Consider the following 72,089-nt stretch of genomic DNA (forward strand, 5'->3'; position numbering starts at 1 on the left):
TATGGAAGGGGTGGTGAATGTACCAGACATTTTAAAATCATGAGAGGTGTTAGGCAGGGGTGCGTTCTCACCCCCTTCCTATTCGCACTTTACACCAATAATGTAGAAGCTGCTCTAATGGAGTCCACTCCAGATATCCCTTATATAAACTCCAAACCGATACCAATACTACTTTATGAGGATGACGCACTACTTTTAGGACGCACTAGCAATGCACTGCGCCACTTAGTGTTGGATTACACGCAATACATGAACTCTGGATATGAAAGTAAATTATTCCAAGTTCTTTATCCTTGTGGCCAGTCCGAAATTGCGGAAACAACCCCAAATTATCACTGAACAGGGAAAACTGGGGGTCGTTGACTCTTTTAATTATTTAGGGATCATGTTTGATAGACAAATTAACTGGCAAAACATGATTGTAAATAGAGCGACCCAGATGGAAAAGAATATTGGGGCTTTAACTAAGTTAATAAAAAAAACTAGTTTAAATACTCTAGATGTAATAAAAACAGTGTATGAAGCAAAGATGGTGTCTGCTGCCACTTATGGAGCGCCCATCTGGGGAGTCAGAGAATGTACAAAACTCCAATCAATTGAAGATACATTTTTTTAAAGTTTCTTTCATTGACAAAGTATTGCGCCAATTTTAAATGCCATATGGAAATGACAGCCCCTTACATTTCTGATAAAATCTCTTTGGCGCCAATATTACTGTGGCACTCAATATGGCGAAAGGAGACTCTCACACTGACAGGAGATATTATAAATGATGTCTTGAAACTAAATGGGGTGAGTAACATAACCTGGTTACGATATGTTGAATCTACTTTAAAAGTGAATGGGCTACATCATCTTTTTTTAGATCCTATGAGTTGCTGTTCTATTTCTAAGAATGATCTGAAAGCCCAGCTATTATTTAAAATGCAGACTGGAAGGGAGATTTTAAATGCCAAGCTGTCAACAGTTAAAATATACTCAACAGTACCGAGTATCTCACAATTGGAAAAAAAATCAACATACCTAACTCTTGTTACTAACCTACAGCACAGGTATATCCTGGTGAGATTCCGTCTAAACTATATCCCTTTAATGTTGGGTATCCCTTGCAATGTTTATGTTGCTGCCGATCTCCCATTCTGTACTTGTGATAACCAGTCAATACAGAATGATATGCATTTTTTTCTTTTTGTAAACATTATCGTAATGAAAGGAAAAGGTTTATCATCCCCATTGTGCGTAAAATGAATTTTTAACAATGCCGTTTGGCCTTTTACTATTTGCAGCTATTGTCTGACCCCTTTACTTGTTTTTCCGTGGCATCCTTTCTTTTAACTGCTCTAAAAAATAGACGTTCAATCAATTGCAATATGAATTTAATCAAGTATGAACTTTTATTATAGATCTGTAATTTGTATAACTATTGTATCTTAAAACTTATTGTACTGTAATGATGTGGAAGGTTTTTATCTTTTATCTTTTTATATATGTAGTATACTTTTATGCCTTCATTATGTCGGTGAAATAAAGTTATTCTGACTGACTGACATGCCTCTGCACATTCATCACAGATATGGCTATGGTCTAATCTTTTTTCATACTCTATCATGATGTATTTTTCAGATTCTCGAGATTAAAACTTCTGAGACAATGTCCCCCAGGCCACCGTGAACTCTATAAACACTGCAGCAGAACTCACACACCAGCCACATTCACAGAGAAGACACCGCCTCCATCTCACCAGCATTCCAGGAACACTTGCTCCTCTGAGTCCATGCTCTGCTGATATCCATCACTTCCCTGACAGTCGGTGTCCCTGGAGAGTGGAACTGATCTGTGAGTCCAGAGCACTGGAACAGTCTCAAGATACATCTGGAACTGAATACTTGCTGAAAATATTAAACTACTTGAAGATGACGTGTTTTGTTTCAGAAATAGGTCATCTTTGATGGTGTCTTTAGCATCTCTAGTTTCTGGATGGCAAGCAAAAAATTGGACTTAAACAGCGTTTTTAATGTAAGCTTCCCAGAGTGTGCGCTGTTATAGAGGTAAAGCTGGTTAAACAGGTTCTGAAGAAGGATGGGAAGGAAAGGCTTCTGGCAAAAACTAGAACTGACCTGATCTGATATTGGATAATGTTTGAATAATTTTAAATGGCTTGAACATGAGAAGATTAACTGAGAGCTGTGGGGCTCTTTCTTACGTCACAGTATCACTTTATAATATTTATAGAAATTCCATTCAGGCTTGTGTAACTGTCTACTTGCTTGGTGGACATGTATGCATAGTATGTCTGTTGTAGAGGAGAACAACATGTAGTAATGGGGTGTAGGGAAATGAAGGAGCCATGCACCCGCAAAGTTAGAATTTTGAGTTTTCACCACCACTTTTCATGCATATCTGTGCTGCAGGGACCAAGGAAAAATGGACATGTCAGTGTGCCTTGGTCATAAACACCACCAAATATATAGGCGGGTTGTGAAAGAGGTTTTGCCACCAGGGAAATTAAAAGGTTTTATAAGAAAAATGTAACAGAAAGCAGAAACTGTTAAGCATGAGATTTCTGGCTCTTACACTGCAAAATGTCCTAATGTCATACATTTATGAGCATAAATCTTAAGCAATCTAGGGGCCCGAATCAGAAAACACATTTGTGAGTACAGGGAGCAGATCCAGTGCTATTTTCCGTCCTCTTAATTGCCTTGTTGAATAATCCCTGAAACATTCAAGCCTCTACTAGTAAAGGTACAAAGAGGAGGCAGCTCTTTTTTATCTGGACCAATTGTATTTGAACATTGTAAGAAACTGGGGTTGTTGGTTGACTGTGGTTGTGAGCAGGGCTGGCTCCTCCATTTGAGCGGAGGAACGTCGCTCCAGAAAGAAGACAGACCCCCAGGCTAGAACTGAAAAATAAAATGGCAATAAAGTTTATTTATTACAATTTGATTTTTCAGCAACCAACCCTTCCCGAACTGAACATCAGGACGGGGAGGGCCATTGCTGCTGAGCAGCAGCAGAGATCTGTGTGCTTAAGTTTAACATGTGCCAGGGGAAGCTCCTCCGTTATGGTGGAGGAGCGTCACCCCCCTGCTGAAAGCCAGCAGAGGCAAAGCACATTTTTATTCTAATTTTATTTTTTGTCCTGCTGGCTGTGACTTCTGCTGAGGGAGGGGTGTGGTCAACCACTCTGGCGCCGCCCCTGCAGCACCAGGGAGGAAGGGGGAGTCATGGGATGGCCCTCTGGCCTTTCTCTGCCAAGCCCTGAACCAAGGTTCTCTGACCAATCCCATCCCAAATAATATTCCCAGCATGGAGCAGCACTGGGATTGGGAGTCTGCACAGTGTGCAGCAGTCCCCACGGGACGGGAAGATCAGGAGCAAGGTGGCGGCAGTCGGAACAAAGTAAGTGCAATTTTCTTTATTTATAATTGTTTTTTATTGTTTGTGTTCCCCTACCCCCACTTCACAATATAAGTGGTCGCTACTTGAATGCAAATTTTTCTTCTGCTGGCCGTCTTGTGATGTCCAGCCTGATATGGGAATTTCAAACCTCTGTAACCCAGCTGTATAAGACAGCTTGTTTAGAGAAAGCACAGACATCCAGTGCTCTTAAGAGCGCTGAGAGAGGCTGCTACCTCCAATCCTGGTGCTTCTCTCATGCTGGTTAACAGCATGAGAGTAGCATCATCATTCAATCAATCAGGGATTTGTAAAGCACACTACTCACCTGTGAGGGTCTCAAGGCACTGGGGGGGATTTCGGGCATCTCCAACTCATCTGAAGAGTCGGTTCTTGAGGCTCTTCCTGAATGCTTGCAGTGTGGGGGGGTTTTCTGATGCTGAAGGGGAGTTTGTCCCAGGTGTTAGCAGCAATGTGGGAGAATGCAGTTCCTCCTGTTCTGGCTCTGCGGATGCAAGGGATTTCGGCCAGGGCACTGTCGGCGAAGCGGAGGTTTCTGATGGGGGCATAGAAGGGGATTCTTCCGTTGAACTATAGGGGTCCAGTGAGCAGCATGAAGGTCACTCTCTTTTAAACGGCGAGCCAGTGGAGGTCTCTTAGGTGCTGGGTGATGTGGTCTTGTTGTGGGATGCTGAGGACGAGTCTGGTTGCGGCATTTTGGATGGTCTGGAGTTTTTGGAGTAGAGATTTGTTGATTTTGGCGTAGAGGACGTTCCCATTGTCCAGTCTGCTGTTAATGAGTGGATGGGTGACGATCTTTCTGGATTCGGGGGGATGCATTTGAAGGTCTTGCAGAGTGTTTTGAAGCACGTGGAAGATACAGCGTTGATTCATCGATTCATGGTGAGGGATGAGTCAAATATGATGCCGAGGTTGCGGGCTTGGTCTGTGGGTGTGAGGGGGGGTAGCTGAGGGCCGTGGGCCACCAGGTGTCATCCCACATGGAGGGGGTGGATCCGAGCATGAGGACTTCCATTTTCTCTGAGTTGAGCTTCAGGTAGCTGCTGCTTATCCAGGATGTAACGGCCTTCATTCCTTCCTGGAAACTGTGTCTGGTGATGTTGGGTTCCTTGATGAAGGAGAGGATGAGCTGGGTGTCATTGGAGTAGGATACCATGCTGAGTCTGTGTTTTCTAACGATAATTGTGAGAGGGGACTTGTAGACGTTGAAGAGTATGTGTATAAGTGAGGATCCTTGGGGTACTCCGCATCTGATCTCTGTGGGTCCGGAAAGGAAGAGGGGGAGTCTGATTCTTTGAGATTGGCTGGTGAGGAAGGAGCAAATCCAGTCTAGGGCCGTTCCCTGTATAGTGGCGTCATGAAGTCTGGCATGTAATGGCGGTATGAGAGGGTATCAAAGGCTGCTGAAAGGTCTTGTATAATGAGGGCTGTCATGTGGCCTTGGTCGAGGAGAGTGTGGATGTCATATGTGGCGGCTAGGAGGGTGGTCTTAGTGCTGTGGTTGCAGTGAAATCTGGATTGAGAAGTGTTGAGGATCGAGTTGGATTCTATGAAGTTCATGAGCTGGTTGTTGACGATCTTCTCAGTGACTTTGGCAGCAAAGGTGAGGAGAGAGATGGGTCCGTAGTTCTTGAGGTCCTTTGGATCTACGGAGGGCTTAGTGAGGAGGGGTTTGACTTCTGCATGTTTTCAGTTGGTGCCTTGAGACACTCGCGGGTATGTAGTGCGCTCTACAAATGACTGATTGATTGATTGATTGATTGATTGCAATGTACCTGTTTTGAGGGTACAGTTGATTGTGCATCTTAGTTCAGGTGCTATGGCGGAGGCGGCTCTGTGGAAGATGTGCGGCAGGCATTTGTTGGTGGGAGCTCCTGAGTGCATGCTCCTCATGCTCTGTGCGGTGTCTTCTGTGGTGACAGGGGTCCAGGCGGTGATGGTCGGCTAGGTGCCGTTGCTGGTGTCATGACGGTGGTTTGGTTCTATTCATCGAAGTTGTCTTACAGGATGAGCTTGGGAGGTGGTAGCCTGCCCCGACGAAAGAGGACCAATCAAAGAGGACGTTTTGCCCGATCAGGAAGGTAAGTGTATTTTTAATTTTTTTTTTTACATTTATTTTCTGTGCCACCTGTCCCACCATCCTTAGCACCTGCCAGTGACCACTGGGTGTGAGCCCTCAGCAAGCAGCAATCACATTCCTTTCCAAGGTGAAGTCACAAGCAATCCTAAATTAACCTGTACTCAAACCTTGGGTAGCTAGGCACAGAGCAGTCAGGCTTAACTCAGAAACAACCTGTAAACTATCTGTTTAACAGTTCAAACAGCAACACAGTGAAAACTCACCACTAGATTCCGACGAGAGATTTAGAACAATAGAGTATTTTTTAATAAAAAAAAAAAATTAGAAAAATCCAATCAGTAGAACAGGAGTTAAAGTTTTAGTCAAAATAGCACCAGAAAGCACAAAGCGGCAACTGTAGATATCTAGACTGGGACAAAGTCAAAAGTTCAGGTCTACCACAACAGAGTGCGGGCCAGCTACAGGGACCCATTTAGGTCCACCGAACAAGATTTTCTGACCTCGAGGATATGTAAAACTGAAAAATAAAATGTCCTTATTTTTTTAATACACTGCAACCCGCCCTCTGCACTGTCCACGGCTTTTGGGGGTAATTATATTCATTTAAAATGAAGGTTTGAGTTCGACAAAAGTTTTATTTCACATGTCGAAATGGCAGTTTAAATTTTAAAACTGCACAGATATAGGCTGCCACGGCAGGGCTGATATTTTTTTAAAGGGCTACTCAAGTGAGTAGCACAACTAGTGCTGCAGGCCCACTCATAGCATTTACTGTAGAGATCCTGGGCACATGAAGTACCACTTTACTGGGGACTGTACATGAAATAAGTCAATCGGGTGTATGCTAATTTTAGCATGTTTAAAGGAGAGAGCACAAGCACTTTTGTACTGGTTATCAGAGGTAAGGTGCACAGTCATAAAGCCAGAAACAAAATGAATGCTGTAAAAAGTGGCAGGTGAAGGCAAAAGGTTTGGGGGTGACCCTGTAGAGAGGGCAAGGTCCAACAAACATTTTAGATGTTTTGACTCCAATTTACAAAAGCATATAAGAGTGCAAAAAAGAGTACTACATGAGTACAAATTTACATAGCTCAAAATGCATTTTCAAATAAATCCCAGGGCATAAAACAACTGACACACCACTCACTTTTAATTTTTCTGAATGAGCCACATCAGCAGCTGAGCAAACATTGTATGTGGTCCCATGGACTGATGAAAATCAATATGCAAAGACATATGAGAGAGTGATTGAGGGAATAAATAAATATGGGTCAGATTTACAAAGCTTCAGAATATTGAATCACAAATGGTGATTGTAACTAAATTGCAATTTGCCATTCTGCATTTGTTGAATATTATATAGACACTTCACCAAACTGTGATTCAGTAGGATTTACAATTCATTGAGTATTTAATATTGAAGCCATACATTGCGAAACCGTCACATTCTGGGACTGGTTGATGACATCACAATGAGGAAGTGATGTAATGCATGCTCTTAGCAGTCCTCTGAAACAGATGGAGCCAGGGATTGCTGAGGTGCATTTGGCATCTGGACAGCTTCTGTATTTCATAGCATTATATCCAGAGAAAGTGAGATAAGGATAGTGAAGGAAGGAAAAGAGAACAACAAACTAGTGAAAAGGAGCTGAAGAGGCTGATATAGGAATGTCTGGCTCAAACAGATGAGCTTTTTGGCAAAAGCTCATTTAAATGTTTTAGACTCCCAAAAAGATTTGTAAGGGGTCCAGGAAACAATAAATCTGATTGGAGTGATAGAGTATACCATTGACTTGATCAAGAAACAGCAGTATTATCTGCATTTTCGAGACAATGAAGAAGGTTACCAATTGTCTGAATAATGAGCTTGGATCAGGTATGGGACCCTCAATGCAGTCAACACCAACTTTCCTGAAAGACCTAATTAAGTCTTCTTTCATAGCTAGAAAATATTGTTGGACTCACAGGGAAAGCATACCAAATCCAACTGTACATTTGAAGGTAAGTGTTAAAATAATTTCTAGGTTTGAACCTTGTCTTTAAAAATTGATTACATGTGTAAATGACTGGTATTTTTTAAAAAAATCTCCAGAAGAATGCTTATATTAAACTTCCTAATACATTATGGCCGATAACGAATATACAGTTTATTGGACTTTGTCAACTCATGTCTATATGAGAACAAATTGACTTTTGAATGTGTAAAAGAAAACACTTTCAAAGTATATGTAGTTATTATGTAAAATGTTAATATAAAGATTGTGATCTTAACCAAAAATTGTGATAAACTTTAGCATCATATTATACATGTGTATTCATCCCAAATGCACATCCCAGAGTGGACAAGAGTCTCAGTAAGATGTACCTCAAGACAGCCCCTCAGACATGGAGGAAACAAATTATCCTACAGTCACTCTACATATGACATCATGATGCAGACCAGCTGTTTCTCCACTGCCAGAGTTCCATGAGGACTGGGAGGAGCCTAAAACAGCCAGGGACATGCCACAACCAGCTGTGAAGACAGACACATGATTATGAGGCTTCTGTAGCATTGTTGCAGTACTTCTAGACAGACAAATGTTGGGCTTAAAACACCTGCAGATAGTGTGGAAACATTGACATTGTTAGGTCGAAGCAGATAAGAAGCAGCTACAAATGTATTTCTCCTACTATATAAATAATTTATTATAAGCCCAATTCATGTTTGAAGTTAGATTTTTAATACATTATTGGGAAAATTGCTTTTAGAAAATTATCTCTATCCTGCATAAAACCTCTAGATGTCCATTTGCATGAGACCAACCATCTTCTGGCAACTGAATAGGTGTAAACTAGCTCCTGGAGCTTGGAAAAATCCCTTGGGTGTGGGGAGTTGTTCTATTTCTCTGGCAGGATGAACATCTGGGCTGTGCCCAGGAACTTAATTAACTTCAAAAAAGCCACCCCTATCAAGGACCAATAGTAGCTGACACCTAGGTAGGGTCCTCTTTTGTCCCACAGTCATGCTGGCTCCAATCACTAGCTACGCCTCTGGGGTACACACACAGACTATGTACAAGGGTAGTAGAGTTTCACAATCTTATTTTTAGGCACAACAGGGCTCTGTGGGATTGTTTGCAGTAGGGCACACTGAACATTCTGCAAAAGGGGGTAGGTTCACCCCTGTGAACCTTTACTTCATTATTTAGAAAACGTCAAAGACTTCACCTACTCACAGACGGGTGCCAGTCATATATGTGGAATCCCCAGTACCCTGATTAGAATACTTTCTGAACATCTGAAATAACAGAAGCAGATGGGACCTGCTGTCCATGATCTTCCTTTTGTACCAAGGACACAGAAGTGGACTCCTAGGGTCATAAGGCTGACCTATTCAAGCTACATTAACACATCAAGCCACAAGTGGTCTTTTTTACAACTGCCAAGCTGTCCAGGAGCAACTGGACTTGCCCTGGACTTTGCTGCTGGCTTCTACTGGAGTGGTCCTTGACCCCAAGTGCTGTCCCCAAGGTCCTGGTTCATTGGCTGGTATCATAGTATACTCTTTCTAACTTTTTCTGAAACCTGGGATTAGAAAGCATTTTGGCTTAAGAGACCTCCAGGGGACCAGGATCAACCTGCCAACCTGATCTGACAAATGTGCATTGCTGTTGGAACAAAGATTCAGGTTGTTCTCACTTGCAGCTTTTCCTCAGCAGCAAATCCGATTCTGTCCTGCTAGAAGAATATGAGCTCCAAATAAGTCATTAAGTCTGAAAGTAGCAAAAAGGGTCCAGCTGGCCAGGGACATTTTCTGGGCATGATATTCTAATTTCTCCTGCTTAGAATTTTACCACCAAACATTAACTGGCTCACCAAGACATCGTCCAGCTACAATCTGATAATCTGGAGCCCTCTTTGGTCACAGCCTGCTGCCTCACCCTGTTGAGGTAACACTTTTGACCGGGTCAAGACTATGTTCCTTTACAGTCTGGTTTAACTTGACCGTACCGGTCAAGCACTGCCAGATATTTGTGGCAGGATCTTAACGCTTTATGGTGCTATTTTCACAATTACACCTTAAAAATTCATAACTCTGGTTTCCCTTATTTGATTCTTGACTTATTGGTGTATTTTTATTTACTAAATTGTAATCTGCCTTTCGAAATTGGTTTGGCATTTTTCTTGTGTTGTGTTTGACTTTATTACTGGTTTGTTACTGTTTTGGTACTGTATAAATAATGTACACATTGCCTCTAAGTTACGCCTGTTTGCTCTGTGCCATACTAGCCAGGAGGCTCAACTCAGGTTTATTTTGTGACTTGAATGGTTTACCCTGACAAGTGTTGTTGTTATAAATTATGGTGGGTATTCACCCCTTCAACTAGTACCCCAATTTCTTACATGATTACTTAAAAAAATAAAGACAAGTCCTGGGTTTATTTATTACAATAGTGGGTGTTTGCTAAGTACTCAGCTTCATGCACTCCAACTCTAACTCCCAGAAATCTGTGTTTGATCACTATCACTTACACTAAGTTAGAAGTGCTGATGCAGCTTTAATTGTCTCAAATGCCACAGCCATTAAAGAATGAATTCCGGGAGACCACAGCCAAATAAACCCAATTGCCAAGGCTAAGGCCCATTAGGCTGTGATTTCTCTAAATTTCTGTTTGTGAGCAATAATAGGAACATTTTACCAATCATCATACTTTGCCTTAATGTGCATGTGTGCCTTATGTGGAGGTAGACTGCTTGCCAGATTGTCACATAGGCATTGTGTCACACAGATACACAGCACATGTCTCACATTATAAAGTGTTATGTATTTATAATAATAATGATGGCTGAAGCTATAGGAATGGCGCTATGTTTTAGAAGTGTAGGATATCACTTATAGATGTAAGGAATATTTCCTTACAATAAAATGTATGTCTGCAAGTAAAAATATGATTAAATATCATTAAGTTCCTACAATTATATGTTATCTACAATACATGTATTTATAGGAACTAGATGCATTAAAATATAAAGACACAAAACAAACAATATTTTATTATTTGTGATATATATTTGTTTAATCTCTAAACAACACTTTAATGGTGAACTATAATGTACAGCTGAGTTTGGATAAGACACCCATTTTATAAAGATGTTTCAAAAATTTGAAAGTATCTTGCAAGAATGAAAAACATTTCTGAAAATGAAATGCATACCACAATGAATGGCGGTCATTTAAAAAATGAAATGAATAACATAACAAATAATGGAAATTCAAAAAATATTTTTGATTAGTTGTCAAAATTGAATGTGTGCATTATTTTCAAGAACTCTTTTCTTCACTGGTATCCTTCCTGAAAATAAACTTGTTTGCTTCTTCAAAGTTCATTCAATGCTATCATTGATTCTACCATATATATAAAGGTAGAACCATGACACCTCGAGATTATGTAATTTACAACCCATGATTAAATTATCATAGATATTTTCCGGTTTGTACAACAGTCTGCCACCTGAAAGATCAACACAAGTATACAAAAAGTGATGGATGGAATGCTTGAATTAATCTCAGCCACTGACATTTATTTGGGCCACATCCCAGTTCATCGTTATTTTCCACAACATGCCACCTCAGTTTGGGCCCGGCCATTTACAAATCAGTCTGGACGATTCTCCATTGAGTACAGTCCAGCCCAAACTTTCAGACCTGGTCCTCCCTGAACCAAAACAGAAGCAACCTAGGATTGGTTTCACCCTGAATTGGGGCTTATCCACCAGATAAAGCTTAGTTCCAGTGATTACCAGTGGCTGAGATGAATTCACAAACTATGTGCAGTGTTTTAGGACTCTGTATGTGCTGTCTTTTTATACGCGGAGGTAACTACCCCGACTGAGGAGTCTATGCACATGTAAGTATACAGAAAGCTCCACAGATAAAGCAAAAGGACATGCAGAGTCCTAACGCTCTGTACAAAGGGGCATATTTACAAACTCATTGTGACACATTTGCGTCGCTGTTGCGTCACTTTTTGTGGAGCATCGGGGGCATAAACAATGGGCCACGTTGCTGCCCATTCAAAATGTAACACAACAAGGGAGATGCATCACCCTGTAAAGCCCTGCACCATATTACACCTGCTCCAGGTATAATGTGGGCAGGGTGAGCGTTCCCATGTGGAAAAGCCTTGTAGATGTGACGCAGTGAAATCTACAAGATTTCACTGCCGCACTCTTAGGACACCCTACGCCTGCTTGGAGCAGACATAAGGAGTGATGCAGTGTTTTAGAAATAGGCCTCCACATACATTGCTGGAATTGCATCGTGCTTGAGTCACAACTCTAGCAATGCGGGACTTTTGCGTGGACAGATGCGTCAAAATTTCTGACGCATCTGCCAATCCTTGTGCCATGGTGCGGCAGTTTGTAAATATGGCACATCCAATGTGGCGCAAGGGTTTCGCACGCAGGCACAGGTAAAGTGACAAATCTCTACATATGCATCAGTTTCTTGTAAATAAGCCCCATAGTTTGTGTATTTCATTTTAAGTGTAAACTGACACAAAGAGTAAGTTTAACTTTGTGACTCAGGCCCTCAGTACGGAGGTCGACGTCGATCAGGCTGTCAGATGGATCAATTTCATCAGATCAGGACCAAAGTTCTTTATCTTGCTTTCAGTATGATCCAGGAACTACAATCAATCTTAATCAGCAACATTTTGAATGAATAATTAAACAATGGGGGTGCACTAATTTTCTGGATGATTCCTTAGTGACAGTTAAGGTTTTGCCTCTCATTCAAAGTCAAGCAACATATTTTCCAGGAATTGAGACACATTATTACATACCAAATGCACCATACCTCTTTTGAAGTTGATCCCAAAGGACTTCCAGTACTCTGATACCTATTAAAAGCAATTTCACAAAGAATCAGGTCATATAATAGGTCATATGATGTGATTCAAATTTAGAACAATCGGCCCTATAACCTGAAAAGCAAGAAAGAGGTATGGATGGTGCTGCCAATGAGAGAAGGATGTTGTCTGCATACCGTATTACATTCAGTGGCCCTGCAGGAGAATGAATGCCCTTGATAGCTTTGGAACTGTCTGATGGAAAGGCATATAACTCATATTTAGTGACGTGAACACTAAAGTGAATTGAGCTTTAAGAAGCATGATGTAACAAATGAGACTTAATGAAAAGCACTTTCCTCCTAATGTGTAGAGTGGTGTAATATAAGGACATGATAATTTATGGCTTGGGATAGGAGGTACATTAGTATGAATGCAGAAAGCAAAGTTCTTGCATTAGGATGATGATGATGTTTGCGTATGATATTGTCTTTGTCTGTTTATTTTTTTCCATTATTTTCATTACGGTCAATTATAGTTTATTTTAGAGCATTAAAGACTTGATGTATCAGGAGGGGGTGTAAGGATTTGGCTGGTGATTGTGTTATATTAAATTTTAAACTCCGCAATTAATTCAGTCAATCCTGAGCAGGGTTGGTAACAGTTCGATTTCAGCAGAATATATTAATATTGTCCCATTAGGATATTTTTACAAACCCAGTTATTCTGACTATGGTAAACAGAGCAGGGTGGTCCCACTGATAACTCACAATACAAGATATGGCATAACCGCAACTTAATTTATTACCTAGTCTGGAAGAAGTGGATTGACAGAAGGTGACTGTCAGTAATGGAGTTAAACCTAAACATATGAGTAGTTCATTTAAGACTCCCATTGACGCTTTAATTCCCGACACAAGTAGCAGGGATGAAGTATTAATGATCCATAGGGACGGGAATGTAATAGGGGGAATAGATCCTTTTGGCCCACACGATAATGCTGTACAATGTGATATACCAGACATAGATTTAGTGCAGACTATTTGTAAAGGGAACACTGCAGTCATCTATGATGTGAGACCTACTCCCTCTTTACCTACTACTGTGGCCGTGCCAATATGATCTACTACATTGGAGAGCAACCACTTGATACCAAGTAGAGATGAAAGTCTGGATTTTAATATAGGTAACACAAGAATTGGCAGATGTAACTTTATGTTTTGGAATTTAGCCGGTCTAAAATCTAAAGCGACAAATGGATTGTGAAATGACTTTATTCAGCAATTTGAAGGTATTAGTCTGCAGGAAATGTGGGTGGTGGAGTCTATCCATATAAATGGTTATAAAACCCTACATACACCCGCAATAGCCTCTAGACATGGAAGAGCCAAAGGGGGCTTCTGCAACTATGTCTCGAACGTAGTACATTTTGGAAAAATTAACATGGTGGCCGAGGACTGTTTTTATCAGATTATTAGTTTAGTGATGGATACAAACTGCATAGTCATACTAGTGAATTATTATAACAATGTTCCCGATGATTTACTTGAGGTGATTGTAAAGGCCATACACTGTCATTTACAACATTTACAGGAGTCAGAAAGTAAAGATTTGCTTATAGTATGGGGGGGGGGGGGAATTTTAACTCTGTCCTGTGCCACCGTTCAAATACTGAGATCTGTGGAATTACGTATGATATGGAGACTTTGGGGCATATTATCAAGACAGGCGATAATGGGCTTGATAATATGCTCTATGGAATTCCAATTGAAGCCCATGTTAGATGTGAAGGACATCTATCATGGGCTTCAATTGGAATTCCATAGAGCATATTATCAAGCCCATTATCGCTGTTTTAGTGGCAGTTTTCTACCGCTAAAATGGCGATAATTTTATCGCCTGTCTTGATAATATGCCCCTATCTTTCCCCACTTCCCGCATACAAGGTACGGGGATAGTTTAAATGAAACTGTGTTTCTATTTGATTTAGGATTTGCCAACACTTTAAGTAGTCCCCCCTGTTCCTTTTTGTCCTACTTTTAACGGTCGCGGAACATTTTCAACAATGGATTTTATTTTGGTATCAAACCGGCATTGCTTAAGAATTGTTAATTTTTGCACTCATAAGATCGCACTAAGTGACCATTTTGCACAGAGTTTGGGTATTCTGTTATTCAGACAAGAGATAAGTAGAGCTAATAGCCCCAATCCCATATTGGAGAATATATCCTTATCTTGGCAAAACGGATATGCTTTACGCTGGGACAAAATAGAACCTAAAGAATTTATGATAAATGTTGTAACAAACTGTTATGATAAGATTATGTCCTGTCTGGATGAAAATACCTCATGCAAAGAAATTATCAATGCTTTTAATGATATTATAGACCACATTAGGAAGGATAAGACACCCATTTTATAAAGATGTTTCAAAAATTTGAAAGTATCTTGCAAGAATGAAAAACATTTCTGAAAATGAAATGCATACCACAATGAATGGCGGTCATTTAAAAAATGAAATGAATAACATAACAAATAATGGAAATTCAAAAAATATTTTTGATTAGTTGTCAAAATTGAATGTGTGCATTATTTTCAAGAACTCTTTTCTTCACTGGTATCCTTCCTGAAAATAAACTTGTTTGCTTCTTCAAAGTTCATTCAATGCTATCATTGATTCTACCATATATATAAAGGTAGAACCATGACACCTCGAGATTATGTAATTTACAACCCATGATTAAATTATCATAGATATTTTCCGGTTTGTACAACAGTCTGCCACCTGAAAGATCAACACAAGTATACAAAAAGTGATGGATGGAATGCTTGAATTAATCTCAGCCACTGACATTTATTTGGGCCACATCCCAGTTCATCGTTATTTTCCACAACATGCCACCTCAGTTTGGGCCCGGCCATTTACAAATCAGTCTGGACGATTCTCCATTGAGTACAGTCCAGCCCAAACTTTCAGACCTGGTCCTCCCTGAACCAAAACAGAAGCAACCTAGGATTGGTTTCACCCTGAATTGGGGCTTATCCACCAGATAAAGCTTAGTTCCAGTGATTACCAGTGGCTGAGATGAATTCACAAACTATGTGCAGTGTTTTAGGACTCTGTATGTGCTGTCTTTTTATACGCGGAGGTAACTACCCCGACTGAGGAGTCTATGCACATGTAAGTATACAGAAAGCTCCACAGATAAAGCAAAAGGACATGCAGAGTCCTAACGCTCTGTACAAAGGGGCATATTTACAAACTCATTGTGACACATTTGCGTCGCTGTTGCGTCACTTTTTGTGGAGCATCGGGGGCATAAACAATGGGCCACGTTGCTGCCCATTCAAAATGTAACACAACAAGGGAGATGCATCACCCTGTAAAGCCCTGCACCATATTACACCTGCTCCAGGTATAATGTGGGCAGGGTGAGCGTTCCCATGTGGAAAAGCCTTGTAGATGTGACGCAGTGAAATCTACAAGATTTCACTGCCGCACTCTTAGGACACCCTACGCCTGCTTGGAGCAGACATAAGGAGTGATGCAGTGTTTTAGAAATAGGCCTCCACATACATTGCTGGAATTGCATCGTGCTTGAGTCACAACTCTAGCAATGCGGGACTTTTGCGTGGACAGATGCGTCAAAATTTCTGACGCATCTGCCAATCCTTGTGCCATGGTGCGGCAGTTTGTAAATATGGCACATCCAATGTGGCGCAAGGGTTTCGCACGCAGGCACAGGTAAAGTGACAAATCTCTACATATGCATCAGTTTCTTGTAAATAAGCCCCATAGTTTGTGTATTTCATTTTAAGTGTAAACTGACACAAAGAGTAAGTTTAACTTTGTGACTCAGGCCCTCAGTACGGAGGTCGACGTCGATCAGGCTGTCAGATGGATCAATTTCATCAGATCAGGACCAAAGTTCTTTATCTTGCTTTCAGTATGATCCAGGAACTACAATCAATCTTAATCAGCAACATTTTGAATGAATAATTAAACAATGGGGGTGCACTAATTTTCTGGATGATTCCTTAGTGACAGTTAAGGTTTTGCCTCTCATTCAAAGTCAAGCAACATATTTTCCAGGAATTGAGACACATTATTACATACCAAATGCACCATACCTCTTTTGAAGTTGATCCCAAAGGACTTCCAGTACTCTGATACCTATTAAAAGCAATTTCACAAAGAATCAGGTCATATAATAGGTCATATGATGTGATTCAAATTTAGAACAATCGGCCCTATAACCTGAAAAGCAAGAAAGAGGTATGGATGGTGCTGCCAATGAGAGAAGGATGTTGTCTGCATACCGTATTACATTCAGTGGCCCTGCAGGAGAATGAATGCCCTTGATAGCTTTGGAACTGTCTGATGGAAAGGCATATAACTCATATTTAGTGACGTGAACACTAAAGTGAATTGAGCTTTAAGAAGCATGATGTAACAAATGAGACTTAATGAAAAGCACTTTCCTCCTAATGTGTAGAGTGGTGTAATATAAGGACATGATAATTTATGGCTTGGGATAGGAGGTACATTAGTATGAATGCAGAAAGCAAAGTTCTTGCATTAGGATGATGATGATGTTTGCGTATGATATTGTCTTTGTCTGTTTATTTTTTTCCATTATTTTCATTACGGTCAATTATAGTTTATTTTAGAGCATTAAAGACTTGATGTATCAGGAGGGGGTGTAAGGATTTGGCTGGTGATTGTGTTATATTAAATTTTAAACTCCGCAATTAATTCAGTCAATCCTGAGCAGGGTTGGTAACAGTTCGATTTCAGCAGAATATATTAATATTGTCCCATTAGGATATTTTTACAAACCCAGTTATTCTGACTATGGTAAACAGAGCAGGGTGGTCCCACTGATAACTCACAATACAAGATATGGCATAACCGCAACTTAATTTATTACCTAGTCTGGAAGAAGTGGATTGACAGAAGGTGACTGTCAGTAATGGAGTTAAACCTAAACATATGAGTAGTTCATTTAAGACTCCCATTGACGCTTTAATTCCCGACACAAGTAGCAGGGATGAAGTATTAATGATCCATAGGGACGGGAATGTAATAGGGGGAATAGATCCTTTTGGCCCACACGATAATGCTGTACAATGTGATATACCAGACATAGATTTAGTGCAGACTATTTGTAAAGGGAACACTGCAGTCATCTATGATGTGAGACCTACTCCCTCTTTACCTACTACTGTGGCCGTGCCAATATGATCTACTACATTGGAGAGCAACCACTTGATACCAAGTAGAGATGAAAGTCTGGATTTTAATATAGGTAACACAAGAATTGGCAGATGTAACTTTATGTTTTGGAATTTAGCCGGTCTAAAATCTAAAGCGACAAATGGATTGTGAAATGACTTTATTCAGCAATTTGAAGGTATTAGTCTGCAGGAAATGTGGGTGGTGGAGTCTATCCATATAAATGGTTATAAAACCCTACATACACCCGCAATAGCCTCTAGACATGGAAGAGCCAAAGGGGGCTTCTGCAACTATGTCTCGAACGTAGTACATTTTGGAAAAATTAACATGGTGGCCGAGGACTGTTTTTATCAGATTATTAGTTTAGTGATGGATACAAACTGCATAGTCATACTAGTGAATTATTATAACAATGTTCCCGATGATTTACTTGAGGTGATTGTAAAGGCCATACACTGTCATTTACAACATTTACAGGAGTCAGAAAGTAAAGATTTGCTTATAGTATGGGGGGGGGGGGGAATTTTAACTCTGTCCTGTGCCACCGTTCAAATACTGAGATCTGTGGAATTACGTATGATATGGAGACTTTGGGGCATATTATCAAGACAGGCGATAATGGGCTTGATAATATGCTCTATGGAATTCCAATTGAAGCCCATGTTAGATGTGAAGGACATCTATCATGGGCTTCAATTGGAATTCCATAGAGCATATTATCAAGCCCATTATCGCTGTTTTAGTGGCAGTTTTCTGCCGCTAAAATGGCGATAATTTTATCGCCTGTCTTGATAATATGCCCCTATCTTTCCCCACTTCCCGCATACAAGGTACGGGGATAGTTTAAATGAAACTGTGTTTCTATTTGATTTAGGATTTGCCAACACTTTAAGTAGTCCCCCCTGTTCCTTTTTGTCCTACTTTTAACGGTCGCGGAACATTTTCAACAATGGATTTTATTTTGGTATCAAACCGGCATTGCTTAAGAATTGTTAATTTTTGCACTCATAAGATCGCACTAAGTGACCATTTTGCACAGAGTTTGGGTATTCTGTTATTCAGACAAGAGATAAGTAGAGCTAATAGCCCCAATCCCATATTGGAGAATATATCCTTATCTTGGCAAAACGGATATGCTTTACGCTGGGACAAAATAGAACCTAAAGAATTTATGATAAATGTTGTAACAAACTGTTATGATAAGATTATGTCCTGTCTGGATGAAAATACCTCATGCAAAGAAATTATCAATGCTTTTAATGATATTATAGACCACATTAGGAAGGCCCTTACTCTTAAGGTAAATAGTAGGAAAGAAAACCAAAGGAAAGATGGATGGTTTGACCCCAGCTGTACAAGGGCTTATAGAAAGCTTAAGCATGCTCTGCATACGGAAGAAAAAAAGAAGGATAAGATCAGAGAGGCCCGGAGAGAGTATAAGTGTGCCTTAAAAGGTAGAACAAATACGTTAAGCGCAGAGGCATGGACAGCCTTACGTGAAGCATCTTGTCCTAGAGATTCTAGTGCCTTTTGGAAGGCAGTTAATGCACCATTCCTTATAGGTAGGGATATAGCTACCATTGAGGTGGCAATTTCAGAGCATGCCTGGATACAACACTTCTCCTCTCTGTACGATGAGTTATCCCCAGGGTTACATGACGATACAGCATGCTCATGAGGATGAGCATGCTGTAATATTGAGGTATCAAGGAAAAGAGCTCTCTTTCAAGCTGTTGCAGGGATTCTGCTTATACACAGAACTATGCGTAGAACCCCAGGACCTCAGTGAATTGTGGTGTACCAGAAACTCACCTCAGAACCCAGAACCCAGTATCTGGCTAGCATAAGTGTCCCATTCGTTATCCGAGATTTAGCTTGGCGGTCCCAATGAAAAGACAACCCAGAACAAGCGACTCAGTGTACTCTCAGGGAATCGGAAATACCTGTTCGTATATTATTCTCACATCAGTCCACAACAAGAATAAACAAAGACACGGTGAAAATAAAAAGAATTTATTTTATAGACCACGTGTCCTAAGATGCAGTACTTTGGCTAATACAAGCAGACAAATGATTATAATTAAAACCATCAGCATCGTTACAATACCATAGAATATAAAGGGAGTGATCATGTTATAAATGACAGTGGATACTACCACCTTCCCTTTACTAAGAAGCTAATATTATTATTATGCTAAGAAAAGGTCTCTTAGGCTTGAACAGGGGACCCCATACCTCAAAGATCAGCTTAGTGAAATCACATCACAGGAGCATCAGAAGTCTTCTCGCAGGAAGGCTCGTCTTCGGTCTGAATATTAAACATGCTGTCTGTAATATTAAAAGCACCAACTTTCAGGTATTCGCAGCTGTCTGTATGTTATGGCTAAATAGTGAGTCGATCAACCCAGAGTGGAAAACATGCATTGTCCAACGACCCAGACTGTTCTTGTTACACCATGTGCAGACCAAGGTCGCTGCGCAGAGGTCGGGATGGTAACAACAGATTGCTCTTGTGTGAGGCAAAGCGCGAGCCAGCAGTTGGTTTAAACAATAACATGTAGATGCAGTGTCGTGCGCAAAAGCAGCAAGATGGCTTTCTAACATCTAACGTGGTTATGCTAACTTAACAATGTATGTACGTATTAAGGGATTCCTTACTACAAAGCTCAGTGAAGTAAACCTGGCCATTGCTAGAAGTTTGAGTGGGAAGGCAGCAGGGCCGGATGGAGTTCCTGTTGACATTTTTAAAGCTAATGTTGCATTATGGGGCCCACTCCTGACAGTTTAATGCCTGTAGCTCTGCTGGTTTTGTATCGACATGGTATGAATCCATCTTGGTACCAATTTTTTAAAAAAAGGAGACAGGGCCGACCCGTCGTTTTACCGTCCAGTATCGTTGTTGAATTCAACTGTGAAAATTATGGGTCGAGTAATATTGAATAGACTTCAGGACTGGGCGGAGGACCGGACCGTGATAAGTGATCTGCAATTTGGTTTCCGCAGGAAGTTAGTTACAATTGAGCAGGGCCTTAATCTTAACATCCTAATAAACAAGTACACCAAAGCAAAAAAGGGAACCTTGTACTTGGCATTCGGCGACTTATCATCGGCGTTTGATTGTGTAATGCACAACGAATTATGGTAGCTGAAAACACGTTTTTAAGATTTCTGTTGATGGTACCTAATAGTACCTCTTCTTTCATATTCCACACAGAACTAGGTTTGTTATATCTAGAAGACATTATAAAGATCCACCAGTTCTGTTGTGGCATAGGATATGGACAATAGAGGAAACAAAGTTCAATCGTGAGGTTTTAGAAGACTGCATGGGCTTGGATGGGGTGACACAAGTTAGATGGCTGTTTTATGTTAAATCTTTTTTATATCATTTAGGCCATCAAGAATTTTATGATGATCCACCCACCATGGTTAGACTGTCCAGGAAAGATCTTAAGAATCAATGTCTGAGCTTTCTGAGCGAACAGAGATTATGTTTGGAAATGAATAACACTTCTGTGGCTTCCCGCCATGCTCCAGCCATCTAGCCATTCCTAGACTGTCTCCAATGAATCAAAAAACCATGACTTGCCTTCTGACTTCACTCTCAGCCGCACGGGAAAGAGCATTGCGTATTTAACCTCCCGATCTCGCAGTTCCCTCTTCACCGCCTCGAAACTGCGGCGCTGGGCTTGAACCTTGGCCGTGAAATCAGGAAAGAAAGCCACCTCATAGTTATCTATCCTCAGGGTGGTATTGGAGCGTGCAGTCTGGAGGATGATGTCCCTATCCCAGTAATTGAACACCTGGGCAATAAGGGGCCTCGGGGCGCTCCTGGTTTTGGTCTACCTCCTGGCACCCTAAGGGCTCTTTCAATAGAAAAATAGCTGGAGAAAGTATTGGGCTTCAGGTGCTTCGTAATGAGATCCTCCACATACAGGTCAGCGGCTGGCCCCTCCGTTCTCTCAGGAACCCCTAAGATACGAATGTTATTTTGACGGGCCCGGCCTTCGTAGTCATCGAGCTGTTGCGACATTCTCTCCTGCTTCTTCTGCATTTCAAGCATTTGCGTTTAAAGTTCCAATGTATCCGTCTGCAGGGCGCTGGTGACTGACTATCCTTTGAACTTCTCGCCCATTTTCCGGAAGTCAGCTCTGATCAGAGAGACCTCTACAGTGACCGAGTCCACCGAGGCACGTACCCCATTAATAGCCGCCATGACATCATGAAGAGGTGGCTCCGGGACCTGTTTAGAGGCAGCTGCCCCACCTTCCTTCTCTGATTGCGGTGATTCACCCCTGTCTCCTGCTTTGGACCATGCAAATTTTGCTAGCTGCTTTTGGGCGTTGGCTTGGGACCTTTCCCTCCCGTCGCCATGGCTGCGTATCACTGGGCAACTCACTGGATGAGGGCACAAGGCACCTCGGTAAGGGCAGTCTCAATGTATTGACAGGAGTGACCCAGTTTGTGCGTGATACTCCTGAGGCCACCTCCCCGTTATCTCAGCCCAGAAGCCTCAGCTGCCCAGACTGGACCTCTCAAGTCGTAGCAACGGTCTTCAATATGACGGATTCAACTGCACCCCCTTCCTGCGCTTGGCGTCTCCCTCCACTCTCCGCGCCACTCGATTGCAATAGTGTCTTGTAGAGGGGCTAAAGTCTCCCACACCTCTTCCCTACCATAGATTTGGGGAAATGAAAGCTCCTCCATTTCCCACCTCAGCTCTCACAAGATCGGTCCATCCGCATGTGGCGCGGGGGGCTCACCAGTCAGGGTGCCGCCCCTCACGAGCAGTCCAACAGCAGCCTCTTCGCGATTCCTGTGAGCGCGTAAAAAGCGCTAGCCTCCCCTGCACACCTCCAGTCAAAAGGTAGGGAACCTTCCGCGCCAGACACCCTCAATCCAGAGCGCCCCTCAAAACCAAAGGAGACAGTATCTGCTATCAGTGCACGTACCAGTGTCTTCCATGCTAAGTACCATCAGCCCATCCCACACGTCAGGTCTCAGCTACCAGGCCTGTGCAGCACCAGTTCACCATTCAAGGGTCCCTCCAGTCATGGCCTCAGCTATACCTCAGCCCCCAGGGGTCAGCCACAGTCAATACAACTCCTACCTCCTGGTCCACGAGGTTTCTAGCACAGCAGGACGACCAAATGGCACTCTCACAGAAAAAAAAGAGGGGGGGCTGATGCCTCCCTCCCTGTCCCCAGCAGTCTGTAAGCACCTCCTGGCACCTTCCGCCCAGCAGCGGTACTAGCACGGCATTCCTTGCTCCAGCCCTCGCTGTCCGTCACTCCCGCAGTTAGGTCACAGCCGAGACCTCGATTCTTCCTGTAGAGGTCACGCCGGGTCCTCACAAATCACCTCTCCCGGTAGCCGTCGGACCGACCACGGCAGCCACACTCACCCAGGCTACCCAGCCGGGTCACCATACACTTCAGCTCCGACCCGGCAGACCTCCGTTTGGGCTCCTCATTTGCTTACCGCCCAGCCTCAGGAACCATGACGGCACATCCCGCTGTGAAGGCCGCAAAGCTGGGGCCTCTATTTGTGACGGCGACCACTGGGGATCCTCGCCTCAATCTTCAACATTCGGCAGAATTTCACTTCGTTGCCGCCTCAGGTGCCCCGTGTCCACCATCCACGCAGGGGACACCGCATTGGTGGTCCCGGAGCCCACAGGGTCCGATCCCCCTTACGCCCCGGGGCCTCTCCTCACTTTGATCTGCTCCGGGGAGCCGCCATTATTATCCAGCAGGGAAGGGCATTGCAAGCCAGCACACATACCGCCAGGAGCTCAAAAGCTTCCCCGTGGGGCAGGGAGAGGAATCCAGTTGCTGCAGCACATGTGAACTTCGTGGGTTGCACAGGATGGGGCAGAATAGAAGGCGGGAAGGTAGGAGCTCGTTCAGGCAGCGGCCATTCTCAATGGCTGCTAGCCATGCCCCCTTTTTAATATTTTTAATGTTTTTTATGTGCTTTTATGGTTATATATGTAACCGAATAAAGTGTAACTGATTGATTGATTGACTTGATGTATCAGTGGACAGGTAGCAATTAGTGGTGCAAATTTCATACTGACATTATGAAACTTGTGAAGCACTTCACTATTTGACTGAGGCATTAATCAGCCACATCAAGGGTCTCAAACATTCTGCCTCATAAATAATATTGAGGCACCTCACATTATATCACCTTCTGTGAGTGGCTGTGAATGAAGAAATGGAGGTGTCCAAGGGATGGCAGACCTTCTTCACAATGATTGCCTTCCAACCGAGTTAAAGCATACCATGTGCATGTAAGGATCAAGTTCTGCTTAAAAATCTCAGTCTCTATTATTTCGCTTACTCCAGGGTTTGTGGAGTTTTTCAGAAGGCCTTACGTTGCTTTGTGCACCTGAAAGGCTGAATTTGCTTGAACCCTAGCTCCAAATCTGAGCTCTAGTAAATCATATATATAAAAAAAAGATGGTTTGCTAGACTCCGATGCCTGTCATTATTGTTTCTGATAAGAAGGGCGAGTTGTGGCAGATTGACACAGGAGGCTGATCAACAATCACAAGAGTACTTTTACTTGCAACAAGATAGGCTTATCATTCAGACTGACGGTAACATGGGCATATACATTACCTCCATTTTTATGTTAAAAAGTATGTCATTAATATATACCTTTTGCCGCAGGTTAAAATAATTTCTGAGGGATATGTATAAAGGACATAAAATATCAAATTTCAGGTTGATTTTAACGAAGCTTTAATAGCAAATGCATTTGGCAAACTCTTTCAACATATATAGAATCATCAAGAATCCATTTGGTCAAGAGCCAATTCCGAGTTAATTTATACAACTAGCAATGTTTACGGAACTAATAATTAAATTGTGAACTGATTTTTTTGAAGCACCTTTCATAAGATATCCTGGCAATGTGAATACATTTATGAATAGTGCTTAGTGGCAGACACCTTTGATAACTGCCATCTGTTTTGCTCTTTCACTTTCTTATATGATTGGCCACAATAATCAAAACATATGTGTTCTCAACAGGTCTTGGTCTCTGGATCAATGAAAGAAAGAAACTGGACATCAGTGAAAGAATTTATCCTCCTCGGTGTCACTGATGAACCAAAACTGCAGATTCCACTCTTCATACTGTTCCTCCTATTTTATATCATCACGCTTCTTGGCAATATTAGCATTGTGTCATTGGTCACAATATGCCCTCAACTTCATACTTATGTATTTTCTTCTAAGCAATTTAGCTTTTGTAGATTTTTCTTATGCCTCAGTTATTACACCCAAGATGTTAATCAATTTCCTCTCAGAGACGAAGGCCATCTCTCTGCACGGTTGTATGACACAGTTGTTTTTTTTCTCTTTTATGGGAAGTACAGATGTCTTCCTCCTAGTGGCTATGGCCTATGACCGCTATGTGGCAATTTGTAATCCTTTGCTGTATGTTGCTATTATGACAAAAGACACATGCATATGCATGTCAGGTGGGGCGTATTCAGTTGCCTTCATGAATGCAGTGATTCATACAAGTTGTATGTTCAGGCTGTCTTTCTGTGGACCAAATAAGATCAGCCATTTCTACTGTGACGTCCCTCCTCTGCTCAAACTGTCCTGCTCAGACACTTTGATAAATGTGACAGTACTGGTTTCCGTGGCTGGCAGCTTCTTGGTTTCTAGCTTTATTGTTATTTTTGTTTCTTACATTTACATAGTTTCAGCTATCTTCAGGATTCCTTCATCAGAAGGGAGAAGTAAGGCCTTTTCTACATGCTCCTCCCACTTTTTCTCTGTTGTCTTGTTCTACGGCACTGTCTTCTTCATGTATCTTAGACCCAGCTCTATTTACTCCATGGACCATGACAGAGTGGCTTCAGTGTTCTACACAGTGGTGATACCCATGTTGAATCCCCTTATCTATACACTTAGAAATCAGGAAGTCAAAGGGGCAATAAGAAACACAATTTTGAGAAAGTGCGCATGAAACCACACGTACCATTGTGACCTCATCTATTGCCTGTTTGCTGCCTTTCTTTTATTAATGATGAGGACATCATTTAGCATTAGACAAGATAGTGCACAAGGGATTCACACATATGAGGATGTAGCTATAAGTGTGTGTATTTCTTTGTAGACACAGACATGGGTATTATACGTATTACAGTGATTGTAACAATATTGATAATGTTTTCAAAACGGTTCTAATACTGTATTCCAACATTATAAAGTACATTTCTGTAGTATGATATAATACATTACTTTTTTTGAAATATGAATTTGCCAGCCAGATGGATGCATACATGATTATCATCTTATAGTAACAAACATCTTCATTTGTTAAGAATTGCTAAGAAAATGTTATGGAGAGTTTCTGGTAGATTCGTTTCGAGTGTCATAAATGGTAACCTTGTTATTCTATGTCTCTGTAAGAAGTAGTTATTTTTACACTTGTACATCAAGAAGTAGAGTTGATGTTGCCTAGTAAATGTGACGCTGGGAAGACACATTCTCCTAATTAGAAATAAGTTACGTTGGTATCAATATAGATTGTAGTCCAGTGCCTAATGGAATTCATTGCTCCTTCCTGAATTATTCATGAAAAACCATTTTGTTCACATTCATTATATGTAATTGGGTAGGCATATTATAAACAGTGCTGTGAGAAAATGCACCTTTTTGCATGGTCACCGCACCAATTTTTATTGAATTGTAATTCAGTTTTTTAGAGTTAACACCCTGGGATGCCTCCATCCAGTGCTTCAAACTATTGATGGCTGTGTTCCTTTGTCTCATAGACTTTAATACAGCAGGTGCTAATCATTTGCTGTAATTTTAATGCAACGTTTCCTGGAAGTGAAAATAAATTAACGTTATGTTTAATTTTCTATTCTTTTTCAGTCTCTTACTTGTGCCTTTGTCCCAGTCCTGAGCACCTAAATAACCACAGTTGCTGCTTTATGCCTTTTGGTGTTATTTTCAATGAAATGTTAAACCTGAATGTTTCCTGTTCTACTGATTGGATTTGTATTGGTGTTGCCTTGTTTTTATTATTAAAAATACCTCTATGTTTCTAACTTGGTGTAGTGTTTTTCACTTTATTACTGTTTGAAGTGTTGCACAAATACTTTACAAAGTGCCTCTAAGTTAAGCTTGACTGCTCTTTTCCAAGCTACCAGAGGGCTGAGCATTTAGGGTTGACTTGTGCCTTACCCTGACAACAATTGTGGTTGCTGCTTGACCGGGGCTCACACCCCAGTCAACCAGTAACCCAATTTCTTACATTGAGCCAACTTGTGGATAAGTAATTGTGTTTTTGCACTGCCATATGGTGATTTGGTGTACATTACCATCCCATATCTGAGCCAATTTTAGTAAATTCCCCTTGATTGGCCTTTTTGCTTTTCAAAATTATCTGTTTGAATGTTGTGCCTGAATCCACCTCTACAAACATGGAGCTTGAGCTGGCTATCCAGGAGTCCTACACTGTGTCCCAGCTGAAGGAAAAAGAGGGGGGCTTCCGCAAAGAGCACCACCAGAGAGGTGGAGCTGCGAAAGGTGCTAAGAGTCTGGGTGAAGTTGGCCAATCTCTGCTACTGTCACAAAAAGGGATGATGAGGAGGACAGGCAAAGAGAGGATATGGATGCCAATCATGAGATGCAGCAGTCTGATGTGGGAGAGGATGTACCTCCTAAGATGAAGCTCATTGACATTGCAGAGTAGCAAATTGTCCCAAGTCCTATACTTAGAAAACCTGGAAGACCGGAGGGCGGAAAGGAAGTTTAGACTGCAGATGGCCCAGTTGCAAATGGATGAGAAGAAATTGGCCATGGATGCAGAGCAAATGAAACTATCCATAAAAGAGAGAAAAAGTATTTTGGCTCAAATGTGTGTCCTAAGAAGCTAGACATCAAGGCCTGCCAGGCAGAGTCCAGCAAGGATGGTGGCAGCAATCCTCTGGAGACAAGAGGGCCAATATTCCCAAAGATCTAGTGCCTTACTTGTTGTGAGGGATGACATCAACAAGTGTCTTGAAGCACATGAGGCACATGATCCTCGAGTATGGTTGTGGGGCTTTTCTGTGGAGGTACATCCCTAGCGAGGGGATGGTCACCCTAGTGGCCCCTGAGAAGAGGGACGGGATGAGGTATCCCCCATGAAGGAAGCCCTTGTCAGGAAGTATGACCTTACCCCTGGAAGTATAGGCAGATGTTGAGGAAAAGCCAGAAGCTTTCCCAGCAGTCCTGGGTGAATTGTTGAGACTCCTTTTGCAAGACATTGATGGTTGGGTAAAGGATAGTGAAGTGAAGGATTATCAGAGGATGTACAATTTTTTTGTAAGAGAGCACAGACTCAGTCCTTGTTTTGCAAATCTTTGACACCAACCTCACTGACCCCAGGAAGCTTGTCACATAGACAGACTGCTAGCTTAGCACCAGGGTTCATAACAAGGTATGGGTGTTGATCACCACAAAGGGCAAAACAGTTCCCACCAGGCCAAGGAGGGGGAGGAAAAGTGCCCTTTAATAGTTACCTGGGTCAGTACTCCCAACCCCCTGAAAAAAATAAGAGATGGTTCCTTGAGAATTAGTCCTCAGGGAAGGCACCCCCATGATATGAATGCTAAGAGGAAGGGCATTTCAAGGTGGTGGATAAGTGTCCCACGTAGGTACAGCCCTCCACTGATGGGCAATGACTTGGGCTGGTGAGTGTAGCTCTTTTGGAGGATATTACCCAGTTAGAGGGTGTGATAGCAGAGAGGTTACCCGAGTGTTCCTGGGTGACAGAGATGGTTCAGGGAAATCACATGCCTAGTAACACTAGCAAGTACAGGCAGTGAGTCACCATCAATGGGCAGAGAGTGGAGGCACTGGAGCCAGCATGACAACTATCAGATGTCATCTGGTAATCTCAGAGCAGGTAGTCCCAAATGCATTCCACCAATATGTTGCAGATGACAACCCTGTGAGTCACCACCCAGTGGCGGTGGGTCCCTTTGAGTGGGGGGGAGTCTAAGGTTTCTTAAGTGTAGCTGTGAGTCTGTCCATGCCTGTGGATTGTCTACTTGCCAATGACCTGGAGCAGACCTTCTGGAAGGAGGTGGTGCTCAGGTTGCACTTGGTGATGTTAGATTTGCCAGAGTTGCCCGAGTGGACCAACAAGGGCGGGTAATCAGGAAGACCTGGAGTCAGGAGGAAAGGCCCAGATTCCTCCCAAGAAGAGGGAGGGAAAGCTCCTGAATCTCTCACAGTCTGGGAGGAGGCTGAACCTGAAGGGGACACACCAGAGCCTGCAGAAGCATTGGTGGTGCTGGGGATCGTGCTCTGTTGCCTGCTCTGCACCAACCAGCTATGGCGTATGGCCCAGCAGTTGACACACTGCTGGGTGGACTTCATGGACCAGGAACAAGACTTGCTTGTTATGCTAGGCATATAGATTCCGGGGCTCGGTGACTATTAATTATTTGTTGTGTTTGTGTTCTAGAATTCTAAAAAAAAATTCCAAGTAGCATGCTGCTCACACTCATAGGTAAGTGACGTTTAGTTTATGCTGGTATATTATTGCATGATCCAGTTTCTTGTTTCTGATAGGCAGGTGCTCAGCTATACCTAATTGTACTCATCATTGGCACTCACATTGGCAGAATAATTAAGAAGCCATTGCAGACTTTTCTCCTGTCACTATAGTGAATCAGTGAGTAGTGCATTCTCTCTGTGATTTTGTTTATGTAGATCACACAGTTCCAAGTTATTTATTTCACAGCAATGTGTAGTATGCATCCATGCATTGCAAAAAAGGGAGAATGAGCTGGTCCATCTAGGGGGTTGAGAAATGGGAATGGAATCAAAGATCATTCACTGCAATACATAAGTTCCGAAAGCAGTTTTGGGAAATTTGGAATAGGGATTTCAGGATTAGCATGGGCAACTCAACAATAGTTGATAGACTTGAGTCAGAACTAGTAGTACTATAGGTGATCTGTTTTAGAGAAGTACAATGGTACTGTATTTTACTTGTCATAAAAAATGTTGTGGAGATTATTATCTGAATCACTAATATATTTAGTTTCTTACAGCAGCACTCAAGGGAAGAAGAGGGATGTTTTTGAGGGTCAAGGAGAAGCGACCTTTGAGGGTCTGGGAGAAGCTGGTCAGCCGGCACAACCACCAGTGCGGCTTCCGATGGCTCTGCTAACCCCGGTAAGTTCCATTACTTAGTATTATTATTATTTCACTAATGTTGGCTTTTATGATTGTTCTGATTCCTTAGGGTAGAATTTTGGGGTATTGGCATGTTGGTGCTGTCTATTGTGAAGATTCAGATTGCAGGCCCAAGTAAGCTAGAATTATAAATAAAATTCACCATGTATGTTTGTTGAGAAGTCTTTCTTTTTCCTGCTCATGCTCTAACACAGTTGAGTCTATGAGAGAGTGGCCCTGGTCATCGTGGACAACACCCCCCAATGTTGTGTGCTGCTGTCTAAATAATTTATAGTTACAGGATACCACCAGTACCATGACAGTGCAGCATCGCTGGAAAAAAAGTTCCCACTCCAATTGCATTTGCCAACCAACAACATATATCTTTCCTTGACCATTATTCCTCCCCTGGCTTGTCTAACATTGTGAACCAATCACATGCCCAGAGTGATATTTGGAAGACACTGCATTGCTAACTGAATTGCAGAGTTGTAATGCAGTTGTATTTAGGGTGTCATATCTGGCATCTAAAATATGTATAATGTTTTTATTCTAGCCACACAGAACACCTGAGATGCCAGCTTCATTGCCCCTGCAGGAGGAGATGTGTCAGTTAGAGGGGGAGAAGCAGCAGAAGGGACATGCACTGGTTAGCCAGATAATGTCTTGTTACTATACTCACTAGCTAGTTCCAGGGCGTCGTTATCAACATATGACTGTGAAGTGAACCCCCACAGCTTTCCCAACTGCAGCGGTGGTTGAGTTATTATGGCCTCTTCTATCTGCAACTCAGCTAAAGCTGACATAATGATCGTTGATGGCTTGAGGGAAATGTGAAAGAACAGAAAGCTAAAAGAACTGAACCGGTATATGTGTGAAACGGTGGGTGGGTGAAAGGGTGAGTTAGTAGGTAAAGAGATGGATAGGTGAATGTATGGTTTGCAGAAAAGGCTAATATATGGATGAGAGGATGAAAGGATGAATTCATATTTGGATTGGTTGGATGAATAAGCAAGCCATATCTTCTCATGAGGAGCATGATGCTCACCTTATTCGCTTACTTGGTTTATGTAGGGTTATCATTGAAAGCTATAGTTCTAAGTGGGGGGTATTTATTATTCTTTGTTCTACTTCCGTGACTCACTGTAATTGAAAGGTGAGTCATAGGTATCCCATTCATCTTTTTATCATCTCCTCTCCTAGCCATAGCATTTTTGCCACCTATGACCGAAGTGCAGTATGTGTCAATTTGTTACTGCAGTGTTCGCCGTACAATGTGTGACTGCTTCAGTTAATGCAGCATTTACAATGTTTTGAAAGCACAGCAAACCAAACACAAAAGGTGTGTATTTTTCCCTCCGCCCAGCCAGTCACTGCTTAGTACTTCACTCCTTCATTTTTTCTTAAGTTCTTCTGTCTCAGCCTACCGAATTGGAAAATCCATTCTTGGCATTAGCCACGTTTCATTTTAGTTTGAAATCTTTTTATTGAGTTATAACACAGAAGATGCAGCAAAAGATAAGGCCCATGTCCTAAGCCGACAGCCATTGTTATGCTTCGCAGAGCATCAAAATAACCTCAAGACCAACTCCCCACCCTCCTCCCTCTCCACCCCTCTCCCGCCTCCTCCCCATATAACATAGCTTGGCCAAAAGGTGAAGAACAGACCCCACATTCCAGTGCACAATGTTATAATGCTTGATTTGCATGCTGGTTTAACTCGGGAAGCCGTAAGTATCTAGGGCAGGACAGCTCACAGGATTCAGTGCACAGCAGGGTGACAAATGGCTGCCAAACATCAACAAATGAAGCTCCATCCCCCTAGGTGAGGAAGAGATGCGTTTCATGCCAAGAACATACCACAAGTGGTGCATCCATCCCTGAAAGGTTGGTGTTCTATCTGTGCCCCAGTTTGATAACATATTCTGTAGTGCCGCCCCTAGTGCTATACCTAATTCTTTACCTTTGCGGGACTCTCCCAGAACTACATATTCAGGGAAGTGTAAGAGCGTGGTGTCAAAGTGATTGTCAATCTCGTCCAGCACTTGTGTCCAGTAAGTGGTGAGGGTAGGGCATTCCTAGAGGAGGTGCAGGAGTGTGCCTTCAGAATCACATCCCCTCCAGCAGGTAAGAGAGCGGTCTGGGTTACACTTATGGAGTCTGAAAGGAATGAGTTACCAATATGTCATAATCTTAGTGGCCGTCTCAACGCTGGATGTATTACGTGCTGTGTGCCGAGCTCTATAATAAATATCCGACCATTCTTTAGGAGTCAAGGTCCGACCAAGTTCGACTTCCCACTTTCTTTGGCCTGCTTACTTAACCACCAGTTCCGGGGGATGCGAGATGTGTTAGAGTTCTGTGATAAGTCGCTTTGTGGATTGTTTCGAGAGCCATCAGCACTCGTAACGAGTGTGGGACCTCTCCGCACCGGGGTGGATTTGGGGTTGCATAGCCCAGTGTCGTATATGCAGATAATGATAGCGTTCCATTTCAGGTACGCCAAAATCAGTCTTAAAATCCTCAAAGGTTCGGGGGCCCTCTGCATTGAAAAAATGCCCTATAGACCTGCGCCCAGCTGAGTCCCAGTGGCTAAATGCGTTCCAATCGAGGCCCGAGGAGAAGTCTGGGTTTTCCATAATAGGAATGAGAGGTGATAGGAAGGTTGTCAGGCCGCTGTGGGTAGCGATGGCATCCCAAGGTTTTAGTTTGGCACGAGCCACTGGGGAGCCATAGAGCCCAGAGTGCCTGGAGGCCTTGCGGAGAAAGGGGATCTTCCAGAGAGCCTTTTTTGCTAGCGCTCTCTCCATAAAGTGCCAGCATTTCTCAAATTCTGGCTGAGCCCATTCTAAAAGGGTCCGAATCTGCATCATTTTATAATAGAGGTCGAGATCAGGTATCCCCAACCGTCCCTCTTCACGGGGTCTAAAACTCAGAGCCCTATTTATTCACGGTCTCTCATCTGCCCAGACATAGTTGACAAACTCAGATTGTAGCTGTTTTAAAACACCTGAAGGCGACTCCACTGGCAGAGTCTGGAAAAGATATAGAACCTTGGGGAGTATGCTCATCTTAAGGGCTGCAATTCTACCCAGCCATGAGAGATTAAAAGGCCACCATCACCTGAGCTCCTGCATGGTCTGAGGCAGCAACTGGGAATAGTTCAGAGATGTTGTCTCGGCTATAGAGGAAGACAGCATGATGCCCAAATATGGCATAGTCTTTTGATCCCATGAAATAGAGCATGCGTGGGCCAAAGCTGTGATGGTTGTCTGTTTCAATGAGAAGCTCAACACTTTGGGCTTGGTCACATTGACCCTGAATCCAGAGGCTGCTGCGAATCCTTTGATCTGTTGATTTTCCCAGACCCATTGGGCGTACGGCTCCATGTAACGGGCAAGTAATAATGGGGAGAGTGGGCAGTCCTGACGCGTGCCCCTGGAAATATTAAAAGGATCAGAGGTAAAGACATTTACCCTAACAGTAGCGGAAGGTCAGTGGTAGCCACTAAAAACCCATTGGCGAAAACGATGCCCGAAGCCAAACCTGTCCAGAACAGTTTCCAAGAAGGGCCAGTGGACCCCATCAAAATCCTTCTAGGCATCCATTAATAGGAAGCCACGCTCCTCCAACTGGGGAGGGATTTATCCAGCAGGTGCAATAACCTTCTAGTATTATCACTACACTGCCTAGTTGCCACAAATCCAGCCTGGTCCGGGTCTATTAATCACGGCATCATAGCCCCAGTCGAGCCGCAATAATTCCCATGAAAATCTTGAAATCAATATTCAAGAGGCATATTGGCCTGTAGGAGGCTCAGAATCTATTGTCCTTGCCGGGTTTAGGCATTACTGCCACTGACGCAAAAAACATTGTAGGTGATACCTCTGTGGTGTCATCTATGGCATTAAAAAGTTGTGTCAGTATTGGGGCTAGAAGTGAGAAGAATGTTTTATTAAAAAAAGGTGGTAAATCTGTCCGGGCCGGGAGATTTAAGAAGTTTCAGTCAAGCTATGGCCGGGATAACCCTTTCAACCCTGATAGGGCTATCTAGAATCGCCCCCTGGTCAGCTGTGAGCGTACAGGCACATGCATCAAACCTTTTTGCGATCGCAAACGGTGCGAATCGCAAAAATTGGCCGTTTGCGATCGCAAAAGACAGTGTAGAAATGCATCAACTGTATATTTGCGAAAAACCAACTTTTCGCAAATATAAGGAATCGCAAAACATTCTGCGATTCAAATAGCGAATCGGTATTAGCGTCTCCCAAGTAGGGAATCGCAAACAAAGAATCGCTAAATGGATGCATGAAAAATCGCAAATAGCGATTTCCATGAAAATCGCAATTTTGCGATAGCTAAATAGGAAGGATCACAACCAGGTGGTAATCATGAGTGCAAATCAGAGACAGGTGAAAACCAACTGAAACCCATTTAAACACAGCCAGAATGAGCCAGCACTGTTCACAATGGCAGGGATTTACCTGATGGCGAGGAGGATGAGGCTGCAGGCTGCCGCACAGAGATGGAGGCGAATAAATGAGCGCATCTTCAGAGTCCGCATAACTTTGCTAGGCCAGCAAGAGGATGAGATATACGATAAGTATAGGCTCAATGCAGCAATGATCCATGACCTAATCAATGAATTGGACCCCATTATGCAACGACAGACACGTAGGACCAATGCCATCCCAACGCATGTGCAGGTCCTATGTTGCCTACACCTCCTGGCGTCAAGCAGTTTTTAGGGGGTCATTGCTGTAGCGGGAGGTGTGTCACAAAGCGCACTTTCAAGAATGTTGAAAGCATTCCTTGATGCCATGATGGCCGTGATCGGGTCTCACATCAAGTTCCCTACCACCGCGCTTGACCTTGCAAAAACCAAACAGGAGTTCTACCAGATAGCTCGTTTCCCACATGTTTTGGGTTGTATTGATTGCACCCACGTGGCAATATGTCCCCCTGCAACACAGGAATATTTATATAGAAATAGGAAATGTTACCATTCCCTCAATATTCAGGTTGTTTGCAATGCCAAAAACATAATCACTGACATTGTTGCGCAATTTCCAGGGAGTGCACATGACTCTTATATCTTCAGGCAAAGTGGCATACACACCCGTCTTGTCAGGGGAGAATTTGGAGAGCGACATCTGCTTGGTAAATATGTGTAATAGTTTATCACTGTCATTGTACTTATGTCAATGTCAAGCTGCCACTGACTCTTTGCTCCATTACATGTAGGTGACAGCGCATACGCCTTGCGTAATTACCTCATGACGCCTTACCTCAATCCCACAACTGCCAATCAACAGAGGTACAATGCAGCACATATTTCGACAAGGAACATCATAGAGCGCACATTTGGGCTGCTGAAGAGCCGATTCAGATGTCTACATAAGACCGGTGGAGCACTGAAGTACAACCCTGAACAATGCTGCAAGATAGTAGCAGCATGTGCCATGCTGCACAATATAGCGACAAAGGGAGGAATGGAAATCGAGGTGTCTGACAGCGAATCGGAGGATGGGAACCAGCAAGTGCCACACCACCATGCAGCACAAGGGGCAAGCGCAGCAGAAGGGCATAGGAGAAGATTTGACATCACACAAAATTATTTCTGAGGTGAGTAATGATGACACAGAAACTGAATATTGCTATCAAAGTATTCTTTAATTAAATAAAAATGTCATGAGTGTTCAAGCACACTTGTAATCTGACCAGTGCAATGGACATAAGTGGTTTGCAAATGTAAATTTACTTGTCAGTCAGTGAAAAGTCAAATCCAAATAAATGGTTACGTCACCATAGTGGAATGTACTTGTACATGCCAGTCTAGCGCTTTTTCCCACGAACACCCAGACGCCTGTCAGACCCAGCATTGTCATCCGTAATGTTGGAAGCGGCGGGGGTACTGCTGCATGTGATGCGTCTTCCTGCAGTGCGGACTGGAATTGCCAAACTACTTAGGCTTGAGCCACCCTCACTACCCCCTTCCGGCGTGGACATGTTTGCCGCAATTGTGGAGGCATTAAGCAATTCAACTGCATTGGTCACCTGGTCCAGTGCTTTAGCCACATCCCCGCTCCAATGGCACATTTCAGTTTGCATGGTCACAGACCTACGTGCCAGCAGTGCAGTTGTCGAGGCTCGGCGGCCAACTCCTCAAAAGAGTCGTTTAGGGTCATCAAAGAACTTTTAAAAGTTCCCGAACCTCAAGTCTTCAACGCTGACCCTCTTGGGAAATGTTCCGAACTTGCCTCCTTCTTTAAAACCAAAATATATAACATCCTGTCATCTCTCCCTCGGTTGGACGAGGAGATCTCCTCTGATGGTAAGTTTGAGTCTCTGTCCAGGGTGCGGACAGCGGAGCTGGCCTCTTTCGGGCCTGTCACTGTGGAAGAAGTTCTCACAGTTTTGACGACCATGAAAAGTGGCTCGCCTAAAGATCCTGCACCAATGAAATATCTTAAGCAGGTAGCTTCTATCATCGGTGGTCCAGTGACGGATCTGATAAATTTATCTTTTGCCCATGGAGTGGTGCCCCCGAGTTGGAAGGGAGCGGTTGTCAAGGCTCTCTTGAAGAAGCCTAACTTGGACCCCGCTGACCTTGCCAGCTTTAGGCCTATCTCTCTGCTCCCCGGCTTTAGCAAGGTAGCGGAGAGACTGGTGAATCGGCGCCTCTCGGGCTTCCTGGAGTCCTATTCCCTTTTGGGTGACTCTCAAACGGGTTTTCGCCCCGGTCAGGGGACCGATACTGCCCTGCTGGCAGTCGTGGAGAATGCCAGGAGCATTCTGGATACAGGGGGATCAGTGGCAGTGATCCTCCTCGACCTCAGTGCGGCATTTGACACTGTGGACCATCAAGTGCTTCTCCAACGACTGTCGGGGGTGGGGGTCTCCGGGCTGGCCCTGAAGTGGTTCACTTCCTTTTTGGCTGGCCGAACGTTTGAGGTGTGGGAAGGCCATATGAAATCTTCATCGGTTCCTCTCCAGTGTGGTGTGCCACAGGGCTCATCACTGAGCCCTACTTTATTTAACATTTATATGGCCCCCCTGGAGAATGAGATTATGCCCCTGGGTATCAAGATTATCAGCTATGCTGATGATACCCAGCTGGTGGTAGGCCTCCCCCAGTCATCTTACCATCCTGATCAGCTGCATACGTGTCTGGATAAGATCTTCACGTGGATGTGTAGCTCAGCACTCAAGCTCAACGGCTCCAAAACGGAATTGATGATATTGGGGAACTCCCCTCTTACCCTGTCTCCGAGTAGCTGGCCTAGTTGCCTGGGAGCGGCTCCCACCCCCAAACAGGAGATCAAGAGTTTGGGGGTGTGGTTGGAGCAGGACCTTACCTTTAAGACTCACGCTAAAAAGACCGCAGGCGTGTGTTTTGGTCTGCTCCGTTCAGCCCGGAAGATTTTACCTCTCCTCCCAGTGGTCTCTAGGAGGTTACTTATTCAGGGGCTTATCATCTCCCGGCCGCCAGGCTCCTGATGGATCTCCCCAGGCGTCAGTCTGCTCGACCTGCGCTGAAGGCGTTGCACTGGCTTCCCGTTAGGGAGAGGGTGAAATTTAAGGCACTCTGCATGGCCCATAAAATCTTGCAGGGGAAAGGCCCTCCTATCCTACGGGATATGGTGCAACCTTATAAGGCCTCTCGTTCCCTTCGTTCGGACCATCAACATCTGCTGCAGGTCATGAGAGTAAGGAAGGCAAGAACCTTTTGCCGCAGGTTAAAATAATTTCTGAGGGATATGTATAAAGGACATAAAATATCAAATTTCAGGTTGATTTTAACGAAGCTTTAATAGCAAATGCATTTGGCAAACTCTTTCAACATATATAGAATCATCAAGAATCCATTTGGTCAAGAGCCAATTCCGAGTTAATTTATACAACTAGCAATGTTTACGGAACTAATAATTAAATTGTGAACTGATTTTTTTGAAGCACCTTTCATAAGATATCCTGGCAATGTGAATACATTTATGAATAGTGCTTAGTGGCAGACACCTTTGATAACTGCCATCTGTTTTGCTCTTTCACTTTCTTATATGATTGGCCACAATAATCAAAACATATGTGTTCTCAACAGGTCTTGGTCTCTGGATCAATGAAAGAAAGAAACTGGACATCAGTGAAAGAATTTATCCTCCTCGGTGTCACTGATGAACCAAAACTGCAGATTCCACTCTTCATACTGTTCCTCCTATTTTATATCATCACGCTTCTTGGCAATATTAGCATTGTGTCATTGGTCACAATATGCCCTCAACTTCATACTTATGTATTTTCTTCTAAGCAATTTAGCTTTTGTAGATTTTTCTTATGCCTCAGTTATTACACCCAAGATGTTAATCAATTTCCTCTCAGAGACGAAGGCCATCTCTCTGCACGGTTGTATGACACAGTTGTTTTTTTTCTCTTTTATGGGAAGTACAGATGTCTTCCTCCTAGTGGCTATGGCCTATGACCGCTATGTGGCAATTTGTAATCCTTTGCTGTATTTTGCTATTATGACAAAAGACACATGCATATGCATGTCAGGTGGGGCGTATTCAGTTGCCTTCATGAATGCAGTGATTCATACAAGTTGTATGTTCAGGCTGTCTTTCTGTGGACCAAATAAGATCAGCCATTTCTACTGTGACGTCCCTCCTCTGCTCAAACTGTCCTGCTCAGACACTTTGATAAATGTGACAGTACTGGTTTCCGTGGCTGGCAGCTTCTTGGTTTCTAGCTTTATTGTTATTTTTGTTTCTTACATTTACATAGTTTCAGCTATCTTCAGGATTCCTTCATCAGAAGGGAGAAGTAAGGCCTTTTCTACATGCTCCTCCCACTTTTTCTCTGTTGTCTTGTTCTACGGCACTGTCTTCTTCATGTATCTTAGACCCAGCTCTATTTACTCCATGGACCATGACAGTGTGGCTTCAGTGTTCTACACAGTGGTGATACCCATGTTGAATCCCCTTATCTATACACTTAGAAATCAGGAAGTCAAAGGGGCAATAAGAAACACAATTTTGAGAAAGTGCGCATGAAACCACACGTACCATTGTGACCTCATCTATTGCCTGTTTGCTGCCTTTCTTTTATTAATGATGAGGACATCATTTAGCATTAGACAAGATAGTGCACAAGGGATTCACACATATGAGGATGTAGCTATAAGTGTGTGTATTTCTTTGTAGACACAGACATGGGTATTATACGTATTACAGTGATTGTAACAATATTGATAATGTTTTCAAAACGGTTCTAATACTGTATTCCAACATTATAAAGTACATTTCTGTAGTATGATATAATACATTACTTTTTTTGAAATATGAATTTGCCAGCCAGATGGATGCATACATGATTATCAGCTTATAGTAACAAACATCTTCATTTGTTAAGAATTGCTAAGAAAATGTTATGGAGAGTTTCTGGTAGATTCGTTTCGAGTGTCATAAATGGTAACCTTGTTATTCTATGTCTCTGTAAGAAGTAGTTATTTTTACACTTGTACATCAAGAAGTAGAGTTGATGTTGCCTAGTAAATGTGACGCTGGGAAGACACATTCTCCTAATTAGAAATAAGTTACGTTGGTATCAATATAGATTGTAGTCCAGTGCCTAATGGAATTCATTGCTCCTTCCTGAATTATTCATGAAAAACCATTTTGTTCACATTCATTATATGTAATTGGGTAGGCATATTATAAACAGTGCTGTGAGAAAATGCACCTTTTTGCATGGTCACCGCACCAATTTTTATTGAATTGTAATTCAGTTTTTTAGAGTTAACACCCTGGGATGCCTCCATCCAGTGCTTCAAACTATTGATGGCTGTGTTCCTTTGTCTCATAGACTTTAATACAGCAGGTGCTAATCATTTGCTGTAATTTTAATGCAACGTTTCCTGGAAGTGAAAATAAATTAACGTTATGTTTAATTTTCTATTCTTTTTCAGTCTCTTACTTGTGCCTTTGTCCCAGTCCTGAGCACCTAAATAACCACAGTTGCTGCTTTATGCCTTTTGGTGTTATTTTCAATGAAATGTTAAACCTGAATGTTTCCTGTTCTACTGATTGGATTTGTATTGGTGTTGCCTTGTTTTTATTATTAAAAATACCTCTATGTTTCTAACTTGGTGTAGTGTTTTTCACTTTATTACTGTTTGAAGTGTTGCACAAATACTTTACAAAGTGCCTCTAAGTTAAGCTTGACTGCTCTTTTCCAAGCTACCAGAGGGCTGAGCATTTAGGGTTGACTTGTGCCTTACCCTGACAACAATTGTGGTTGCTGCTTGACCGGGGCTCACACCCCAGTCAACCAGTAACCCAATTTCTTACATTGAGCCAACTTGTGGATAAGTAATTGTGTTTTTGCACTGCCATATGGTGATTTGGTGTACATTACCATCCCATATCTGAGCCAATTTTAGTAAATTCCCCTTGATTGGCCTTTTTGCTTTTCAAAATTATCTGTTTGAATGTTGTGCCTGAATCCACCTCTACAAACATGGAGCTTGAGCTGGCTATCCAGGAGTCCTACACTGTGTCCCAGCTGAAGGAAAAAGAGGGGGGCTTCCGCAAAGAGCACCACCAGAGAGGTGGAGCTGCGAAAGGTGCTAAGAGTCTGGGTGAAGTTGGCCAATCTCTGCTACTGTCACAAAAAGGGATGATGAGGAGGACAGGCAAAGAGAGGATATGGATGCCAATCATGAGATGCAGCAGTCTGATGTGGGAGAGGATGTACCTCCTAAGATGAAGCTCATTGACATTGCAGAGTAGCAAATTGTCCCAAGTCCTATACTTAGAAAACCTGGAAGACCGGAGGGCGGAAAGGAAGTTTAGACTGCAGATGGCCCAGTTGCAAATGGATGAGAAGAAATTGGCCATGGATGCAGAGCAAATGAAACTATCCATAAAAGAGAGAAAAAGTATTTTGGCTCAAATGTGTGTCCTAAGAAGCTAGACATCAAGGCCTGCCAGGCAGAGTCCAGCAAGGATGGTGGCAGCAATCCTCTGGAGACAAGAGGGCCAATATTCCCAAAGATCTAGTGCCTTACTTGTTGTGAGGGATGACATCAACAAGTGTCTTGAAGCACATGAGGCACATGATCCTCGAGTATGGTTGTGGGGCTTTTCTGTGGAGGTACATCCCTAGCGAGGGGATGGTCACCCTAGTGGCCCCTGAGAAGAGGGACGGGATGAGGTATCCCCCATGAAGGAAGCCCTTGTCAGGAAGTATGACCTTACCCCTGGAAGTATAGGCAGATGTTGAGGAAAAGCCAGAAGCTTTCCCAGCAGTCCTGGGTGAATTGTTGAGACTCCTTTTGCAAGACATTGATGGTTGGGTAAAGGATAGTGAAGTGAAGGATTATCAGAGGATGTACAATTTTTTTGTAAGAGAGCACAGACTCAGTCCTTGTTTTGCAAATCTTTGACACCAACCTCACTGACCCCAGGAAGCTTGTCACATAGACAGACTGCTAGCTTAGCACCAGGGTTCATAACAAGGTATGGGTGTTGATCACCACAAAGGGCAAAACAGTTCCCACCAGGCCAAGGAGGGGGAGGAAAAGTGCCCTTTAATAGTTACCTGGGTCAGTACTCCCAACCCCCTGAAAAAAATAAGAGATGGTTCCTTGAGAATTAGTCCTCAGGGAAGGCACCCCCATGATATGAATGCTAAGAGGAAGGGCATTTCAAGGTGGTGGATAAGTGTCCCACGTAGGTACAGCCCTCCACTGATGGGCAATGACTTGGGCTGGTGAGTGTAGCTCTTTTGGAGGATATTACCCAGTTAGAGGGTGTGATAGCAGAGAGGTTACCCGAGTGTTCCTGGGTGACAGAGATGGTTCAGGGAAATCACATGCCTAGTAACACTAGCAAGTACAGGCAGTGAGTCACCATCAATGGGCAGAGAGTGGAGGCACTGGAGCCAGCATGACAACTATCAGATGTCATCTGGTAATCTCAGAGCAGGTAGTCCCAAATGCATTCCACCAATATGTTGCAGATGACAACCCTGTGAGTCACCACCCAGTGGCGGTGGGTCCCTTTGAGTGGGGGGGAGTCTAAGGTTTCTTAAGTGTAGCTGTGAGTCTGTCCATGCCTGTGGATTGTCTACTTGCCAATGACCTGGAGCAGACCTTCTGGAAGGAGGTGGTGCTCAGGTTGCACTTGGTGATGTTAGATTTGCCAGAGTTGCCCGAGTGGACCAACAAGGGCGGGTAATCAGGAAGACCTGGAGTCAGGAGGAAAGGCCCAGATTCCTCCCAAGAAGAGGGAGGGAAAGCTCCTGAATCTCTCACAGTCTGGGAGGAGGCTGAACCTGAAGGGGACACACCAGAGCCTGCAGAAGCATTGGTGGTGCTGGGGATCGTGCTCTGTTGCCTGCTCTGCACCAACCAGCTATGGCGTATGGCCCAGCAGTTGACACACTGCTGGGTGGACTTCATGGACCAGGAACAAGACTTGCTTGTTATGCTAGGCATATAGATTCCGGGGCTCGGTGACTATTAATTATTTGTTGTGTTTGTGTTCTAGAATTCTAAAAAAAAATTCCAAGTAGCATGCTGCTCACACTCATAGGTAAGTGACGTTTAGTTTATGCTGGTATATTATTGCATGATCCAGTTTCTTGTTTCTGATAGGCAGGTGCTCAGCTATACCTAATTGTACTCATCATTGGCACTCACATTGGCAGAATAATTAAGAAGCCATTGCAGACTTTTCTCCTGTCACTATAGTGAATCAGTGAGTAGTGCATTCTCTCTGTGATTTTGTTTATGTAGATCACACAGTTCCAAGTTATTTATTTCACAGCAATGTGTAGTATGCATCCATGCATTGCAAAAAAGGGAGAATGAGCTGGTCCATCTAGGGGGTTGAGAAATGGGAATGGAATCAAAGATCATTCACTGCAATACATAAGTTCCGAAAGCAGTTTTGGGAAATTTGGAATAGGGATTTCAGGATTAGCATGGGCAACTCAACAATAGTTGATAGACTTGAGTCAGAACTAGTAGTACTATAGGTGATCTGTTTTAGAGAAGTACAATGGTACTGTATTTTACTTGTCATAAAAAATGTTGTGGAGATTATTATCTGAATCACTAATATATTTAGTTTCTTACAGCAGCACTCAAGGGAAGAAGAGGGATGTTTTTGAGGGTCAAGGAGAAGCGACCTTTGAGGGTCTGGGAGAAGCTGGTCAGCCGGCACAACCACCAGTGCGGCTTCCGATGGCTCTGCTAACCCCGGTAAGTTCCATTACTTAGTATTATTATTATTTCACTAATGTTGGCTTTTATGATTGTTCTGATTCCTTAGGGTAGAATTTTGGGGTATTGGCATGTTGGTGCTGTCTATTGTGAAGATTCAGATTGCAGGCCCAAGTAAGCTAGAATTATAAATAAAATTCACCATGTATGTTTGTTGAGAAGTCTTTCTTTTTCCTGCTCATGCTCTAACACAGTTGAGTCTATGAGAGAGTGGCCCTGGTCATCGTGGACAACACCCCCCAATGTTGTGTGCTGCTGTCTAAATAATTTATAGTTACAGGATACCACCAGTACCATGACAGTGCAGCATCGCTGGAAAAAAAGTTCCCACTCCAATTGCATTTGCCAACCAACAACATATATCTTTCCTTGACCATTATTCCTCCCCTGGCTTGTCTAACATTGTGAACCAATCACATGCCCAGAGTGATATTTGGAAGACACTGCATTGCTAACTGAATTGCAGAGTTGTAATGCAGTTGTATTTAGGGTGTCATATCTGGCATCTAAAATATGTATAATGTTTTTATTCTAGCCACACAGAACACCTGAGATGCCAGCTTCATTGCCCCTGCAGGAGGAGATGTGTCAGTTAGAGGGGGAGAAGCAGCAGAAGGGACATGCACTGGTTAGCCAGATAATGTCTTGTTACTATACTCACTAGCTAGTTCCAGGGCGTCGTTATCAACATATGACTGTGAAGTGAACCCCCACAGCTTTCCCAACTGCAGCGGTGGTTGAGTTATTATGGCCTCTTCTATCTGCAACTCAGCTAAAGCTGACATAATGATCGTTGATGGCTTGAGGGAAATGTGAAAGAACAGAAAGCTAAAAGAACTGAACCGGTATATGTGTGAAACGGTGGGTGGGTGAAAGGGTGAGTTAGTAGGTAAAGAGATGGATAGGTGAATGTATGGTTTGCAGAAAAGGCTAATATATGGATGAGAGGATGAAAGGATGAATTCATATTTGGATTGGTTGGATGAATAAGCAAGCCATATCTTCTCATGAGGAGCATGATGCTCACCTTATTCGCTTACTTGGTTTATGTAGGGTTATCATTGAAAGCTATAGTTCTAAGTGGGGGGTATTTATTATTCTTTGTTCTACTTCCGTGACTCACTGTAATTGAAAGGTGAGTCATAGGTATCCCATTCATCTTTTTATCATCTCCTCTCCTAGCCATAGCATTTTTGCCACCTATGACCGAAGTGCAGTATGTGTCAATTTGTTACTGCAGTGTTCGCCGTACAATGTGTGACTGCTTCAGTTAATGCAGCATTTACAATGTTTTGAAAGCACAGCAAACCAAACACAAAAGGTGTGTATTTTTCCCTCCGCCCAGCCAGTCACTGCTTAGTACTTCACTCCTTCATTTTTTCTTAAGTTCTTCTGTCTCAGCCTACCGAATTGGAAAATCCATTCTTGGCATTAGCCACGTTTCATTTTAGTTTGAAATCTTTTTATTGAGTTATAACACAGAAGATGCAGCAAAAGATAAGGCCCATGTCCTAAGCCGACAGCCATTGTTATGCTTCGCAGAGCATCAAAATAACCTCAAGACCAACTCCCCACCCTCCTCCCTCTCCACCCCTCTCCCGCCTCCTCCCCATATAACATAGCTTGGCCAAAAGGTGAAGAACAGACCCCACATTCCAGTGCACAATGTTATAATGCTTGATTTGCATGCTGGTTTAACTCGGGAAGCCGTAAGTATCTAGGGCAGGACAGCTCACAGGATTCAGTGCACAGCAGGGTGACAAATGGCTGCCAAACATCAACAAATGAAGCTCCATCCCCCTAGGTGAGGAAGAGATGCGTTTCATGCCAAGAACATACCACAAGTGGTGCATCCATCCCTGAAAGGTTGGTGTTCTATCTGTGCCCCAGTTTGATAACATATTCTGTAGTGCCGCCCCTAGTGCTATACCTAATTCTTTACCTTTGCGGGACTCTCCCAGAACTACATATTCAGGGAAGTGTAAGAGCGTGGTGTCAAAGTGATTGTCAATCTCGTCCAGCACTTGTGTCCAGTAAGTGGTGAGGGTAGGGCATTCCTAGAGGAGGTGCAGGAGTGTGCCTTCAGAATCACATCCCCTCCAGCAGGTAAGAGAGCGGTCTGGGTTACACTTATGGAGTCTGAAAGGAATGAGTTACCAATATGTCATAATCTTAGTGGCCGTCTCAACGCTGGATGTATTACGTGCTGTGTGCCGAGCTCTATAATAAATATCCGACCATTCTTTAGGAGTCAAGGTCCGACCAAGTTCGACTTCCCACTTTCTTTGGCCTGCTTACTTAACCACCAGTTCCGGGGGATGCGAGATGTGTTAGAGTTCTGTGATAAGTCGCTTTGTGGATTGTTTCGAGAGCCATCAGCACTCGTAACGAGTGTGGGACCTCTCCGCACCGGGGTGGATTTGGGGTTGCATAGCCCAGTGTCGTATATGCAGATAATGATAGCGTTCCATTTCAGGTACGCCAAAATCAGTCTTAAAATCCTCAAAGGTTCGGGGGCCCTCTGCATTGAAAAAATGCCCTATAGACCTGCGCCCAGCTGAGTCCCAGTGGCTAAATGCGTTCCAATCGAGGCCCGAGGAGAAGTCTGGGTTTTCCATAATAGGAATGAGAGGTGATAGGAAGGTTGTCAGGCCGCTGTGGGTAGCGATGGCATCCCAAGGTTTTAGTTTGGCACGAGCCACTGGGGAGCCATAGAGCCCAGAGTGCCTGGAGGCCTTGCGGAGAAAGGGGATCTTCCAGAGAGCCTTTTTTGCTAGCGCTCTCTCCATAAAGTGCCAGCATTTCTCAAATTCTGGCTGAGCCCATTCTAAAAGGGTCCGAATCTGCATCATTTTATAATAGAGGTCGAGATCAGGTATCCCCAACCGTCCCTCTTCACGGGGTCTAAAACTCAGAGCCCTATTTATTCACGGTCTCTCATCTGCCCAGACATAGTTGACAAACTCAGATTGTAGCTGTTTTAAAACACCTGAAGGCGACTCCACTGGCAGAGTCTGGAAAAGATATAGAACCTTGGGGAGTATGCTCATCTTAAGGGCTGCAATTCTACCCAGCCATGAGAGATTAAAAGGCCACCATCACCTGAGCTCCTGCATGGTCTGAGGCAGCAACTGGGAATAGTTCAGAGATGTTGTCTCGGCTATAGAGGAAGACAGCATGATGCCCAAATATGGCATAGTCTTTTGATCCCATGAAATAGAGCATGCGTGGGCCAAAGCTGTGATGGTTGTCTGTTTCAATGAGAAGCTCAACACTTTGGGCTTGGTCACATTGACCCTGAATCCAGAGGCTGCTGCGAATCCTTTGATCTGTTGATTTTCCCAGACCCATTGGGCGTACGGCTCCATGTAACGGGCAAGTAATAATGGGGAGAGTGGGCAGTCCTGACGCGTGCCCCTGGAAATATTAAAAGGATCAGAGGTAAAGACATTTACCCTAACAGTAGCGGAAGGTCAGTGGTAGCCACTAAAAACCCATTGGCGAAAACGATGCCCGAAGCCAAACCTGTCCAGAACAGTTTCCAAGAAGGGCCAGTGGACCCCATCAAAATCCTTCTAGGCATCCATTAATAGGAAGCCACGCTCCTCCAACTGGGGAGGGATTTATCCAGCAGGTGCAATAACCTTCTAGTATTATCACTACACTGCCTAGTTGCCACAAATCCAGCCTGGTCCGGGTCTATTAATCACGGCATCATAGCCCCAGTCGAGCCGCAATAATTCCCATGAAAATCTTGAAATCAATATTCAAGAGGCATATTGGCCTGTAGGAGGCTCAGAATCTATTGTCCTTGCCGGGTTTAGGCATTACTGCCACTGACGCAAAAAACATTGTAGGTGATACCTCTGTGGTGTCATCTATGGCATTAAAAAGTTGTGTCAGTATTGGGGCTAGAAGTGAGAAGAATGTTTTATTAAAAAAAGGTGGTAAATCTGTCCGGGCCGGGAGATTTAAGAAGTTTCAGTCAAGCTATGGCCGGGATAACCCTTTCAACCCTGATAGGGCTATCTAGAATCGCCCCCTGGTCAGCTGTGAGCGTACAGGCACATGCATCAAACCTTTTTGCGATCGCAAACGGTGCGAATCGCAAAAATTGTCCGTTTGCGATCGCAAAAGACAGTGTAGAAATGCATCAACTGTATATTTGCGAAAAACCAACTTTTCGCAAATATAAGGAATCGCAAAACATTCTGCGATTCAAATAGCGAATCGGTATTAGCGTCTCCCAAGTAGGGAATCGCAAACAAAGAATCGCTAAATGGATGCATGAAAAATCGCAAATAGCGATTTCCATGAAAATCGCAATTTTGCGATAGCTAAATAGGAAGGATCACAACCAGGTGGTAATCATGAGTGCAAATCAGAGACAGGTGAAAACCAACTGAAACCCATTTAAACACAGCCAGAATGAGCCAGCACTGTTCACAATGGCAGGGATTTACCTGATGGCGAGGAGGATGAGGCTGCAGGCTGCCGCACAGAGATGGAGGCGAATAAATGAGCGCATCTTCAGAGTCCGCATAACTTTGCTAGGCCAGCAAGAGGATGAGATATACGATAAGTATAGGCTCAATGCAGCAATGATCCATGACCTAATCAATGAATTGGACCCCATTATGCAACGACAGACACGTAGGACCAATGCCATCCCAACGCATGTGCAGGTCCTATGTTGCCTACACCTCCTGGCGTCAAGCAGTTTTTAGGGGGTCATTGCTGTAGCGGGAGGTGTGTCACAAAGCGCACTTTCAAGAATGTTGAAAGCATTCCTTGATGCCATGATGGCCGTGATCGGGTCTCACATCAAGTTCCCTACCACCGCGCTTGACCTTGCAAAAACCAAACAGGAGTTCTACCAGATAGCTCGTTTCCCACATGTTTTGGGTTGTATTGATTGCACCCACGTGGCAATATGTCCCCCTGCAACACAGGAATATTTATATAGAAATAGGAAATGTTACCATTCCCTCAATATTCAGGTTGTTTGCAATGCCAAAAACATAATCACTGACATTGTTGCGCAATTTCCAGGGAGTGCACATGACTCTTATATCTTCAGGCAAAGTGGCATACACACCCGTCTTGTCAGGGGAGAATTTGGAGAGGGACATCTGCTTGGTAAATATGTGTAATAGTTTATCACTGTCATTGTACTTATGTCAATGTCAAGCTGCCACTGACTCTTTGCTCCATTACATGTAGGTGACAGCGCATACGCCTTGCGTAATTACCTCATGACGCCTTACCTCAATCCCACAACTGCCAATCAACAGAGGTACAATGCAGCACATATTTCGACAAGGAACATCATAGAGCGCACATTTGGGCTGCTGAAGAGCCGATTCAGATGTCTACATAAGACCGGTGGAGCACTGAAGTACAACCCTGAACAATGCTGCAAGATAGTAGCAGCATGTGCCATGCTGCACAATATAGCGACAAAGGGAGGAATGGAAATCGAGGTGTCTGACAGCGAATCGGAGGATGGGAACCAGCAAGTGCCACACCACCATGCAGCACAAGGGGCAAGCGCAGCAGAAGGGCATAGGAGAAGATTTGACATCACACAAAATTATTTCTGAGGTGAGTAATGATGACACAGAAACTGAATATTGCTATCAAAGTATTCTTTAATTAAATAAAAATGTCATGAGTGTTCAAGCACACTTGTAATCTGACCAGTGCAATGGACATAAGTGGTTTGCAAATGTAAATTTACTTGTCAGTCAGTGAAAAGTCAAATCCAAATAAATGGTTACGTCACCATAGTGGAATGTACTTGTACATGCCAGTCTAGCGCTTTTTCCCACGAACACCCAGACGCCTGTCAGACCCAGCATTGTCATCCGTAATGTTGGAAGCGGCGGGGGTACTGCTGCATGTGATGCGTCTTCCTGCAGTGCGGACTGGAATTGCCAAACTACTTAGGCTTGAGCCACCCTCACTACCCCCTTCCGGCGTGGACATGTTTGCCGCAATTGTGGAGGCATTAAGCAATTCAACTGCATTGGTCACCTGGTCCAGTGCTTTAGCCACATCCCCGCTCCAATGGCACATTTCAGTTTGCATGGTCACAGACCTACGTGCCAGCAGTGCAGTTGTCGAGGCTCGGCGGCCAACTCCTCAAAAGAGTCGTTTAGGGTCATCAAAGAACTTTTAAAAGCTCCCGAACCTCAAGTCTTCAACGCTGACCCTCTTGGGAAATGTTCCGAACTTGCCTCCTTCTTTAAAACCAAAATATATAACATCCTGTCATCTCTCCCTCGGTTGGACGAGGAGATCTCCTCTGATGGTAAGTTTGAGTCTCTGTCCAGGGTGCGGACAGCGGAGCTGGCCTCTTTCGGGCCTGTCACTGTGGAAGAAGTTCTCACAGTTTTGACGACCATGAAAAGTGGCTCGCCTAAAGATCCTGCACCAATGAAATATCTTAAGCAGGTAGCTTCTATCATCGGTGGTCCAGTGACGGATCTGATAAATTTATCTTTTGCCCATGGAGTGGTGCCCCCGAGTTGGAAGGGAGCGGTTGTCAAGGCTCTCTTGAAGAAGCCTAACTTGGACCCCGCTGACCTTGCCAGCTTTAGGCCTATCTCTCTGCTCCCCGGCTTTAGCAAGGTAGCGGAGAGACTGGTGAATCGGCGCCTCTCGGGCTTCCTGGAGTCCTATTCCCTTTTGGGTGACTCTCAAACGGGTTTTCGCCCCGGTCAGGGGACCGATACTGCCCTGCTGGCAGTCGTGGAGAATGCCAGGAGCATTCTGGATACAGGGGGATCAGTGGCAGTGATCCTCCTCGACCTCAGTGCGGCATTTGACACTGTGGACCATCAAGTGCTTCTCCAACGACTGTCGGGGGTGGGGGTCTCCGGGCTGGCCCTGAAGTGGTTCACTTCCTTTTTGGCTGGCCGAACGTTTGAGGTGTGGGAAGGCCATATGAAATCTTCATCGGTTCCTCTCCAGTGTGGTGTGCCACAGGGCTCATCACTGAGCCCTACTTTATTTAACATTTATATGGCCCCCCTGGAGAATGAGATTATGCCCCTGGGTATCAAGATTATCAGCTATGCTGATGATAACCAGCTGGTGGTAGGCCTCCCCCAGTCATCTTACCATCCTGATCAGCTGCATACGTGTCTGGATAAGATCTTCACGTGGATGTGTAGCTCAGCACTCAAGCTCAACGGCTCCAAAACGGAATTGATGATATTGGGGAACTCCCCTCTTACCCTGTCTCCGAGTAGCTGGCCTAGTTGCCTGGGAGCGGCTCCCACCCCCAAACAGGAGATCAAGAGTTTGGGGGTGTGGTTGGAGCAGGACCTTACCTTTAAGACTCACGCTAAAAAGACCGCAGGCGTGTGTTTTGGTCTGCTCCGTTCAGCCCGGAAGATTTTACCTCTCCTCCCAGTGGTCTCTAGGAGGTTACTTATTCAGGGGCTTATCATCTCCCGGCCGCCAGGCTCCTGATGGATCTCCCCAGGCGTCAGTCTGCTCGACCTGCGCTGAAGGCGTTGCACTGGCTTCCCGTTAGGGAGAGGGTGAAATTTAAGGCACTCTGCATGGCCCATAAAATCTTGCAGGGGAAAGGCCCTCCTATCCTACGGGATATGGTGCAACCTTATAAGGCCTCTCGTTCCCTTCGTTCGGACCATCAACATCTGCTGCAGGTCATGAGAGTAAGGAAGGCAAGAACTGGGGGCAGAAGATTTTCCATCAATGTGGCCAGGAATCAAGTTTCTTGCGCTTCCGCAAGCTGTTAAAAACTCACTTGTTTCCTGCCTAATTTCCGGTGCCTCATGTTATGGCGTCTCTTTCTGGATGAGCGCGGGGATGCCCAAGGGTAACCAGGCGCGTTATAAAACTCATTAATAATAATAATAATAACCTATTGTTTGATTTTGCAAACATTTTCAGGTGCAGCATTAGTTGACGATGCTGTCTCTTCTGGGATACATTTCCCTCATGCATCACCTTGCTCAGTTGCTGCACACTTTCACACAGTACTGCTATGTTGCTAGCCATCTTGCCAATTTGTAATTGTACTAAACGTGTGTTTTTTGACTGCAGGCGCTGCATACGGAGCATCTGTCCCTCAAGACCACCCCAGACATCACTTGGTTGCTCCTCCTGCTGTGTCCTGAGTGCTCTTCCTCTCCTACGCCGGACTCTGTGATTGGTTCTGGGGACCTGTGGTTGTGGTTGTGGGATGGAAGTTGTCTGGCCATGGCTGCCACCTGGTGTTGCATCAGCCTCATCATCACACTCCATGGTGACTAGGGATGGAACAGTAGCCCTGCGTGATTTTGTTGGACGTGAGGGATTTATTTGCACCACGGGTGTGCCCATCTGTTCACCTGCGCTGGTGTCCTGCATGTCTGGGGAATCGCTATCCACAGCTTCTACACGTTGAGCATCTGTGAGGTGAAACAGTGCAAAACTGCATTATTTAATGTCTGTGATAAAAATTTCACAGTAATACATTTTTGCCTTTGTTAATGAATTTATACTCTATTATACTTTTTTGGGTTGTTACTCTGAGATTTGACATTGTAACTGCTTGACCTGACTACATCTCCCATAATGCCACTCACCTACTGAATACATTGTGTAGTGGATGTTCAAAGTCTGCACTTGGGCTGTACTGTGGTCATGTTCTACCTTTACATTATAAAAAAATGGTAACATACATTCATCTTACCTTCAGATGTGTTTGCTGCTCCGGACGTGTCCAGCTGGGTCACACCAACAACAGCTTCTGGCTGGATGGTGGATTCAACCAAGTCCTCCATGGGAGTGTTCCCAGTGTCTGTTGGTGTTCCCCCTCCTGTCTTGTTTGCCTCCTTGAGCCGGTCAGCAATGCGCACCTTAGCCCGACTGCGCAAGTCGTACCATCGTTTTTTCAGTTCTTCAATGGTGCGGTGTGTCACCCCAATGGCATTGACCCTGTTTTGGATCCGGAGCCAGATTTTCCTTTTCTCCTGCTCTGCCACTTTTAATGATGCCTTTCCAAACAGCTTATCATGGCTGTGGACTACTCTCTCAATGAGGGTGTCAATTTCTTTTTCTGCAAATTTAATTTTGCGTTTCCTGCCTGTTTGGCTCTCCTCTGCTGTTTGTGAGGCTTCCATTTGTTTGAAAAAGTTGTTCTACTGTCTCTGTCACACTCCTGTTCAGCTCCCAGAGCCAGCTCCCTCCTCTCCCAGAGACTGTGCACTGGAAATGAGGCTGGAGCTGCTCACTTCCTGGTTGTGATGTCATCAGGATGCATCAAAAAGCGACTTCGGTATTTGCGATTTCGCTAATTGCGAAATCGCTAATAGCGAGTTCGCAAATGCCGAAATCGCAATTTAATTAGCGATTTTTAGCGAATCGCAATTTTCTCGCATTTTTTTTGGTGCATCGTGTTTTGCGAGTTTTTATTAGCGATTCCTTAAAAATCGCAAATAAGGACTCGCAATTTTTCATTTTGATGCATGTCACTGGTAGAGCGTGTTATGCCTTTGCAATACCTGGAGGTGTTCTGGTGAGGTAAGAATTGTGCAGTATATAGATTTGCATACAAATTTCTAAATGTATTTGCTACGTCATCGCCTCGGGTGTGTTTGATGCCCGCGTCAGTCAAGATGAGTGGATCTGTCACTGCCTGTCTCTGTGTGTGCAATTTATGGGACATTAAGCATCCGCATTTGTCCCCCCGATAGAAAATGTATGCTACAACCGGAGTGTAGCATATTCTGCCCTGTCCAAGTCGAGGCTGGCTAGCTGCGCCCTGGCTGCTTTTTCTCCATATGCGAGGTGCCCCTTTCCTTTTATGAATCCCTTCTAATTCGAGTACTTGCGCCAAAAGTTCATCCCTCTTTTCTTTGCCTGCCTAGTTATCAGCAGCCGATGTTGCTATGAGGTCGCCCGGACCACCAACTTGAGGGTTTTCCAAAGGGAGGTGATAGAGGTGTCTTGCGTGTCATTTATAGCTAGGAAGTCTTTCAGTATTTTTGTGAGGTGTGTGACGACCTCGGGTGGTGGAGGAGTGAATCCCTAAGTCTCCAGGAGTAGGATAGTCACAGTAAGGGCTTCAAGGTCCTAGAGTGCCTGGGGTGCAATTGTTGAACTCTGTACCATCGGGAGAAGAGAGTGAGTCATTAAGAAGTGATCTAATCTTGCATAAGTCCCCCAGGCATGGGAATAAAAGGTATAATCAAGTGAGTGAGGGTACTGATGCCGCCATAGATCTACCAGTCCCAGTTCATGTAGCCATTGGCGATGTGTGTCAGAGAGATGCCCCATCTATCCCTGCCTCTATGCAGAATGATCAAGTTGGCCATTGAACACTATATTCAGGTCACCCCCTATAAGGAATTGACGAAGGTCTCCTGCCCCTCGTTGGGGGTGTATATAGTGGCCAGTGTCAGTGTGTGTCCCCCTTTGTTCACCGAATACACCAGAAGCATCCTGTAAATCTCTTATACCTTAGCCCCCACCGTCCCAGGGAATGTGCGTGATACCAGGATCGCCACCCAGCTTCCTTGGTAGGGAGGGAAGAGAAGTACTGTTGTGGGAAGGCCTTAGAGCGCATTCTATGGATATCATTAGCTAGCAGGAGGGTCTCTTGCAGTAGGCAGATATGGGCCCCAGAATTTTCTAAATAAGACAGGATAGCTCTGCGCTTAACTGGGTTATTAAGCCCTTTGACGTTGAGCATCAGGATCTTAATACTCATCTGTGTGAAGAGTAAAAAGGGGGGAGCTATGGGTTGTGGATGTTTAAGAGCTGGTCGAGTCGTGGCTGTTCTATTTGTGTTTCATCTGTAGTTAGTCGCCAATACCATGCATTGGTTGCTGACCTGTGCACACAATAGGAGGGTCTCAACAGGGGAGAGAGGGCCCCAACATTGAAAAATACAAAACCCCATAACAAACAAAACCATAAAGTGATACAAAAGTCAGTCAATGTCCAAAGCGTCCTGCTCTTAGTAAAGACAGAAAGAGGTACTCATGGCCTGTGACTTCCTGCTCCCACCAGAAAAGCCCATGAGAGTTTTATCAACACCCTCCTCCAGGAGCGAGGGCGCACTGCTAGTGTACCAGAATGCAGTTGGTGGAAATCCCCCTCTTACTCCGAAGATGCCCCAACGAGGGAAAACAACACCGCTTGCCGTTCTTTGGCCATAGTGTCTGGGTCAGGGCGAGTCGTCGGACCTGGGGGTTTGATGGTGGTCCATCCATGGCCGCTTTGGCATCTGCGAGGGTGCGGGCTCTGGCTAGGTTGGTCTGGCATGGGTTCAGTTACACCTATGAGTTTATAGGAAACAAGAGGAGAACGGATTTGCCTTAATTCCTCATTGTAGGAGAAAATCAATCTGAACGGATGCCCCATGAGTATTTTATGCCGGCTTCTCGGAGATGGAATGTGATGGAGTGTGATCGGCTGGAAGGACTTGCATTTGAGGAGCGCAGAAGCAGCCAGATCCTGGAAAAGCAGAGGTTTCTGTCCTTGATATGTGAGGGTCCTCTCCTTTGGCTGGTAATCATGGACGCAGGTCAGGATGTCTCCCGTGGGCGCCGGGGCAGCTCTTCGTGGGCCCATCTTGTGGGTGCGGTCCAGCTTGACCTGGAACTCCGGGGGTTCTCCTAAGATGGAGTGGAAAATCACCGTTGCTATCTTCATGCACCATACCGTGGATGCGGATATTATTCTGCCAGGACCTGTTCTCCAAATCCTCGGTGTTGGCCTGCAGATCCAGATTCTGCTCTCGCAGTCAGAGGATGTCTTGCTGGAGATTTTCAATTTCCTCATCCTTTCCGGTTTCATGCTCCTCCAGCGTATGAACTCATTCTCCCAGGGAGTTCACGTCACGGCGGACATCTCGAAGATCTTCATGAAGATCGCGTGTCATCATAACCAGGTCATCCCGCAGTGAGGAAAAGAGGGACTCCAAGAGTGGTCAGCTGACTGGGGCCTCGGGACCCTCACTTCCCTCACTTTTGTCCACAAGCCCCGAACCTGTCTGACTTTCGGGATGTTGAGTGGATTTAAGCAGCATCTCTCTTACAGTCCTATCTTTCTTGCCTTTGGCGGCAGCCATGGTGTCCACGCCCGCTGAGCTTAATGACCAAGTGAGGACAGGGCGTACCAAGGTGTGCGGCGGTAAGAGATCCTGCAAAACCGCAGAGAAGCAAGATCAGGCAGCAGGGTCTGCACTGCGGTGTGAGCGTGGTAGGTGCTGGTGGCCTTCAGCTAGAGACTCTCTATCTCTGCTCAGTCATGTTGGCGTCGCCTTACCGGCCGGGGCGTCCATGGAGAGCACTCTTCTGTTCTGAGGCCCCACTGCTAGGAAGAGGTGCTGTGATACCGCCAAAGACTCCTGAAAGTCCAAGCATGAGGGTGGGGCGTGGGAAGGACCTACTGCTGATTCCACCGCAAGGCGTCCGCGCTAGCAGCAGGTAGTGGGTCCGGGCCAAGTCGCAGGGGTGACACAACTGCTGGGTCTCCTCATATGGGCCCTCACTAAGCATCAACTGGTTCCACCCAGCCGGGCCTCCAGAAGGCTGTCCAATATATGGAGATGGCTTCCCTGAGGTGGGAGGTGTTGCTTTCAGAAAGGGCGAGTCCAAGTAGCCCCCCACCCGAGCTGTTGTGAAAAAGAGCTTAATTTAGGGCCTCCGCTGTGTGTGCTCACCTCTGAAGGCTCGCTGATGTCCAGGCCAAGTCCCAGGGCCCCTCGTGTCAGGCACAAATGGCTGTGTCATTCCAACTCTAACATATGGAAGCGAGGCACAAAAAGGATTGCGGCCAACTAGATAAAAGCGTTGCAAACAGTTTTAGAATGGTCTTCCAGCTTTCGCCACAAACTTCACCTGCACAAATCAGGCTGGAACTCTGCATCTGCAAACAATCAATGGGCAGAATGATGACTTTTCTAATGAGCTCTCATAAGCTGAGGTCATCGAAGGAGGGTAGCCTAGCGCAACATTTATGGAGCAACCTGAATACAAAACGATGGCTAGCGGGGTACCGCTACTTGTCCTGCGGGCTCAACACCCTCAGCCTTAGTGAAGTCTGGGACTTACACGTAAGCCAAAATGAGTTCAAGGGGCTAGCAAAAATGTATGCGAAAAAGCTTTCCTCAGCAGAAGACAGGGCAAGCCTTGCAGCTAGAAGTCTTGGTTGGATGACCCTCAAGGCATATGATCATCTGAAACATCAGAGTTATTTAACTATCACCTTCAGTGCACGCACCAAGCTCCGCTTTTTAAAATTGAGAATGGGGGTGATCCCATTGACTTGTCATCTCCCTAAATGGAAAAGAGACCATGCCCTGGAAATATGTTGGCTTTGTGGCCATCATAGGGAAGATCTAATGCATGTACTGTGTCTGTGTCCTAACCTCTTGAAGGAAAGAAGGGCTCTTCTACAGAGGGGCTGGAACGATAATTAGGTCAGATCATGCAGAGGCGCAGTACTGGCCTGTTTTGATCCATGGAACACCAACCTAAATTTTGCGCTGGTCAGGTTTATGGACAGCGCAGCAAAAAAACTAGCGGAGGGGAACTGCTTAACGTTACCTCTGCCGTAGATTCAGACCCCTGGCTCATCGCAATAGCCGTTGAACAACTCTTTTTTGCGGGGCAGTCAGGCACATGAATAGTTGTCAGAAACACCAAAACAAAACGGCTATAAAAAGGGAAATGGAGCATAGGCTAAATCTGAGACTCAAAAGCTATTTCAACTGGGACTACAATTGCCCCTTAAGGAACACCATTATAGGATTTATGGACAGTGCACTTACAATGAGAGTTTTGCAATCTGGATGCTGGGTGCTTTTATCTTCATGAACCGGGGTTTGTTTTAACCTATTTTATAAGTGCTATATTTTTAATTTCTGTATTTTGCAAAGGTTTTATCAAATCATGCAATAAAGTTTTTCATTAAAAAATAAAAAAATGAAAACAAAAAAAGAATAGATGTGTGCGCACCTCCCCACCTCTGCCTTTCGAAGTTGCACTGCAGCAGGTCAGGAGAGCTGCCTGACCAGTTTCTAGAGGCTCCTCAGCAGCCCCTTCAGCTGGTAGGAGAGGGAAGGCAACACAGTGGGAGCTGGATGTCACGCAAGCCATTGCCACGATTGCTCCGCCCCACAGGTCTTTGGAAGTGAGGCCTGCTTGCAGTGATGGCACCGGGGTCTCGCTTAGTTGTCATGCTCCGATTCCGCCCTTGCAGCCCCAGGTAGAGCCAAGATCTGCTTTGCTGGGGGGAGCTGTAAGGTTGGTGTGTGGCGGCAACCCCCTAGGGCACACCAGGACGTTGAGGGATGCGTGCTCACCTCTAGAAGCTCATTAGTGTCCAGGCCGGGTATCAGGGCATCGTGCAATCCCCTCCGCTTCCACTGTCCAGAAGCGCATGGCCCCAGGTCAGGAGAGTCACCCAACCAGCTTCCAGGGGCTCCACTTTAGGCCCTTCGGATGATAGTAGAAAGCAGACATCCATGGCAGGGTGTCGGGTTTATTCACGGCTGTGGCAGCTCCTTCCCTCTTGGTCATCGTGAGTGAGACCTGTGAGTGATAATGCACCGGAGCCTCATGTGACTGCGGCGGCCCCACTTCGCCCCTGCAGTACCAGGTGGGGTCAACTGCCACACTGCTGGGGGGATGCTGCATGGATAGTGCCTAGTGGTGACCCCCGAGGGCACACCGGGGGCCACCAAGACGTGCTGATCCAGCGCCCACACAAGTGGATCGCCGCAGGCTCCTTTTTGCTCTCTGCGACTCTGCAAGGCAGCCCTGCTGTCAAGAAATGGCTGGTTCCAAAGCATGGATGCTGCCACTTTGCCCCCTTCACAGTGGAGCACCACTCCAGAGAGGCTTGTTGCAGATATCGGCACCCTCGTACCACTGGAATTGCTATTAAGGGCCCGGTGGGAGCGGAAAGTTCTGTGTAAGCGTCCTACCAAGACGCCAGCTTGGCCACGCCTCCCCATGTTTCATCTTATATGGGAATATATTTCATGGTTTCCCATAGCATATTTATTTTATGCTTTTTCAGATTTTTCCCTTTCGATTGTACAGTTACTGAATAAGCCAAAGATGATGACTCAATTGTCAGTGTAGTAGCTCCTCTATTTGATATAAAAAAAACTATCTGTCTAATCCCTCTACCCTACCCGCGAGCAGAGTAAGTCAAGTTTCCTTTCCTTGCTCAATGACCAGCAAATTATTTTGTCGGAAATAATATGTGGCGGTGGGTGAGGCCACTAAGTAAATTGGGAGTGAGTACATGAATTGATGTCAGGTTTAGCATATTGGATACACAGTGACGAATGTGCAAAATACAATCTATATAGCCCCTTCCTTTCCCTGTAGTACAGTCCATCAGATTCATTTTCCCCAGCATCTACTAATGGATTTCGTACATCAGGTATGTGACGTAGTATCTTGTTTATGATTCATCTGCCTCCATTGGAGTCAGGCTAGAAAGAGAATTGCATTTGGAGAATAGCAGGGCCATTGGAATTAAAAATAGATAAATGTCAACTACAGCTGCCCCAGCTGCTGACAGTAGCAAACTACCCAACGCGCCAGCTAGCAATGAGAATGGCTTCATTATTTAAGCACAACACACAACTCCATATAGTGCATAATGCTGTACTCATTAATGAGAGGTAATTTATTTTTTTACTCAAAATGCCTGTTTACAGTTTCTTGTAAAGCTTTTAAAAGAAAAAAATATGCAAATCCGTGTTTTCTGATAATCCAGTGTTTTTCTAATTTTTAATACTTTTCTACCACACAGTCATTTTTTTATGCAGGGCATGTGTGGGGAAAACATAAAATTGGCCTTGTGATTCCCCTAATCATAATTACATCAAATTCCAACGGCCCTAAGGGACCAGGAATGTACTGCTACTGTGCCGCCCAGTAATTTAAAACAATTGTTTGCAAAGAAAGTTATTTACAATTTGTCTTTTTTGTTTTTCACAATATAGCTGCTCAGCCGGACCAGCCAACAGGCAGGAGACAGCAGCCCCTTTGCAGCAGCAGAGGCTGGAGTGTATCCAACAAGAGTACTGATGGCTGGTGGTCTTGGAAAGGAGGAGAAAAATAAAACACCTCAGCTGGGCTCCAGTGCAGCCGTCTTCTATCTCTTTTTTTTGTTTTGGTGGGAGAGACTTGTTTGTTGGTGCCGAGTGGAGAGGTTGGAAAGGGAATTGATACTGGAGTGACTTTTTGCTGGTACATTTTATTATGAGTTTTGGGACTTTGAGGCTTGGGTCAGTTTTGTTTGAGGATAGGGGTGGGCATGTTGTTTGGGTAAAGAGGGTGGTTTCTTTATAAGCAAATAAAGGCGGAAGCCGGGGTATCTGTTTAGTGCTGCTAGACTTGTGTGTTTTGGAAACTTTTTAAATTGCACTGTGTTTGTGTGTTTTTAAAGACGGAAAACACTTACTTTGAGTCAGCGGCTTGGCTCGTTTCGCAGTAATTGCGCCGAGGGGGAAGTCCAAAATCCCTTGTCAGCGTCACTGCACCCACGTGACTCGGGGCCACGCCCACCCACGTAGCCACGCCCACTCCAGGAAGCAGATAAGCGCCGTGCTCGCCCTAAGCCGGTGTTGACCAGCATAGCACCCTGAGGCGGAAGCCGGGGTATCTGTTTAGTGCTGCTAGACTTGTGTGTTTTGGAAACTTTTTAAATTGCACTGTGTTTGTGTGTTTTTAAAGACGGAAAACACTTACTTTGAGTCAGCGGCTTGGCTCGTTTCGCAGTAATTGCGCCGAGGGGGAAGTCCAAAATCCCTTGTCAGCGTCACTGCACCCACGTGACTCGGGGCCACGCCCACCCACGTAGCCACGCCCACTCCTCTATCCCCTCTTATCATGCTCACTGTTCGACAGCGCAGCGGTCGAGCGCAGCGGGCACACCCTCAGCACGCCGAAGACTAGCCCGTCTGTGCCCGTCCGTGCCAGGACGGGGCACGAGGCCGAGGCTCACTCTCCAACTGCACCTCCCAGATTGGTAAGAACTTCTTCCGCTTTGAGAGCGCTGCGCCCTACCCAGAAGCCGAACTGCTCTCTGTCCAACCTTCACAAAGTCGGAACCCATGTTTGTTCCGAGTGTAAAATATCCATTGACGTTCTTCAACCCTATTTCGACCCACCCAGGAGACACAGGAAATGTAAAATGCTACGTAAAAATGAACAGCTAACATACGTATTTTACAGTACAAACTGTAGATCACTACCCAAGCATAAGCATGAAATTTTTAATCTCCTCACTGAAGAATGTCCTAGCGCTGTCTTCCTAACCGAGACATGGCTACATGACAGCGCTGGTCCAGATATTGCCATTGCCCTCCCTGACAACTATGCCATTGTCAGACTTGACAGGGAAAATCAGGTAGGGGGCGGGATAGCCATCATTTTTAACAGGGATTTCAAATGTACTTTGGAACCTGTACAAATTCCAGATTGTGAAGCGGGTCTTTTTAAAATTACCTTGAACCCCAATTTCACAATGTCAGGTCTTCTGATCTATCGTCCACCAGGAAACCCCTCTCAATGGGTATCTAACTTTGCAAATCTTATTACCCCCTACTATATGTCATCTAGAAACTTCTCCCTGCTGGGTGATCTTAATTTACACCTGGAAGATCCCACAATCCCTTCATGCTATAATTTTCTGGAAGATTTAGCTGCACTGAACTTATCTATTTTCAACTCCAGCCCTACTCATATTGCTGGGCATCTGTTGGACCCCATAATATCTAACGTCAGTGAACTCACGCACATCGCCACCGTACCCTCTGGCTGGTCCGACCATCATCTCATCAGCTTTAGCATTTCTCTTCCTCCCTCCCCTAGTGTGAAACAAAACACTATTGCTATAAATAGAAGGAACTGGAAGTCAGTCGACATCGATGCTTTAAATGCGGTACTCAAACAAAACCCTCCTAGCCCTAATTCCAACATCGACCGCGTAGCAATGGAGACCCAAAATTGGCTAACAAATGCAGCCAATAGCTGCCTGCCATCTATTCACACCAAAGGGAGTAGGCATCGTCCCCCGGCCCCATGGTTTAACGACAGCCTTAAATCTGAAAAATCAAAATGCAAAGCATTAGAACGTCAATGGCGTAAAAAGTACGACCCTAATGCAAAAAAATGTTATCATGAAGCCAGAAACCACTATCATGCGGCGTGTACAAAGGCAAGAGCTGCCTTCGTCCTAAAAACAATTACCGAAGCAACTAACATGCCCAAAACTCTTTTTGCTAAAGTTAAGGAATTGGCGGGCGCACATACTACAGCCGCCGCTCCCCCCCTAAGCGCTCAACATTGTCAGGCGTTAGCCTGTTTCTTTACAGAGAAAATTGACAAAATTATCTCAGACATCAATACTAAAATATCTGAAGCTGATCCACCTCCTCCATCTAACTCTATTCTGCCTCAATCTACTGCTTTAGGCGGAAACCTGCTGGAATCCTGGCCGAGTCTCTCATTAGAGAATCTCAAAGGAATCCTAAAATCAGTTAAATCTGGCTCTCCTAGGGACCCCATCCCTATTAATATTATAAAAAAACTGGATGACCAGTCCTTGAATATCATAGCCAACATCCTAAACTTGTCCCTCGACCTCGCTACTGTCCCGGCCTTATGGAAGCATGCTATGGTGACACCCCTCTTGAAAAAACCAAATGCTAATCCAGAAATACTGGCCAACTATAGGCCTATATCTCTGCTTCCTGCTTTTTCAAAGTGCCTCGAGAGACACGTGCACTCCACGTTAGCCATTTTTGCAGAGGGAAACTCCTTACTCCATCCTTCGCAATCTGGTTTCAGGGCTGGTTTCTCGACAGAGACCGCCCTGTTAGGTGTCACTGAAAATATCAGAAAACTTCTTGACCAGGGCCAGACGGTAGCACTCGTGCTATTGGATCTAAGTGCGGCGTTCGATACCATCTCCCACGAAACGCTCATTAGAGAACTATACACAAATGGCATAAGAGGAAAGGCTCTGGAGTGGATTAAATCTTTCCTGGCAAACAGAACCTTTCAGATCGCATCAGCACAGGCCGAGTCAGACACCTTACCTGCAGATCATGGAGTGCCGCAGGGGTCCATCTTGAGCCCTCTGTTTTTTAATATCTATCTCAAACCACTGGTAGAACTTGTTGATAAGCTAGGGCTAACGCTCATGAACTACGCCGATGACACCCAAATCATTTTTTCCCTGTCGAATTCTTGTCCCCACTCCCCGTCGTTACTCAAGGAAGGATTACTAAAAATATTGAACTGGATGACAGCAAACCAGTTAAAACTGAACGGTGACAAGACGGAAATTCTGATTTTGGGAAAAGACAAAGATCTCTGGAACCCCGCGCATTGGCCAGAACAGATGGGCATCCTTCCTACTCCGGTGTCCCATGCTCGAAATCTGGGCTTTGTATTAGACAACGCCTTATCCATGGACAAGCAGGCCAGTAAAGTTACTGGACTGTGTCTCACCATAGCTAGATGGTTGATGAAAATTTTGTGGATGTTGCCTATGTCAACACAGAAGACCGTAGTCAATGCCCTTATTACATCAAGGCTTGACTACGGCAACATCCTATATTTAGGCGCTAATAAATCTGTCATTGGACGACTACAAGTAGCGCAAAACGCTGCGGTCAGACTCCTGTGTAAGATTCCTAGGAACGCTGGAGTCTCGAACCACCGCCGGGACCTTCATTGGCTCAGGATTGAGAACAGAGTTCGTTTCAAGGCCTTGAACTACATGTTCAAAATAAAAACAGGAGGAGCCCCAAAATACCTCCAATCCCTTGCTTACCTCTACACACCAAAGAGAAACCTCCGGTCCCAGACAGCAGCATGTTTCTGTATACCAAGGTTTAAACGTGCAAGATCAGGGGGCAGATCTTTTGCCTACCTTGGACCCTCCCTGTGGAACACGCTTCCACCAAGCATTCGGAAGGAAGATAACTATTATAGTTTTAGAAAGCTTGTAAAGACCTGGCTGTACGAACAATAAACATCTTAAAATCTCCCTCCGCTTCTGTCTCTCGTTCTAGCTGTGTCTAGGCGCCGGGAAACCCTTCTTGGGTAGCTGTTGCGCCCTATAAATTGATAAAATATAATATATATATATAAAGGTGGACACTATTTTATTTCATCTAAATGCATGCATTAAGTAGATTGTCGACTTTACATTTGCACTGCTGCCTTCAGCTGGTTTTACGCAGCCTGTTTTTGTACTTGTAAGAGAGAGTATAACTAACTATCTTACTATCTTGACCTTTAGGGGGAATGCTGCCATGATGGCCTATATTGTCTACAATAACCTATACAAACAATAGTAACTTACTTTCTAAATTAACTAGTTCAGTTTGATCCATACTAGTTGTCTTTCCTGAATGTAGATAAAGCAATAACAGGGAAGGCATCACAACTTCACAAGTGATATCCAACTTCCAGTTCCACCAAGGTGAGCTCCAACAGTAGGATTATTCAGAATGATCGATTATCCATCGTGGGCAACTAAATGGAAATACATAGACTGAGTAAGTGGGTTATATTTTATCAAAAACTTGACACCTAATTACTGCATGATGACAATGAGAATGCCCAATGGTGGACAAGCTTAGGTTAGGCGTTTATGGTTACGCAACACAAGGCCAGAATGAGGATGCTGACGACTGATTGTCTTCATTCTATATCTAAAGCATGGATCACTTTTCATGTGTGTGTAGATAAATGTGGTCAGTGTGGGATATTGCTTAGCAGACCTTGCAGTAAGTTGGTGCTGCTTTCACCACATCCACCCCAACAACTGTATGATCCATTGATGGTGCATTTTAAGCCACACCAAAATAAATCTCACAGCATGGAGGCAGAGGGTTAGGGGTGTGATGAATGGATGGAAAGGGGGATTTGGAGAAAGGTTTGACAAAGACATACACTATACAAGGACAACATTTATCTATACAATAAGCAGCAGCACATCATTCACCATCAATCTGTTGTGGAAGGAAAAAAAGGAATGAGTACAGATGATGCATTTCTAACAGTCTTCCTGTCCCTGAGACCCAAGTTATCAGATAGCTAAATGTTCTGTCTTCTAGATCGGGAAGTGAACCCACCCATCCAGTTCTCCAAATATGATTGTTAAAAAAAATTATACTGTATTGCTAAATTAAGTGGTGCATCTGCATTCTCCTTGGGAACTTCCACTGTTTGGTGCCTTTCTAGACTGATCCAGTAGGTAAGCAGGAGTGTTGTTGCTCAGCTTTCACCTTTCATTTGTGCAGGAGGCTGGATGATGGCCTACGGATTGTAAAAGAGAAACTGTATTTTAGAGTCAAGGAGGAAGACAGAAGGAAGGTAAGCTCCATGAGAAGTGTGTCAAGAAGACTCAGAGACAGATAAAAAAAACAAGAGGTGGATTCAGTTTCACTTTTGCCACAAGTCTAACACACACTCATACACATGCACACACACACACACACAGCAGCATTTTACAAATGCACCACTCTTTATTCCATATTGCTGAGTACTAGGCCTTAGAATCTTGGTTTACCTGAATACGATAACGTCTTGCTTATAGCTGTTGATGAGGCAGTCATGCAGCTCCAGCTCTGAATTCTTCCGTCCTCCTCCTGAGTGACTCGGAGTAACTCTGTCCAAGAACAGTCATAATTATGAGCCAAGCAAGATAGATGTGTAGTGCACTGCTGTGAAAGAACAAGTAAAGAAATGGAATTGTAGTATTTTGCATAGTTTTTTGTTTGTGAACTAAAGGGTCTGTTCTGGTCTCTGAAGAACCAGAACATAGGAGAGGACCTTGCAATTAAATCTGGCTAAGTGTGAAAGTGCTGATCACCTCCATGGAAAAAAATTATCGCACATCACTCAGGCCCCAAACATTGCAAATCAATATTCATATAAAAAAAATCCCATAATACAGTTCAACACACCTTCCCTCACTGTCAGTTTCCACATCAATCATCATTCAAAGTCACTTGATAATCTGTTCACATACTGGTGCATTTGATACATGTTCCAATCCAAGCACAATGGTAGATACACTATCTCCCCTTTAATCCAAGCAACAGATTGGAATGTGGCAGTATTGTAAGTCAAATGATTGTGTGGGGCAGTCATCCTAGATGATGAAAGAACAGAAGGATCATAGGAGTGGATCATACGTGTTAATTCATTTTCTCTAAGTAAGTTTGTGAAGGCCAATGAACTTAAGGAAAAAAATTATCACCCAGCACTCACGCCCCAAACATTCCAAATGAACCATCCCAGGCAAATTCACACATTAAAGGCCAATAACCTCTCTCACTGTCTGCCACCACAGAATCATCAATCATCATCATCACACACAATCAGTCATTCACGGTTTCAATAGTTTTAGTTACCTCTTCCACTCCAAGCATGGATAGCTTAGGTATGCATCTTTGATGCAGGCAACACTTTTGAAGTTGGTATTGGTAGGCAGTGTTGTAGATAATACACAATCTTCTGGGGCAGACCATTTAGTGCTAAGTGATGCAAAAAGGGATAGGCAATAGTCCTGTGAGGGGGAAATTCATTGTCCCCAATGTCATGAAGGAATTATGGTGGTTCTTCAATGCACACTGGTCCAAATGCAATTTGGCAATATATGTGACCATGAAAAGGTGGGGCCGGGTAAATCTGACACATAAATGACAATGTTCCACTAGCAATTTTTTTTTTGCATAGATAGAACCAAGTTCAACGAGAAATAATTAAAACGTTCTATAGGGGCACTGGCATACTTAGTCCAGGAAGTAGAGTTCGTCCTCAAACTCAGCTGACCAACTTCTGGGAAAACCACCTGAGTTTGAGGACAAATGATTCAATTCTGGACCAATCACCCTCCTCCACCTTTGCTGCTGTTTCAGGAATGGTGCAATTGTGTGGTATAAAGTGTTGGTTTATTTTGATCATAGTCAATCTCCCCTCATTTTGAGGCTAGAGACTTGACCTTCTCACTATAACAACTGCATCAGCTACACTGAACACACTTTCAGCATATACTCTGGCGACAGGACAAGCGTGTATTTTATTGCACATCTTCTCATACCAATACATCAATGGATTTTGATCCACATAGAACTCTTTTGGGTCATCCAAATACTCCTGAAAAATCCTGTGGATGGTCATTGGTGCTTCCACTTGCTCAACCTGTTTTGCCATTTCCTCTGCACTGGACTTGAGCCCTGCCAATAGAAAACAATATAATGCAGAGGTTAGGTCCGGCTTCTGTTGCTGTTGTTGCCAGTGTTCTGGTTGATGGTGTTGTTGGCTGCTGTGAGACAAGACTTCCCTCTCTGGATATTGAAGGTGGCAACGCAAAACCGCAGGGTGGGACTCAAAGTTCTAGCCATTCTTCTTCCAAGTCTGTAGCTTGCTATATAATTCACCTTTTGTATATTAAAACATCCCCTTCAGAAAAAGGAACGAAAGTGGGCAGAATTTTTTTGCATCATGGATCAGGTAGTGTGGCACAGATGTACTATTTGGATACAATGATGTTGCAGCCTTGTATTACAAGGCAAGCGAAGGGTTAAGGTCTCAAACAAGGCATTCACTTCTGTGTTTTCATTCACAATTGCGTGGGCAAACCTTTCAGACACCTTTTTTGCCTGGTCCTGTAGGAGATGCAACAACAGGATTGTTTGGCTCATTGTACTGTCCTCCTTGCTAACTTCCGGAGTGAAAACCTCAAAAGGGTATAGCATCTGTGTCAGGCATTTGCCTAGGCCCCATTTGTCCACATGCATGGTCATAGCTTACCCAACTGCATCCCCTACTCTTTGAATGACAAAGTCATTGATCTGTTTGTATTGCTCAAACAGATGTTGCAACGTGTCAAAGGTCGAGTTCCAACAGTTTAGCACCGCCTGTATCAGGGCTTTAAAGGGGACTCTGTTATTATGCTGAATATTCCACAACTACTTCTGGGCTTTAAAAAAATTACTGAAATGAGTGCAGATTCTTCTGCAGGGGGTCAGTATGCTGCTGACTAAGTCTTCTTTTTAGAAGACGTCTTGTACCCCAAGGTTGATGCAATGGGCCAAACATAGAACCCTGAAATAACCTCTGTCTAGTTCACTGCCATTGTCTGTGGCAACACATTACATTCTGAGACCTCTTGGTCACAGTCATTCATACACTTTGCTGTTAAATTCCACCAATATATTTACAGCTGTATGTGATTTCTTCATGGCAAACATAGCCACTGTTCCTGAAACTTTCTGTAGACCCAAGACTTGCAGATATTCTTTGCTTTACCACATCAAAATAGATCCAGTGTGCAGTAATAAACATGTAATCAGTCACCTGACAACTGGTTGACATTTCTGTCATCAGGTGGATGGTGTGAACAATACTTTGGTGGAAAGCTTGTCCAACAAACTGCAGCCATTGCGATACAGTGCCGGAACAGCAACTCTGGCAAAATAGGTCCTACTTGCTACCTTCTATTTCAGGCAGATGGCTGCCACAAATTTTAAGAGTTCAACTCTTCCACAAAAGAAAAATGGAGGAGAACCAGCACTAAAAATGTTCCCAGCTGCTCATTGTACTAACATGCAGCTTTGTGGTTCCGCTCGTAGGGCACCTACTGACAAGACATGGCCATAATAGTAGCCTGGATTTTCTTCCTATCTGGGGCCACTGACACAGGCATCTTTTCAGAAGTAGAAGGTAGTGGTAGACCTTATGTGCACCATGGTGAGGCAGTCACTGTGTGCCATGGTGTCTCCATCTCACTCTGAATCTTGGGCCATTGTGAAGTCGTAATGGTGGGTGAATCTGTTAGTGCACTGCTGGTCACAGGGCTATTTTGCATGAAGATGTCATCCTCACTTCCTAATAATCACCTTCTACCTTGATTGGACTTGTAGATGATATTCCATAGCTCTCCTCCTTTGTGTAATTAGCCTGGACAACGAGCCCACCCCTAACGTGCCACATAAGAATATGTTTCTGTGTAAACTAAAATTGTATGAGAATAAGATTGTTTACTGTGAACTTGGCCAGGCCTGAAAGGATGGTGAATTACAACCAGTCCAACTTTTGAATGTATTAAGGTTCTTCCCTTATGTCACTGCCTTGAATATTCTCTTTCACCACCTCTACACTAGGGCACCCTCTTTTTTGCACGTTCCCCCTGGAGCAACCTACCTTTCCTCTAAAATATCAATATCAATATTATACAGTCATTTTTGATTTTTCACCATTTGATATGAGAATACAATGCTTGGTGAAGTAGACCATGGTTTGTTGCACTTCTTCCTTCAATTTTGACTAATGTATTAAGTACTGTGAGCTGATAAATCGTTTTTTAAGAATTCTCATGAAATTATCTACCAAATATACTAAACCGGTAATTTGATTTGTGTCCTTTTTCAAATGAAGGTCTAGTATCATTGTTTTTGTATCATACTGTACCCAGGTCTGTGACCACTATTGGGTAACCCCATTTTTGTAATGGCCACAACTCTCCTCAGCGCAACAACCATGTTCAGCAATTTTTTTATGGTGATCCTCTCACTTGATCATGTGGTGTTTTTTCATATATGTCATTTGGCCACCAATACCATAATTTGTACCAGGCTTACCTCAATGGACACTCGTGCTGCAAATTTTGCATACTATAATGTGCTCCCCCTCTATGCTAACTGTAAAAAAGTCCCATACAGGGGAGATGCACTTTTTTACTGTGCTACTGCCAATGCCTGAAGAAGAACTGTAGGTAAGTGGGCATGGCATTGATTACCTCTCTGTTTCTTGTGAGGTAGGGGTTTGTATAGATCTCAGTTGGGGCTTTAAAAGTATGGGAGCTGGTGGGGCTGCTAACAGTGCTTCATCCCTCGGAGAAGTTTGAATAGCAATGTCAGACTCCTCTGTATCACCTTCCTCCATGACTGACTCATTGCTGTTATCCTCCTCATTATCCCCTTTCAGAAGTTTAAGTCTTTGTTAGACTTGGCATCATTGGTGTGGGTTTCCCCTGTATTTTTGCCTTTGCCTCCTGTGTTTATGCTGTGAGATGGGCTTCATTTTGCTGATCTAGATGCTTTGTGCAAGTGCTCCCTTTTTCAATTGTTGTTATGGATTGGTGTTTCAATGATTGGTCTATTTGGTTTACTGTTAAGTCCCTAGTTCCGTACACTGTGTGTGCCCAGGGCCTGTAAACCAAATACTGCTAGTAGGCTTGCAGCACTGATGGTGCCACCAACACAAACAGCCTTGCAACAACGTCTCAGGACTGCCATTGCGGCCCTGTGTGCAGTCTAGTACTGCCATGTCGACCTGGCAAGTGCACCCACTTGCCAGGGCCTAACCTCCCTTTTCTTACATGTCAGTCACCCCTAAGTTACCCCTGTGGGCAGGGTGCAGTGTATGTGAAAGGTAGCTCATGCCCTGATGTGAATGGCATGTCCTGATAGTGAAATACTACGAATTTCATTTTTCACTATTGTAAGGCTATCTGTCTCATAGAATAGAATGGGAAGTTTGCTCATAGCATGCCCATGGGAACGTGATAGGGAAAATGGGGGTGATTTTTACATTCTGGTTTTGAAAATACCACTTTTAGAAAGTAGGTATTTTCTTGCCTAACCAACCAGTGTGCCTCTGCTAGGTTGTGTATTGACTTTGGTGTGACAGAGGCTGGGATGTGCATTATGTTCAGATAGCCACTTGGGGGGTTGAGGTGTGTCCTGCCTTTCCAGGGTGAGTCAGGGCTGGGCTGAATAGACCTGGGCTGCATTCTGAGTAAGGGGAGGAGATTTCTGTCACACCTGAATGGGCCTGGTCTGCCTTGGACAATGCTGTCTCTACATCCTGCCTGGAAGCTGCACCAGAGAGGACAGATCTGGTTTTGGCTGGGCAAAGAGCTTCTCTGCCAAAAAGTACAAAGGATTGTGTATTATAAAAAGAGGGGCCAAGTCCCCAGACTTTTAGATCACTTCTGGGATCAAGAGGAACCTTTGTCAAGGAGGAGAGCTGGAGAAACTGAGAAGTACTGCCCCTTTGCTGTGTGCTGTCTGGGGTTGGCCTGCAGTGGCTCTTTGTGCCAAGGAAAAGAGGAAGGAATTTGCTGTGTGCTGTTTCCCATGCTTGAAGAAGATCTCAATGGGCTTGATAGAAGAGCTTGCCTGCAGTTCTGAAGTTTCAGGAACACAAAGAATTGACCACACGCTCAAGTAAACTCCATTGGGGAGAGTTCCGACCTGTCAAGAGGTGCCTGTAGCTGTACTTGGCCTCTAGAGGTTGTTCTGGCTGTTGGGAGCTGTAAAAGTAAAGCAATGAGGAGAAGCACGATGCATCCATACCTGTTTCCGACACTTCGCCGAAGAAACAAACACAGCGCCTGCTTGCGGCTTATGAAATCGCTGAATGCTACATCTAGTGATTCGATCTACGAAGACAGAGATCACCACACCGATTCTGATGCAGGCCCTGCTGTGCAGCTGCAAGAACCAACGCATCGTGGGACTGCGGCTGAAGAAATCAATGCAAGTGCTGCTTCCACTGCTGCATTAAGAACATACGCCTCCCCGATCCTCAGGCATCACACTTGGGCACCAAGTTGGAGTAAGAAACCGATGCATCACCCCCCCTTCAGTAAGGAACCAACACATCACTGCCCCTGCAAGGCAGTAAGGCACCAATGCATCACCTCCTCTGATGTAAGGAACTGACGCATCAATCTCCTTTGTGTTGAAAGTGTTGCATCTGCAATTTGCTTTGAACAGAACTGTTTCTACCTTTTGAAAGTCATATTTTTATTACTGTATTGTGGATTTTTGTCCTTTTGATCTTGTTTGGTTAAGATACAAATTACTTATTTTTCTAAACTGGTGTGGTGTCCATTTGTAATGTTTTCACTGTATTACTGTATCGGTTTCAAATGCTTTACACACTGCCTCTGAGATAAGCCTGTCTGCTCTTGCTAACCTACCAAGGGGGTCAGCAGGGGCTATTTTAGAAGTGTAGCCCCCTTACACTGACTAGGAAGAAGGGTCCCTACTTGGACAAAGGTGCAAGCCATTGCCAACTAGAGACCCCCATTTCTAACAGTCTTCCATTAACTTTTCTTTTCCCTTATCTCTCCTGCTGCCCCCTGGACCCTGTCAGGGTCCACTCCAGGTCCCTATCATCTTCATCATCAGAAGTGGTGCTTGTAGAAGATGGTGCAGTAGTACCCTTCCTTTTCCATGCTGGAGATCTGGAAGCCAATGATTCTAAAAGGGGAGCTTTAACCTCTTTCTCAGAAGGAAGCTCAAACTCCTTTTCTGCTCCAATATCAGGCAAAGGAATCCTAACTTTAGTACTCCTAAAGGCCTTCTGTAAAAACTGAAAGTCGTAAAGTTAGGATTTTTCGCAGTTTAGGGGTAGTAAAGTTAGGAATCCTAACTTTAGTACTCCTCAATGTCTTCTGTGAATACCGAAAGTCATTATGTTAGGTTTTTCTCAGTTTAGGAGTAGTAAACATATAAATCCTAACTTTAGTACTCCTAAATGCCTTCCGTGAATACCGAAAGTCGTAAAGTTAGGACTTTGTCTCAGATTGTTTTTCTGAACCGGGCCCAAAGTCCTTAAATCCAATGGTATATATGCAGCAGACTAGGAGAGTGATCCATAATGCGCTGAATCCCTGTGAAAAGTGACCAGGAGAGGAACAGAGCACTGAGAGGAGCCTGCTAGACAGGAACAGGAAGTTAGGGTCTCTGGGGCACCTCCTTGTAAAATGTAAAAAATAAAAAAGGCTTCTTGCACAAAAAAACTCCAACGACCAGATTGAGAAGCAAATTCACTCCTAAAGCCTCTCAGCTGCATCTCATTAGAAAAGCTGCTTGACTGCTCCATTTGCAATCAGTTTGATATTGGGGCTGTTGCAGCCGGAAGCCGCACAAATGAGCGTGAAGTCTCATGGGAGCTGACGGGAGCTCACTAGCGGTCTGAGAAGCATCACACACGCTCCC

General features: G+C 44.2%; 2 pseudogenes; both read left to right on the forward strand.

Moving 5' to 3' along the window:
- The first annotated feature begins 24,630 nt into the window (after positions 1 to 24,630).
- LOC146854063 (olfactory receptor 5AP2-like) lies at positions 24,631 to 25,561 on the forward strand (annotated as a pseudogene).
- Positions 25,562 to 37,894: 12,333 nt separating this feature from the next.
- On the forward strand, positions 37,895 to 38,825 carry LOC146854064 (olfactory receptor 5AP2-like; annotated as a pseudogene).
- Positions 38,826 to 72,089: the final 33,264 nt, after the last annotated feature.

Source organism: Triturus cristatus, chromosome 4_1 (genome assembly GCF_964204655.1).
Source record: "Triturus cristatus chromosome 4_1, aTriCri1.1, whole genome shotgun sequence".
In the NCBI taxonomy this organism is placed as follows: domain Eukaryota; kingdom Metazoa; phylum Chordata; class Amphibia; order Caudata; family Salamandridae; genus Triturus; species Triturus cristatus.